This window comes from Aegilops tauschii, chromosome 2 (assembly GCF_002575655.3).
Source record: "Aegilops tauschii subsp. strangulata cultivar AL8/78 chromosome 2, Aet v6.0, whole genome shotgun sequence".
NCBI classification, from domain to species: Eukaryota; Viridiplantae; Streptophyta; class Magnoliopsida; order Poales; family Poaceae; genus Aegilops; species Aegilops tauschii.
Genome location: NC_053036.3, coordinates 358,392,864 through 358,464,952, shown reverse-complemented (window position 1 = coordinate 358,464,952; position 72,089 = coordinate 358,392,864). Strand labels below are relative to the sequence as shown.

The following is a 72,089-nucleotide window of genomic DNA, read 5'->3' as shown; positions in this document are numbered from 1 at the left end:
GAGATAATTTCCTACGTGAATCTGTACACGCATGCAAGACCCTTTCCTTTCCTGCTCGTCCTCCTCGGGATCGTCGCCTGCGTTAACAATGCCGGTGCCAACGCCAGAGCGTCACAACAGGTGCATGCCTAAGCCATGTAGCATGTTGCGGTGCCAGCGAGTACCACCTCCTCCACGCCAACATCGGCATCTGGGCCATGCACATGCAGCTGCTACCGTATTATTTTACTCGCATGTTCGACTGCAGTACCACATCGATCTTGGACGAGATCATGGATCTTGTGGCCAAGAAGAGTCTCTGCCCAACCGACGCATGTCGAGGTGCTTGACTGTTGTGACGTGTCGCATGACGTTTACTAGCTCGCGCTCCGAATGAGCGGCAGGGTGCTGCTCCCAATGGTCAGTGGTGTGATACGTCTCCAACGTATCTATAATTTATGAAGTATTCAAGCTATTATATTATCCATCTTAGATGTTTTATATGCATTTATATGCTATTTTATATGATTTTTGGGACTAACCTAGTAACCTAGAGCCCAGTGCCAGTTTCTGTTTTTTCCTTGTTTTTGAGTTTTACAGAAAAGGAATACCAAACGGAGTCCAATGGACGTGCCAATTTTTGACGATATTTTATGGACCAAAAGAAGACCCCGGAGCAAAAGAGTTGGGCCAGGAGAGTCCCGGGCTGCCCACGAGGGTGGGGGGCACGCCCACCCCCTGGGCGTGGGCCCCTGCCTCGTGGACAACCCGGAGACCCCCCTGACGTGAGACCTACGCCAAAAAATCCTATAAATACTGAAACCTCCAGAAAACATAATAGATCGGGAGTTCCGCCGCCGCAAGCCTCTGTAGCCACCAAAAACCAATCGGGACCCTGTTCCAGCACCCTGCCTGAGGGGGGATCCCTCATCGGTGGCCATCTTCATCATCCCGGCGCTCTCCATGACGAGGAGGGAGTAGTTCACCCTCGGGGCTGAGGGTATGTACCAGTTGCTATGTGTTTGATCTCTCTCTCTCTCTCGTGTTCTTGAGGTGATACGATCTTGATGTATCGTGAGCTTTGCTATTATAGTTGGATCTTATGATGTTTCTCCCCCTCTACTCTCTTGTAATGGATTGAGTTTTCCCTTCGAAGTTATCTTATCGGATTGAGTCTTTAAGGATTTGAGAACACTTGATGTATGTCTTGCCGTGCTTATCTGTGGTGACAATGGGATATCACGTGATCCACTTGATGTATGTTTTGGTGATCAACTTGCGGGTTCCGCCCATGAACCTATGCATAGGGGTTGGCACACGTTTTCATCTTGACTCTCCGGTAGAAACTTTGGGGCACTCTTTGAAGTTCTTTGTGTTGGTTGAATAGATGAATCTGAGATTGTGTGATGCATATCGTATAATCATACCCACGGATACTTGAGGTGACATTGGAGTATCTAGGTGACATTAGGGTTTTGGTTGATTTGTGTCTTAAGGTGTTATTCTAGTACGAACTCTATGATAGATAGAACGGAAAGAATAGCTTCATGTAATTTTACTACGGACTCTTGAATAGATGATCAGAAAGGATAACTTTGAGGTGGTTTCGTACCCTACCATAATCTCTTCGTTTGTTCTCCGCTATTAGTGACTTTGGAGTGACTCTTTGTTGCATGTTGAGGGATAGTTATGTAATCCAATTATGCTATTATTGTTGAGAGAACTTGCACTAGTGAAAGTATGAACCCTAGGCCTTGTTTCCTAGCATTGCAATACCGTTTACGCTCACTTTTATCATTAGTTACCTTGCTGTTTTTATATTTTCAGATTACAAAAACCTATATCTACCATCCATATTGCACTTGTATCACCATCTCTTCGCCGAACTAGTGCACCTATACAATTTACCATTGTATTGGGTGTGTTGGGGACACAAGAGACTCTTTGTTATTTGGTTGCAGGGTTGTTTGAGAGAGACCATCTTCATCCTACGCCTCCCACGGATTGATAAACCTTAGGTCATCCACTTGAGGAAATTTGCTACTGTCCTACAAACCTCTGCACTTGGAGGCCCAACAACGCCTACAAGGAGAAGGTTGCGTAGTAGACATCAAGCTCTTTTTTGGCACCGTTGGCGGGGAGGCTAGGTAAGCGGCACTCACACCCCGTCAACTAAGCTCTTTTCCGGCGCCGTTGCCGGGGAGGTGAGTGCTTGAAGGTATATCTTCAGATCTTGCAATCGAATCTTTTAGTTTCTTGTTTTATCACTAGTTTAGTTTATAAAATAAAATTACAAAAAATGGAATTAAGGGTGCCTCATATGCTTCATCTTTTTAATGTCTTTCGTGAAAATGATGGGAAGGAAAATTGTGCTCAAGTACTAGAAGAAGAATTACATAGAATGCTTGGCATAAAATATGTGAATGATGAGCATGATTGCAATGTTGTTTGTATGAATTCTTTGAATACCCATGATGCTAATGATATGCAAAGCCACAAGCTTGGGGATGCTATGTTTGATGAAGATGATATGTTTAGTCCCTCAAGTTTTGATGAGCAAATTTATTATGATGAAAGCATGTCTCCTATTTATGATGATTATTGTGATGACACGTATGCTATAAAGAATAAAGATAACCATGAAACTAGTCATCATTATTTTAATTTTCAATTGGATTATGCTTCACATGATAGTTATTTTGTTGAGTTTGCTCCCACTACTATTCATGAGAAGAATTTTGCTTATGTGGAGAGTAATAAAAATTATATGCTTATGCATCATGAAAAGAGTGCTTTTATGTGATGGTTATATTGTTGAATTCATTCATGATGCTACTGAAAATTATTATGAGGGAGGAACATATGCTTGTAGGAATTGCAATAATATCAAGTTTCCTCTCTATGTGCTTAAAGTTTTGAAGCTATGCTTGTTTTGCCTTCCTATGCTAGTTGATTATTGTTCCCATAAGTTGTTTGATCACAAAATCCCTATGCATAGGAAGTGGGTTAGACTTAAATGTGCTAGTCATATTCTTCATGATGCTCTCTTTATGTTTCAATTCTTATCTTTTATGTGAGCATCATTGAAATCATCATGCCTAGCTAGGGGCGTTAAACGATAGCGCTTGTTGGGAGGCAACCCAACTTTATTTTAGTTTCTTGATTTTTGGTTCTGTTTAGGAATAAATAATCCATCTAGCCTCTGTTTAGATGTGGTTTTATGTTTTAATTAGTGTTTGTGCCAAGTAGAACCTTTGGGAAGACTTGGGTGAAGTCTTTATGATCTTGCTGTAAAAAACAGAAACTTTAGCTCTCACGAGATTAGCTAAAACTTTTTACTGGACAGTTATATTTAGTTGATTCTTTTTGCAGATGATTACTAGAAAAATTCCTCAGGCCCACCAATTTATTTCAGAATTTTTGGAGTTCCAGAAGTATATGTTAGTTACAGATTACTACAGACTGTTCTGTTTTTGACAGATTCTGTTTTTCGTGTGTTGTTTGCTTATTTTGATGAATCTATGGCTAGTAAAATAGTTTATAAACCATAGAGAAGTTGGAATACGGTAGATTTAACACCAATACAAATAAAGAATGAGTTCATTACAGTACCTTGAAGTGGTGTTTTGTTTTCTTTCGCTAACGGAGCTCACGAGATCTTCTGTTAAGTTTTGTGTTGTGAAGTTTTCAAGTTTTGGGTAAAGATTCGATGGACTATGGAATAAGGAGTGGCAAGAGCCTAAGCTTGGGGATGACCAAGGCACCCCAAGGTACTATTCAAGGATGACCAAGATCCTAAGCTTGGGGATGCCCCGGAAGGCATCCCCTCTTTCGTCTTCGTTCATCGGTAACTTTACTTGGAGCTATATTTTTATTCACCACATGATATGTGTTTTGCTTGGAGCGTCATTTTATTTTCTTTAGCCTTGATTGCAGTTTGAATAAAATACCAAGATCTGAAATTCTTAAATGAGAGAGTCTTCACATAGCTACATAATTATTTAACTACTCATTGATCTTCACTTATATCTTTTTGGACTAGTTTGTCTTTTACTCATGTGCTTCACTTATATCCTATGAGTAAATGGTTGAATGATTTGAATGTCATAAATCTGAAATTATATATGTTTCATATGACTTTCCCATGGGGAGTAATGCCTTCACATATAAGAAGTAGAGGTGGTAAATTTTTGAAGGTTAGCAAACATTGTATTGGTCACTTGAACAATTCATGAAAGAATATTGAAGGAAGAGAGATTTCACATATAAATATACTATCTTGGACATCTTCTATGATTGTGAGCCCCATTAATTATTTTCAAACCTGAGCAAATTAGTTGAAGTTGGGCAAGGAAGATAACATAATGAGTTATGCTTGGGTATATTTGTATAGAAGTTATATTGTTATGGATCCTCTAACATGTGGTGCTTGCTATTTAGAATCCTTTGCTAGCCAAAATATCTGTACTAAGCGGGAATACTGCTTGTGCATCCAAACTCCTTCAACCAAGTTTCTTCCATGAGTGTCCACCATATCTACCTATATGCGCTATTTACCTGCTGTTCCAAGTAAATTTGCATGTGCCAAACTCTAAACCTTCAAATAATAATCTGTTTTGTATGCCCGAATCGCTCATGTAGCGACTAGGGGTTGTCAGTATCTTCCATGCTAGGTGGGTTATTCTCATGATGAGTTGACTCCGCTCATCATTCACGAGAAAATGGATGGTAACTGGGATGCCCAGTCCTATGATCAAAAGATCAAAAATAAATTCACAAATAATTTAAACAAAACTCCCCCAGGAATGTTGATAGTTGGACGGCACCCGTTGTTTCAGACAAGCCGTGGAGTGTGAATGTTGGTGGAGGGGGACTAAAAACTTTACCTTTCTGCGTGGGAACCGCCTATAATGTATCTAGTATGGAAGATATTGGGAACTCTTGGTCGTTATGTTGACAATGAAAGCATACCTCTCAAAATTATTTTCATCTTTGTTTTAGCTTCGAGCTCTGGCACCTCTGCAAATCCCTGCTTCCCTCTGCGAAGGGTCTATCTTTTACTTTTATGTAAGAGTCAGTAGTATTCCTTCTCATTCCAACCTACTCTTTAGTTGGCAAGCATCATATGGTGGAGAAAGATCTAAGCATATATGGCCATTCAAATATATTTGATCATGAATTATTATTGTTGACAATTATCTATATGATAAGTAAGTTGGGAGGCGAAACATTAAGCCCCTATCTTTCTCTGTGTTCGATGAATACTATTTGTTCTAAAAATATGCTTTGAGCGGTAGCAATCATGGAAGACTATAGGATGGTTGAGTATGTGGGATTTGCTAAATCAAAGCTCTTACATAGACCCTTCCTGAAAATAAGATGAATTGCAATTATTTGATGACTGAGAACATAGTTTGTTAGTTTTCAAGAAAGTTTATGGTCTATGCTTTAACATGTGAATAGCTTGTTACTTGATCATGAAAAGTTTTATGAGTTGAGCTACTGTTATGATATATAATGATGCTAGAAAAAGTGATTGGAACTATCATTGATCAAACTTATGCACTTGCTAGCATTCACACTTCACAAATTATTTCTTTTATCATTTACCTACTCGAGGACGAGCAGGAATTAAGCTTGGGGGTGCTGATACGTCTCCAACGTATCTATAATTTATGAAGTATTCATGCTATTATATTATCCATCTTAGATGTTTTATATGCATTTATATGCTATTTTATATGATTTTTGGGACTAACCTATTAACCTAGAGCCCAGTGCCAGATTCTGTTTTTTCCTTGTTTTTGAGTTTTACAAAAAAGGAATACCAAATGGAGTCCAATGGACGTGCCAATTTTTGACGATTTTTTATGGACCAAAAGAAGACCCCGGAGCAAAAGAGTTGGGCCAGGAGAGTCCCGGGCTTCCCACGAGGGTGGGGGGCGCGCCCACCCCCCTGGGCATGGGCCCCTGCCTCGTGGACAACCCGGAGACCCCCCCCCCCTGACGTGAGACCTACGCCAAAAAATCCTATAAATACTGAAACCTCCAGGAAACAGAATAGATCGGGAGTTCCACCGCCGCAAGCCTCTGTAGCCACCAAAAACCAATCGGGACCCTGTTCCGACACCCTGCCGGAGGGGGGATCCCTCACCGGTGGCCATCTTCATCATCCCGGCGCTCTCCATGACGAGGAGGGAGTAGTTCACCCTCGGGGCTGAGGGTATGTACCAGTTGCTATGTGTTTGATCTCTCTCTCTCTCTCGTGTTCTTGAGGTGATACGATCTTGATGTATCGCGAGCTTTGCTATTATAGTTGGATCTTATGATGTTTCTCCCCCTCTACTCTCTTGTAATGGATTGAGTTTTCCCTTTGAAGTTATCTTATTGGATTGAATCTTTAAGGATTTGAGAACACTTGATGTATGTCTTGCGGTGCTTATCTGTGGTGACAATGGGATATCACGTGATCCACTTGATGTATGTTTTGGTGATCAACATGCGGGTTCCGCCCATGAACCTATGCATAGGGGTTGGCACACGTTTTTGTCTTGACTCTCCGGTAGAAACTTTGGGGCACTCTTTGAAGTTCTTTGTGTTGGTTGGATAGATGAATCTGAGATTGTGTGATGCATATCGTATAATCATACCCACGGATACTTGAGGTGACATTGGAGTATCTAGGTGACATTAGGGTTTTGGTTGATTTGTGTCTTAAGGTGTTATTCTAGTACGAACTCTATGATAGATCGAACGGAAAGAATAGCTTCATGTTATTTTACTACGGACTCTTGAATAGATCGATCAGAAAGGATAACTTTGAGGTGGTTTCGTACCCTACCATAATCTCTTCGTTTGTTCTCCGCTATTAGTGACTTTGGAGTGACTCTTTGTTGCATGTTGAGGGATAGTTATGTGATCCAATTATGCTATTATTGTTGAGAGAACTTGCACTAGTGAAAGTATGAACCCTAGGCCTTGTTTCCTAGCATTGCAATACCGTTTACGCTCACTTTTATCATTAGTTACCTTGCTGTTTTTATATTTTCAGATTACAAAAACCTATATCTACCATCCATATTGCACTTGTATCACCATCTCTTCGCCGAACTAGTGCACCTATACAATTTACCATTGTATTGGGTGTGTTGGGGACACAAGAGACTCTTTGTTATTTGGTTGCAGGGTTGTTTGAGAGAGACCATCTTCATCCTACGCCTCCCACGGATTGATAAACCTTAGGTCATCCACTTGAGGAAATTTGCTACTGTCCTACAAACCTCTACACTTGGAGGCCCAACAACGTCTATAAGGAGAAGGTTGCGTAGTAGACATCATGGTGCGATGGCAACGACGGCCGGGTGGGAGCTCGGGCGGGAGCCAGTGATCTACCTGGGGCACATAGCTTGACTTGGGCTCGAGATTCCAACCGCTTGCACCGTCCCGAGGATGTATCACTCAGCGACGAGGCTGGAATGCTGGATACGTATAGGCATGTGCTCGTGGGCGGGAGAAACCTCCTCAACGGATACCGGTTTGCGAACGTGATGTACTCGACGTGGTTGAGCCAGTGAGCCTGGAGGCGTTCCTACTGCCGTTTGACGCGCAGCTCAACGGCGTGCTGCCACATACCAGCGTAGGTCGGCTACGGGGAAGCGGCATTGGTGTGGTTCGAGATGCCGAGCTGGCCATTGTCGCGGTGGCGTTCGCGATTCACTCATTCGAGTTGAACCGGCCGGTGGTGGCCTGGCCGCGGCGAGGGTGCCACAGCTGGACGTCGGGGTGTTATGAGGCGTAGATGTCCATGGAAGGAAACTATGGCAATTTTGCTAAAAGATACCCACGCCCCTCTCCACATTTGCAAATAAGGCCTTCCCTCGTTCATCCTTTTCTCCCACAAGAAAAACTACTCAAACAAATGCATCTTGATGTTCCGTGCAACGCACAGGCATCTTGCTAGTAAGAAACAAATCTCGAGTTTGGCACGAGTTCGTGCAGCGGTAGCACCACAAGGCCTGGCGCGGGAGTTACATTTCCCTCTTGAGGCCCCACGGAACCGAGCTTCAGTGGACCCAATAGGTGACTGGTCCACATGTCATGCTCCCGAAGGCAGAGGGGCGGTGGGGCCAAGAGGGGTGAGCCGCAGGCCAGGGGACATGTGGTGTTCGAGCGGCGTCGTGGGAGTCGTGTGTGGCTGTGGTAGAAACTTGATGGTCGCCTAATTTCAGCTGGCCCACATGTGATGCACACAAAGGCAGAGGGGCGGTGCGGTCGAGAGGGGTGAGGCGCACGTCGGGGGACGTGGTGCCATGGGTTGGAGTGGCATCATGGGAATCGCGAGTGGCAGTGTATGAAACGTGATGGTCACCGTAGTTCAACTTCCATGGACAAGCTGTCATGTCTACTGACGCATGCATTGCATACCGATCACTGGAAGGAGTAGTAGAGAAAGCTAGGTGGATAAATAGTTCCTTATAGTCAAGCGGACCTACGCTGCTAATTGTTCCAAAGACATGCACACCATCGAAATAGTTCATCTATATCAATATACACAAAGAGGAAATATTTTTTTTACAAGAGAGGAAATAGTTCATCCATCCATAATGACCTGCTTCTTCTTCTTCTTCTTCTTCTTCTTCTTCTCATTTTCTGTGGGAGACGACTTCGCAACAAGCTCTTTGGACCTTGCAGCTATTTCGAAACTCACACGGGCATCGAGGGCAGCATATTTTATTCGCTCGTACGTCAAGGGCTAATTCTCCCATCCAGGCGACCTTAATGCCAGCGTCTCGTCACCCTTCTGAAGATTTGTACCGAGCACAAAATTTGCTACGTCGAATAGGGATGGTGTCTGTTTATCACAATCTTCTACGGGAATTTTGATTCTGGTTTGTAGGTTAGCGATGCTTTTCAAATCAAGGTTGTACGGCGCCAGCTTCTGTTTGTCCCCTTTGATGGCTGCCACAAGTATATATCCTCCCGAGACAAGAAATCATGGAGCTCACCTGGTATGGAGGGTGCGTGTATGATGTGGTACACCAAAAAATCATCTTCGAGGCACAGCTGAAGGACGGCGGCGCGTTGGATCTTCCCAGTGGCACGCTCCGTGTACTCTGCGTCGAGACCAATGACCTTCATCTCTACCTTTTGGAGGGAGTTGGATACATTGTTGATCCACTTCCGAACAACCCTTGGGTGGTCGGTGACGGTGGCAACTATGCTCAACAAGCCTTCGATGAGGACATGTTGGACGCTAAAAACCTACATCTAGATCTCTTTCGCCATTTGGAACCGCTGGACCAGAGGGCTATGGTTTGGAGAATTAGGATTAGATGGCTAGTCTAACTGAAGAAGATGATTATTTAAAGGGGCTTCGGAATTACTCCAGGAGTATGTGAAGAGGTTAAAACAATGTGAATGTAGTGGGGTTTGGATGCAAATGAAGATGAAGGAGAGGTGAAGAAGCCGAGGAAAATCGGTTCCCGGTGGAGAAGTAAATGCGAGAAGTGGCCTGCAGGCAGTTGATTAGACGGCTAGGTAGACTAAACGAAAAGGCTATGCGGGTAGACTGAGGAGTGGTACATGTCCATGTACGTGCCCATCCTTCTAGCGCTACATGTGCCACTGGCTAGTTGGGGTCACTCTTTTGAATCACCGTGGCGGGACATTTTATGATTCCTTTTTATTTCTGCACCCCTCCTGACAGGTGGGACCTATGCAAACAGATATAAAAAAATGGGTCATAGCTGGTTTGGATGGGTATTGGCGCGTGCGTGGGAGACACAGCATTCTCTGGTTAAGGAATATGCGGTTATCCTCAAAAAAGAAAAAGAAACTTATTCGCGCTTCCGCATGCACGGGAATTTGGTTCTGCTCTCAATATGGATGATACCTGGAGAATGAAGTGAACCCAGAGGCATGCTAGCACGGGAGACCTATTTCCGGTATATAGTACTACTCCATATGTTCCTACTAGTAGTAGTACAACTGTGGTACACTTGATGGTCAAAATATTATTCATCCGGTCCTCACAGTGAAGTGACAAGACCCTGCGCCCAAGGTGACACTAGTCTAGGCGGCATGTTCGGGTTACCAAAGTCAGCCTCACCTTGTGCACTGTGCAGTCACTGTCACCGCCATTGTATAGCATGCCTCGCCTCGTCTCCCTCTCCCCTAGCACGACTCCATATCCATCTCCGTCTTGCCGGACATCCTGAGGTCACTCTTCATCATCTCACTGTGCCCCCGCGTACCCTTGCCTTGATCACCTCCCCCAGTACAACTATTCCCTCGGTAGCCGCTCCAGCACCGAGAGCCTTCTCCCCCGTAAATCAAGCCCCCAAAAACCCCACCTTCCAAACTCCACCATGGCCGAACGAGAACCGAGCAACATCCATATGAGCCGCGATTGGAGCAATCTCCCCAGTGACATCCTCTACTTTTGTTGTTCGTGTATGGGTATGTTGAGCGCCGTGCGGCTGGCTGGATGCTCGAGGGACATGCACACGGCCATCGTCGAAGCGAGGCCTAAGCTTTTCAAGACACCCTGCTTGCTGCTATCTGGTCTTGCGAGATTTGCTCACCATGATACAGAGGCGTACATGATGCCCCTCGACTTCAATCCGACCTCCATTAGTCGAAACCTCTTTGCAGGTATGTAGTGGGTCACAGTACATCATTTCCCTCGACTTCGATCTGATCACCATCGCCTGAAACTTCTTGGCAGGTATGTACTGGGTCGACATGAACTCCCACTGGATGGCTGTCGTCAGAGAAGATAGGAAAAAGTTGGTGCTCGTGAACTTCCAGACCTCCCATGAGATTATCCTTCCTCCGTTGGATTATATAGGGTTGTGCCATCGCGGTCCAAGTCATCTAGATTACCACGTCAGTTGGACGGACCTTGTTTTGCAGAAGATTTTAATCTGCCAAGTGTCCACACGAGATGCGGATTACGCAGACTTCAAGATAATTGACTTGTTCGACCGCAGACTTGCCTATCTTTCCGCTGGTGCCTTCTTTAGCTGGAGACAACTCACCTCGTAGTGGATCGTCAAAGCTGATACACACTTCTGTGATGCTATTGAACACAATGGCATCATCTACGCGATCGTCAAAGCAGATGGCACCACGTATTGCTGGGACGGCGCGTGTAAGTTGTTTCCATCTGATGTTAATTATAACGCCATGACACTGTTTGAACTTTTTGTGATGATTGGAATATCCCTGTTTGAGCAGAATTTGAGTAGAACTATGGCAATGTATTAGAGATGCTGTAAATCAGCTATATTTGGAATGAGTTAATTCATGCGAAGGTGACCATGTCATTACAGCCAATTTGTACCCTGAATAATCAAACGGTTAGGAAGATATGGATATTTATTTAAAAGTAATCTATATACTACTAAATATGAGTGTGTATCAATGGACATGTTAGTTTCCTCATTTTCATGATGTAGAAGCATGCATCACACTGTTGGTTTCATCTAACCATACATTAGGGAAGTAAATGTGCATATGGAGAACTCTATATTTGGAAGTAGTGAAATCCTGTAATTCTTACCATGTAGACATACCTATATACGCCCTTCAGCAATCAATGGCTAGAATAATATCCTCACAAAAAAATTCGCACAGAACATGAGTATATAACAATGCATGGTCTATTAGTTTCCTTGAAGAATTTGTTTGTGAGGACAGAACATGATTACATAACATGCATGACACGGTAGTTTCCTGTGAAGAATCGATTGCGAGATAACATGAGTATAACCATGCATGGCACTTCTATATTTTCGAACCCAGTATACATTTCCCTGTATTTTCCTCTCAATTCCAATAGGGACATATCAATGTTGTTTCTTGGATTATCCTACTCATACTCTGAACAATGCTGATCTTACATTAACAATGCCTGTCCTTTTTTATATGATGCAGTGTCCCTACAGTTACAGCCCTTTGTAATCACACCACCTTTGCCAAAAACAGGGAAGCACAACTGGTTCCTCGCTCGATCAGACGACGGCAAAAGACTGATGATCATTCGCACACATGAGCCAAAAAAGTTATATTGCAAAAATCACACTGTGTACAAGCACCGTGAAATAGGTGAGTAGCCGGACAGTGGCTGTTACGTCTATGAGTAGGATACCAGCTTGTTGGGGCCTTCAGGATTTTTGAGTTGGAGGCGGGTAAACAGCCTTGGTTCACACTCTCTGTTTTCTCGGACTCAATTATCTGATTAACCAGGAGATCACCGTTGGCAAGGACCTTGATGGCAGAGAGGCTCTATTTACTATGGAAAACTGCGTCTACACGGCGAGCCCTAGGACTTCGGGAGCAAACTCCCCTGATTGTCAACGATACAGCCTATAGCCAAAAGAAGGTGAGAATGACAAAGGCATCTGGATTAACTTTGATCCTTGGATGTCTCTAAGTCCAACAGGCAGTGATGTGGTTCAAGCCTTCAGGTTGATAGGTAATTGGGCTGTTGCGTTGAAAGGCTGGAGTATTGGTATCTCCTGATCACTGGTCGCTGAAGTTGGGCTGCAAATTATGATGGTGTTGGATCATCCCTCTTCGAATGACTTGTTGTCTTTGCAGCTTGTTCTGGATGGGTAGTTCTCTCTTTTGTTATGCATATTCCTTGTCATTTGTTCATCCTCGTCTATGTCACTCTTACTATGTAATCGTTGCCTTTATTTAGAATGTCATTCTCGTCTGGATCACGAGAGTTTGAGCGCTCAGATGGGTGCGCTTTGGTGGTGTAGCAAGACTTCTTATGAACTATCATGTCTTGCTGTTTATGTCAGTAGTAGTCACTAGTCAGTGTTTTAATGTTGTATATATCGTTGTTTCGAACTGTTTATTGTCTCGAACTGCTGGTGGGCTAAATGAGGGCATCACCATTCTCCGGTGTTCAGAGTATATCTCCTTTTTTCAAGTTATAATTTGAGCTCAGTGTCTTTTCGATGATGTACACTTGTTTGGGCCAGTGCGGTGTCGTTGAATATGGGCCGAGTAGTAACGCAATGCCAACAGGTCAATTATGACTCTGAGGCCGGGCTCTCAAAAAATCCTCAAAAAAAGGCCGGGCTCTGAAAAAAAAAGAATAAGGACTCTTAGGCCTACATGTGGGCGCCACCGGTGTTTTCGTGCGCTTGCGCGCCGAGAGCATATTGGCGCGTGTTCGAAATTCATGCTATCTTTTCATCCCCAATCTTCCGCCCCTCCCCCACCTCTAGAATATCGATTCCTACTCCAGTTCCCCCAAATCCCCCTCCTATACTCCCTGTACTCAAGCGCACTATCATGTCGCCGGTCAACGCGGATCTCCAAGCCGAAGATCCTGAGGTCCGTCCTTCCTTCGGGCGCTGCGTGTTGTCGCTCAACAGTGGCATGGCGGCGCTTGACGACCAGTTTACCAGCAAAGTGCTGATGGTAACCATCAACGGTGACTGGCCTCCCGTCTCGCCGGACGACCTTGTCAAAGCTCTTGGCATTGTGCATGGCATCCAAATAAGTGACTTGCTCGTCGAAGTCTGTCCGCCACCGGCTGATTTCTTCGTCAGGTTCCGGACAACTTTCGACTGCAGTCGTGTGTTCGAATCTTCCCGGCGTTTGTTCTGTGATGGCGCGATGGTGAGCTTGGTGCCCTCTGAGCTTGAGTTTTTAACAAAGCTTACCTTCCACGGCATGCCTCGACATGCTTGGAACAGCGAGTCCATGAATGAGCTTATCAACGACCTTGGAGGTGAGATTGTAAGTATGTTTGTTCCTCTAGACAGCTGGGCTCTAACGGTTATGGCATGGATGAAGAAGTCGTCCACCATACCGAAGGTGATTGGTGTTGAGATACTGGTGCAGGAACTAGGGTTGTACTATTCATAGCCACCAAGGCCGTCGCGGACCACGTTAGGGATGTACCTGTATCGAGTGTTCGTGCATGTCAAAGAAGTGGTCAATCCATCAACCGAAGTCCTGCTGCCACCGCTGGTGCCAGGGTCTGTCGGCGACGTCCATTACAGGAGTCAACGTCAGACTTTCCCCGTGTTGCTCGGAACGATGGATGGCACAGGGCCTACTCCATCGCGCGGTGGAGGCCACTGCTTCTTTGGGAGAAGAGGCAGGGCTAGCTGCCTGGATGTGCTCTAATTTAAGGTAACAACTGAATCTTGTTAGATACTAGTTAAATCCGAGCTATCGGTGTGAAGCACTGATGTGGCAGTACATTTGATTATGACCTGTTCTATTTTTGTACCTGAACTTTTTTTAGAAAGGGCTGTACGTTAACTTAATGTGCTAGCAGAACTTATTGTGTTGTCTGACTGTTTTCTTTGCACAGCATTCAAGATATTTCCCCGTCATTGATAAAGACGATGAGCCGTTATGTACGAGTTCGTTGGTTTCAACATAGCCCTACCCGTAGCGATCCACTGCTTCCACCCTGATTGTGCCGCCTGCGTGAAATTTTTGTATGCAAGTTCAGTGTGCTATGATGTTCTATATGATTGTGTCAACTATATAAGTTTTTACTGAGCATCAGCAATGCATATGCTGAAAGATGTATTTACGAGCATCGACCGATGGGTCTCTCTCTCACACACACACAAGTGGGACCCGCTGAATTATTTGTTCGCTCGTGACAGCTTTTAATAAGGTTCCACTGTACTCTAACTTTTTTCTTAAGTTATTAATTGAGCTCAGTGACTTCAAAAACTTGTATAGATGCCTTGTTTGGGCCTTTCCGGCGTCGTTGAATGAGAGCTGAGTAGCCATGTAAAGTTGTACTCTACTACACATGCCTTTTTTTGAACATCAGCAATGCAACTGGGCCAACAGTTGTACACAATATCCTAAAATAAGCGCAGCCTAGCCTATCTTTCTTTTAATAAAATAAAATGCACAACCCAGTTCATTTTTTATATAATAAGATTACCAAGCCCAACTTAACTTTTTAATAATATTTGTATCTCAATATTATTTTTATACGAAATGCTCAGTCCAGACCATCATTGTTTTTTCACCCATCCCAGAAAATGGGTCCATTTCTACTAAAATCAAATGGCTTGTAAATTATCAGAAATGATAAATGCGCCCCTCCGCCAGGTACTCCAGTGCCCCTTGTTCCAAGACTCCTGATCGTTCCCATCTTAGGCCTCGCCGTCGTCCACCGCCTTGGTGCTCTCCGCGCGGCGTGGTCAATGTGGTCACGGAACGCCTTCCATTGGAAGAGGACTTTACGTGGAGAGGCTGACAGCTGGGTCCACGGCCGCAGCAAGGAAGTGCCTCCTTATTACGCGCAAAATAATGATTCCCCCACCCGACAGCGGGACCTACCAGAAGGGTTTGAAAAAAATGTTTCCCCTGATAGCTGGGACCCACCAGCTACATCTTCGTACGCAAGGAAGTGCGTCCATATTACAGGCAAAAAAATGATTCTTCCCCCTGACAGCTGGGACCCACCAGCTATGTCTTCGCACGGAAGGAAGTGTCTCCTTATCCTCTCTGACAGCTGGGACCCACCGGGTCGAACCATACATCGGGTTGTCTGTCTGGTCGTGATCGTGTACGTACATACTGGTCGATCGGTCTCTCTGCAGCGATGAACCATGTCCGAGTAAGGAGATGCATGTGTCGTAGTAGAGGCGCGGACGTAGCATGTCATGTAGTCCCGTCTATATATATCGTGTACACGTACGTATAGCCACGCTGCAAGAAATTAAATACGGCTACGTACGTACATGAGGGCGGGGTCTCGAACACGTACTTGCACATACGTATGGCCAGGGCTCGTGTACATGGAGAGGCAAAGGACGGCAGCGACGTCATCCGGTTCATCGGCAGCTAACCGGCTGGGTCGAAACGGTGGAAACAGCGCCGTCTTCACCGAGAGCCAAGTGACTGGGTCAGAATGCGTCATGTTCATCGGGAGTGAAGCCACTGGGTTGGAACGCGTCCTGTTCATCGGGAGCCAACCGGCTTGGACGGAACAGCCAAAACGAGGTCTGGCGTACCGCAGAACGGAGGAAACGAGCCTTCTGTTCGACCACGTACGGTTGAAACGGGGTCCTGTTCATCGGGAAGGGTCTGGCGTACCGCAAAACGGAGGAAACAGACTTATGTTGGAGTGCCTACAGTTGAAATGGGGTCCTGTTGATCGGGAGGGGTGTGGCGTACCGCAAAATGGAGGAAACGGACTTCTCTTCGACCTCCTACGGTCGAAACTGGGGTCCTGTTCATCGGGAGGGGTGTGGCGTACCACAAAACGGGACTCCACGGGCTACTGTTCATCCACCATCGACTTCCTACAGCCTCCACCTGCTACTGTTCATCGACTGTCTCCAGCCTCAAGCAGACATTGTTCATCCAAGGGCTACTGTTCATCCGGTCTCCACCGGCTTCAGTTTAACCAGCCTCCACTGGGTCATGTTCATCCACCCCCAACCAGCTGGGTTGTGTGGCAGCCTCCTTGGGCTCATGTTCATCCAGCGGCAACCGCGTACTATATACCACGGGGTCCTGTTCATCCAATGGCAACCGCCTATACACACGGCCGGGGGCCTGTTCGTCCAACCCCCCACCGGGAACTGTTCATCCATAGCCAACCCAACCGGCTCGACTCACACCACGTCTCAACTCGTTCTACGTATCACGCGCGTGACAGCAACAGGCACTGTTCATCCAGAGGCAACCCAACCGGTTAGCTACGTCTCGCACGGGGGTTCGATTGGCTTCAGTAAGCATGCAACAGTAGCGATCGATCGGGTTCAGTTAGCAGCGTAGGAGTCTCGGTCGGGTTCAGTTAGGAGCGAACGGATCGATCGATCGACTTTAGTACGTAGAAGCAGGAGATCGCTCGGGTTCAGTTATAGCGACACGGCTCGCACCACGCGCGCGTATGAGAGAAACGCGCAAACCACACTGCATCGCTCGGCCTCGACCACCCACCATAACCGGAAACTCCCCGATATTTTCCTCGTCCTCGCTTCTACCACGATTTTCTCCGTCATGGACGGCCCAAAGAATGTCATGCAGGTGCGTCTCCGGCCCACCCAGGACGAAAAGCCCATTTTCTGTCATGATTTTTGTCATAGAAGTAGGAGCCCACCACATCTATGATGATACCGGGTTTTGTCATAATTATCGTCATAGAAGTGTCATAAGCATGACAGAATTTTTTTTCGTTCGGCCCAAAATGTCACGGATGTGTCTTTTTTTTGTAGTGTAGCTTTTCGCTACGGTACTAAACATTTTTGTCACCGGTGTTCAGAATAGCGCTCCACTTCCTCCTTGCTCCTTACCTCCTCCTTGATCGAACTCCGGGATCATGGGTACCTGTGGGGTCGTAGAACAAGAAAGAGATAAGGGACAACTCCGTTCCAATCGGACACATACATGACGTTAATTATCCAAAGTCATTCCATCGATCCCTCATACAAATACACTAAGTTGCAAGCCTATGCCTCAACCCATAGCCTTTCCAAATTACTCACACATGGCAATGAACTCGCAAGAGGAAATCATCGGAGAAGACATAAAGAGGAATCTTTATTGATAATATGTCTTACAATGGTTGACGAATGCGATAAACGATTCAAGTATGGCTGAGGGGAATTGATACGGTGATCGTGATGGTGGTGGCTATGGAGATGAGATGGGAAATGGTGACAGCTAGGTTTGGAAGATGGCTTTGGTTTCACGAACGGTGTCTCGATGCTCTCCTCCATTCCTATATTTGGATTCTAGGGGTCCCTTTAAATTTATTGGTTGGTTGACCTCTTGGAGCTGCTGGCACTTGGTATGAGTGCTGGTACGAGCACACGCGCTTGTACCAGATCCCGTCTTGCACTCTGGTGACTTGAGTGTGCCTCCAATTCCTTCCTTATGACTTAAGTTGTATTTCCTTCTAAGTGGTGATTTACATCCATGTTTGTCCTCTTTTCTTGCGAAAACAAATTAAATAAAGGATTTCATGATCTCTCGCATTCATTAGTCATTAGTGGCAACATCAAAGTGATTTTCTCAGAATTTCCATGATTACCAGGTTAAAACAATGGTGCGATGAGCGTAAAATATCACTCATCAACACCTCTCCCACTGTCGGCTACCGACCTGAATTGACCAAGAGAATACAACCAACCAGAAATAAATTATGCATCCACATATCAAACATGAATCATGAACAAATCTAAACATAAAGCACCAATCCATCTCATAATCTACATCGCATCTGATAAACTACAATCATGTAGGGCTACTCATGTAGCTATTGCATTGAACACAAAAAATGCATCTAGGAGAAGAGATTACAACCTGGGCTACTACCATGAACCCGTAGTCCAGGGGTGGACTACTCACATCTCATCTTGGAGCCCGATGATCGAGGTTGATGATGATGGAGATGAATTCCCTTCCGCTAGAGTTCTTGATTAGGACTGAAAATGAAGATCACCTTAGAAACGCGATCGTTAGCAGTGGTGTAAAAATTCTTGATAATTCTGAGGTGAGTTTCTGGGTATTTATAAGCTAGTGGGTGCTGAAGGAAGGCCAAATGCCCACAAGCTATAGGCGCCCCCATCCTAGGGTGCCTAGAGATTGTGGGCCCCACCAGGTATGGGCTTAGGTCCCTAAGGGTCATACTGTTATTCAAATTCATGAAACCATTTCTTTTACGACACATTTTCTACGTATTATCCTGAAAATACAAGAATACCCAAAATGTTTATAAATAATAGCAATATAGCATGAATCATACAAAAATTATCGATACATTGGAATGTATCAACATACCCAAGCTAAATCCATGCTCGTCCTCCAGCATGTAGATGATAAAAAGGATCATTTTTTGATGATGGATGCTACCAAACATGATCTTTGTATAACTGATGTGTTACTTGTGGTGGATCTAAGTCACTAAGAGAAACGTTTTGCAAAGGTCTATATTAACATTCTTCAACTAACTTAGTGCATACAAAAAAGTCCCTACAAATTCCTTGATAATCAAATGCATCAAGTCAAAATCACCAATGCATAAGGTTTACAAATCATGTCAAGTTAATTGGAAAAAGAATGATAATCAACAATGTAAAACATATTAACATGGCAATCACTTCTAGGCTAACCCATAATACAAGACCGAATATAGTCACTTGTTGTAGGTTTTCACTATTTCACAATGTTCACAAATTTAGAATCTGAGCACAAGTATGAGTTTAGGCCCTAAGCAAGACAAAGAGAAATGGTGATGGGGTGTTTTAAAGAAGTGGAAAACAATAAAGTCTTTCAACAACGTGGTTGACCATTAGGACAAGAGGAGGACCTTTATGATCGATGTTGTGCAAGGACTAGAGATTGCCCTACAACTAGGATGCACATGGAGCTATATATGAATGAGAGCGCTCCTATGGACTAATGTGGGTGCATCCAACTCACTTGCTCGCGAAGACCTAGAGCTCATTTGAGGAAGCTCGTCACTGGAATATACAAGCCAAGTTATGTAATGTGAAGTTCCCTATTAGTATGTATATGAGACTCATGAACTCTCAACAATGAAGTGCAGTGTAGTGGTTCTACTTTGAAGCACTTGTGAAAATTTCTACTATGAGTACTTAGCGCTACTTTGAACCACTTCACATGTGTACTCTAAGAAGGATAATGAGTTGCTCCTTCGCTCTATCTCTCTCTCTCTCTCCCTCTCACTTTTTTGGTGTCTCCTTGGCACATCTTTTTTTATCCTTTCTCTTTCTTATGGATCTCTTTTTCTCTCTCAAGGTAGAAGAGACACCTTACAATAATAATCACTACACTTCTCTAAACTTCATCTATATGCAAAAATAGCTCTTGCTATGAATATGAAAATATCTCTCTAAATGATTCCTCTGACAGTATACCAAGATAGGGATGATCTACCGTAGCAACGCCTATGATAAAAAATGGGAAGGCCAGAAAAAGACTAGGCTAGACATAATTATCATGCAAATCATATGACAATGACACATATCTCTAGTCATATAACAAAAATGGGTGTGGATGGCAATTTACTCGGAATGGCTATGATAATGCCATAAGTAGGTAGGTATAGTGGCTGTTTTGAGAAGATAGTTGGGTTTATATGTAGGAGAACAAGAGAAAGTCCTCCAACGGATTTGTATGTACTAGCAAAGGATGTACCAAGCCTTAATGCCAGAATGGGCAGTATTCACTACCGAAGAGGTTAGAAATAAAAGTTTTATGGGGTGGAAGCACAAAGCTCAAAATTTGCATTAATCATAAAGAACTCACAAACCAAATAAGTAAAAGGCAGACACAGTGCATAGAAGCTCCCACACAAGGTGGGGTCTGGGAAGGGATTATAGGAACCTAGTCTTCCCCTGCAAAGTGCAATGCCAAGAGGCTGGTTCGAACTCAGGACCTCTTGGCACAAGTGGGGAGGACTTCACCACAGCGCCAGGCCTGCTCTCTCATAAACCAAATAAGTGCCTCATGGAATTACTAGAGCATAGTACAACAAGCCAAGTATCCCGTGGGGTTTTATTGGTAGGTTCAACACCATCGTTCACACCCGACTACAACAATGACGCTAGTCTATAATGGTTGCATGCAAATAAAACTAAGCCATTTATATCAATTGAATCCCAATTTTTGCTATTAGGTGAAAGAAAGTGACGAAGGTAAATTCGACAGAACTCGAGGTAGGGGATCCCAAGCTAAGCGTCTAAGTACGATGGTAACAGGGACACGAGGTTTTACCCATGTTTGGGATCTCCGATGAGATAATACTCCTACGTCATGCTTGGGTTTATTGCGTTGGAGTAAGTACATAGTACATATGTCTACCAGGAAATCGTGTTGTGAGATGTAAGATCCGTCTCTCTACAAGCCCTGCCTCGGCTTAAATAAGATATCGAAGGCCTAGGAATACAAGAGTCCTAACTGGCTATGTCAGTAGAGAGGAGTCCTTGTCTTGAACGGCAAGGCTTCTTGATTTTCCTTGTAGATGGGTATGGACCGCCCAAAATGGCCCAAGATGGAACCGACAAGGAAGACCTCAGCTCGGCGCACCAGGCCAGGAGTCAACATGGTGAGAGGCCCCCTGGCAGGGACACCATCAGTATCCCCTGAACCGTTCTTCCAGCCTGGCCGCACCTCGGCTTATCTGAGCTATTTGTCTACTTCGGTCGCCGGTCTTGAAAACTAGTTCAACGAGAATCCTCCGAACAATGTTTTCTTTGCAGCCAAGCTCTGATGTCGGACTACATCCGAGGTGACTAAAACTACCTCGCTCACTGAAAATATTGAAGGAGTATGGCCGAGCCACATCGCTGATACCACAAAACTGCACAACCGCCACCGCCGGGGCGCCGCACCAAGCAAAAATCCGCCCGCGCATGATCAGGTCAATGCCACTCTGCCCCCCATCAGGGTTACGACGGCCCGAGGCGTCTCTCCTCATGAGGAACAGAAGAACCCCGCCACCGCCAGCATGGGGCAAGCAATGCCCGGTTGCGCCCTCGGGCGGTGGCATGGGAAGGAGGGACGGGAGGTGACCTGCCTCCGATAGCAGCTAGGGTTTCTCCCGGGTGTCCGCGGGGCGACATGGAAGTCGTGACGTCCTGTTGTCTTGTAGCTAGTTGATCTTTTTAAAGGTGACGAGGATGGAGTCAATAAGACAATAAGGATCCAGGCATTGATTAACGATCCCAATACGCAAGGCAGTAAGCAGAGCTGCAAAAGAGAAAAGCGGGATTAAGCGAAGGTCCAACGAAGAAGCCCGATCGGCTGTAGGCGAATAGTTTTTGCACCCTTCTTTTTCGATGGATCCCTTTGTTCTTTTCATTTTTACAGAGCGGACAGAGGCAGGCCTACCATAAAGGCCTCACAGGCCTGGACGCGCCCCATGAAAGAAAACGAAACATGTGCATGCACGTCGAGAATTATTGTGGCGTTGCCAACCCGTAAAGCGCGAGGCATGGAGCATGTGGAACAAAAGCAGCCATGAAAGAACGTCCTGAGCTCCCTCCCTATGCCCCATCGCAGATTTGGCCGGCGGCATCGATCCCTTCCTTGAGGCCACCAAACCAAAACCTCCCCGCGGGTGGCGTCTAGTACGTGGTACCCCTACTCGTATCGCCGTACGAAGTGCAGTGCAGCACGGGCAAACCGGAAGAAGGAAAATCTGAATTGCGTCCACGAGATACAAGAGGGTTTGCAGACGCAGCTGCCTGCATCGACGAGAGATGTGGTGGTATTTCCTTGTGGTCCACACAAAGCAGCTGCTGCGGGCTGAAACCAAGGAGGAGGGAGGGGTACGTCCTCTCCTCGTGGCACGGACAAACACATGTCCCCCCATGCGCAGAGTGCACAAAGCCACACCGCCTACGCCTAGTGCTGCAGATGACGCCAGGGGCGTTCCGGTAAAAGCGCACGCTGCCTAGATGCTCCTTGCTTTCGCTCGCTCGCTCGATCGGAGGATGTATAAACACCCATATATAGTAATCCTATACGCAGCGTAACGCATAACGCCTAACTAAGAAGCTAGGCTAACAAGCCAAAGCACAACAAGAGAGCAGGAGAGGGAGATATACCTCACTCCTTGGCCTCGATCTTCCATGGAGGAGCAAGGGGAGAGGGGGCTCCAGCTGCTGCTCCCCGCAGCCGCTGCTCGAGCGCTCCGGGAAGCGCCGGTCAGCGCCGCCACCGACCACCAGCAGCTGGACCTGGACCTGTCCATGAGCATTGGGCCGAGGCAGCAGCAGCAGCTGCAGCTGCAGCTGCCACGGCCGGCGCCCCCTACTCCACCGGCGAACGAGAGCAAGAGAGCGGCGGCGACTGTGGCCGCCAGCGCTGCCACGGCGAGGCAGCTGCAGCAGCAGGTGACGGTGGACGTCCGCTCCGTGAAGCAGCAGACGGCGGAGCAAGCGCGGATGGCGTCGGCGGAGCGCGCCTACGCGGAGCGCGTCCGGGATCTGGCAAAGCGGGAGCTGGAGCTCGCCGAGAGGGAGTTCGCGCGCGCCAGGATGATCTGGGAGCGCGCCCGCGAGGAGGTGGAGCGGGTGGAGCGGATGAAGCAGATCGCCGCCAGGCGGCTCGGCTCCGCCGCGTCCGCCGCCGCGCTCGAGATCACCTGCCACGCCTGCATGCAGCGCTTCCATCCTTAATTAGGTCGGTCGGTCGGAGATCGATGCTTCCTGGTCGCCATTGCTAGCTGTAACTCTCTCTATCTCTCGTAGCTCCTGTCTTGTGAGTGCCAGTCACCTTCTGTTTGAGACGATAATCATCTGGTTGTGGTTGATGCATGCATCAAGGAAACAGTTATTCCTCTTTAGTCTATACATCGGGTGTACATGCTTAATTAGTTTTTTATTATGGAATGAGGGCGCATGCTTAATCGCAGCAGGCTGCCTTAATAAAGAAACAATGGAGTAAACAACTGATCAGTTCAGAAACCAAACTAATTGTATATAGTGCCAAGAAAAGCAGATTAACTGAATTAAAGAGTATATTTTCTCTCTTTGCTAGACAGAGGTTGGACGGATCCCTCTGTACTGTTGAGCTAGTGCGGTGACAGCAGTAGAGTCTGACAAAAAAATAATATTGGCCATCAAGTTTGGATGATTTCAGCTCTCCTTTAGCCATGCATGCTAGGGGACTGCCACTCCTAGATGAACAAGGAAGATCAGGCAAGAAGCCAGATTTCATCCTGGTCAGCATGCTATGCTGCAAACTGGTCTCAGGCGCCTTAAATTGTACACTGCGCTGCGTATATGGCTACTCATAATGGCTCAACAGTGGGGAGAAAAGCAGAATGATGCCATACACTGAGAGACTGCAGTTGTGTTTGTTGGGTTATGTTTGTTTATGTCAGCAAAACGCAAGCCGACGCGCCGAGCTTTGACACCAATATATATACATGATGTCTATACATGTGTATATACAAATCAGATACACGTTTGCAGGAGGCGACCAGGTAGCCTGCCCGAACAGTGCCAGGTAAAGGATGGGAGTTGCAGGGCGCTGCAGGGATTGTACCCTGCCTGCGCAGGCGACGCCGTTCAGTCATCGTCACCGATCCGAAAAATACGGTGACCACGACGGATGAGCCCCATGGTTTCAGAGAGAAATAAAAGTGCCGTAAATTCCTGTACGAATGCAGATGGGACTGCAGGCAGTGGTAGCCAGCCAATGCCTGGGTCGAATAAATCATAAGTAACTCGAAAAAAAAAGGTGGAATAAATCATATGAATTCTTGTTAGAATCAGGATCGTGTGCTAGCTTTGATCTTTGATCATCTTAACCTTTGCATTTCCAGTGGTCTGCTCCCTCACCTTGGTCGACTATGGATCAGCTTGCGGCATGTGATGCAACCGTTCCGATGTTTCACGGATGACTGACTGTAAGCCAGTAACCACCTTTTTTTTCAAAGGAGGAAAATCTTTATCGTCGTTGGCATTTCCCTCAAAAAGACTAATTTAATTTGCACATGAGAAGAGAACACTGAACTAGCTAGCTGGCTAGGTATGTACTTGAATCTCTCAACTGTCATCGCTAGGTCATCCACTCAACCATGAGCACATCTTCTCCCTGGACCAAGCAGCTCCCAGGCAAAAGGAGCCCCCAGACAAAAGTTACCGGTGTTCATTGCACAGGCTCCCTACAAGCCAGGGATACAAACTTTTTTCAGAAGGTACCGCAGCGTAACGTCAGGAAAACATCATGAAATGCTACTGTAAAATCACATCCATGTTATATTTCTCTTGCTACTTTTTCACCCCGGCCGGCCATCTTTTCTCTACAAAGATTGCCGAATCATTCCCCCAGGCATGACAACATTATTGCCCTTATCATTGATGCAGTGCAAGTTTCTCCACCAAGCTAACTATATTATCGATCTCAAGGGGAAAAGAACTACGTAGTATTATAGAACAAGACAGTCTACACTCCTTAGTCAAACCATCCAAAACCCGGTTATTTTCTTAATTAAATGGTGTTCGAAACTTCAAATTGGTACACAAACGATTCCATAGTGCAGAGTCAAACCGAGCATCATAGTTCAGGGTCTAGGATGGCCTTCTTTCCTTTTGTTAAATGACTGCACATAGTTATGCTGACTATAAGAGTACAAAACCTTACTTTAACACGCTTGGCAAACTTTTGCTTACATGTACTGTATATCTTGCTGGCAAATTGAATGTCGAACACAGAAGGAGGAAAGACAAATTAAATTTGAGCTTAAAATTGAATTTGGGTTTGATCTACTTCTTGTGCCAATGAAGATGTGTTTGATGAATCAAGAACTGCATTCTCATATGTGTATGGAAGAATTGCATGGTTATTCGGTGCCTGAACAGGAGAGTTTCAAGTTGTCACCAATTGAAAATTTTCACCGATATAGCGCCATCATTTAATACATGTTTTTTACTACGAAAAAGAGGTTAATATTTCATTCATGTTGGAATGGAAAACATAACGGCAGTTTCAGTATAATCACTAACAGACGATTCTTGAAACGCTGTGTTAATTTCTTACCCTGCAAAAAAATGGAAATGGAATTGTTCATCGACAAGGTATACGACGGTGCAGTTAGATTCTCCGTGTCAGCCCTTCCATGTAAGTCCAGAATCAGTGATCATGAACAATAAGGAATATATATTCAAGGGAAACATGACAACTCATATGATCCAAAACTAGGAATTCTCCACACAGAAGCAAACAGATGATCGCTCACTACCATGGAGCTATCCGCCTACATCCCCTGAAAAGACAAAGGAAAAGAAACAAAGAAGAAGCTGAGAAAGACTGGATTCAGATTGACATGAACAGATACATCCCTCCATGCATCATGCTGCATAGTGAAGCACAGATGCAGCTCTCATGGTCAAGGGGACGACATGATTTGTATATATCCCATTTCAGAGGAGGCTTCCGAAAGTACATCTTCCAGAGCGGCGATGTACGTTGTAACGTGCAAGAACAATCCGAGGACAGAGTTTTGGTGCACAGGGACCATCAGTAAAATCAAAAAAATAGTAAAAAATAAAAAATATATTTGACTTTTTTGCACCAAAAACGCGCAAGTTTTCTTGGCTTCTGCAAAATTTTGTGGCGATATGATATCAGAGGAGCTTGGGACAGAAAAAAAAACACCGTAAAAAGTCTCAAAAAAATACTCAGAGTTTTGAGGGAGGTTCAAAATTTTCTTTTTTTTTCTGCCCCAAGCTACCCGAATGTCACATTGTCAATTTTGCACGCACATAGAAAACTTGTTCATATATAATGTGCAAAATTCATATTTTTTTAAATGCTTTTACTATTTTATTTGAATTTACTGTTTATTCAGGAGCAGATGAGCTCGTGGTCAGCTATGGATTTTCGGAACAATGAGGGCAGCGTTTTAGTGCAAGCGAATAAAGAAAAGATAGCAATGTACGCTTCTGATGAGAGCGACATGGCATGTAATCAGTGTGGCGAGAGGTGCAGGAATCGCTTGACGATGAACAGAGGAAACCGCGGTGACCACCACAGGCCCGCCACGCATGTGCTGGATGAGCTTTGCACCAAACAATGTGTCGGCCCACGGGGCCCATGTAGCATGTGCGATGCAGGTTCAAGCAAGCCCTCGAGAGGCTAGCTAACCCACATGGAGACAAGCAAGATCATGAGCTAACCAGTGGACGTGGGAACTGAACCGGTAGCCTCGATTGGTTAATCAGGAACCATATGAAGAGAATCCCAAGTTGAGTCCCATGAATGCACAAGCTTGAGGTGATGGATCAACCACTGCTGCTGGCAAAGAGATGGCGACACAAAGGGCTTCATCATCACTGTAAAGTGATAATATGCTGATGAGGTCCTTGAAGCCGGGCAGAGCGCACCGGTGATAACATGGGATGTGTGTCGTGTAAACTGCAGACCGCAGCATAGCTTGGAAGGGCACAGAGGTGGGCTTCAGTAAAGTGTGGTGACCACCCATCAACAATTTATTCGGAGAGGACTAAAAATAAAAAAAATTACTGTGAATGGTGGCATAATTTGAACGATGTTTAAGCTCACGCACTTGATGCTGCATAGCTAGCCAACCAAAGTGCTGTACACACGATTTGTGACGCACTGACCTGTGCACGACATGATTAGGAGCCACACAAATTTAAAAAACGAGGCAATCCAATGGCCTGGATGACTTGTCGTGTGTGAATCGTGCATGAATTTATCGTGTGCATAGCAGTGCTCGCTAGCCAAAGTCGGTTTTAGAAGCTGAATATATTACATGCATACACCTTTCATCTCCTGGACTCTTTGCTAATCCTATATCCCATTAACACCCAGTGACGCACTGATACGATACGATACACGGATAGAGACACGGCGACACGACAATTTCCAGAAACAGCTATACGACGACACGTCGAGTACCTCATTTGTTGCATATGCCTCTTTTCGAGTACTGAAAGATCATCAATGTCCCCAGCTTGTTTAAAAAAAAATCATCAATGTCCCCAGCCATCGTGGTGTTTGGAAAAGGTCAAAATACAACATAAGCTAGTACATACTCCCTCCGTTCTTAAATACTCCCTCCGTAAATTAATATAAAAGCATTTAGATAACTATTTTAATGATCTAAACGCCCTTATATTAGTTAACAGAGGGAGTATAAGCTATTTTAGAGATTTTAATATGGACTACATACGGAGGGGAATGAGTGAATCTACACTAAAATATGTCTATATACATTCGTATATAGTCCGTATTAAAATCTCTAAAAAGGCTTATATTTAAAAACGAAAGAAGTGGTATAAAATACAGCATAAGTTCTGAATGAACACCATATGCCCAGCCTCTTCACCGTCAACGTTAATACTGTTGCGTGCACACTCAGCAATTAAAGATTGGCTGCATGCCATGCCATGCCACTGCCCACAGATGACATGTTGTTTTTCACTTTCTAGAACTACCGAATGCTATCTCTCGCGTGAAGCGAGCCCTATGGGAACTCTCGCTGCCAGCTCCACCAGTAACAGGCCGGCCAACTCACGCACACTTCAAACGAAAATAGTGAAAGAACGGAGTGCCGCGGGGGAATTCGAACCGTGGTTTCAAAGATAAATTTCACCAATGCTAGCCACCAGGCTAGGGTTGTGATTTTGACCACATAATAGGGCGGGACGTAGTTGAGGCGAAGTTGCCCGAGTTTCATTGTTTTGTTCTGTTTTTTCTTTTTGTGTTTTGACAGGGTTTTCTTCATTTTTCCTTCGTTTTTTGTTTGGTTTTTATTTTCTTCTTTATTTTTTTCTTTTTTCTTCTCCATTTTTTGTTTACTTTTCTTCTTCCTTCTTCTCCAATTTTTTTGTTTTATTTTGTTTTTTCTTATGTTTGTTTTTGTTTTCACTCTACATTTTCGTATATGTCAAAAACATTTTTTTAATAACTGATCAACATTTTTTGTATACATGTTTAACATTGTTTGAACACTTATTTAACATTTTTCAAATAATTGCTCAACATTTCAATACTTATTTCAATATTTTTTAAATATTTGTTCAACAGTTTTCAAATACTCGTTCAACATTTTTGAATACTTATTCAAGAAAGTTTCAAATACTTGTTCAACATTATTAATACTTATTCAACATTTTCAAATACTTGTTCAACATTTTATAAATACTAGTTCAATATTGTTTAATACTTATTTAACAGTTTTGAAATACATTTTCAACATTTTTAATATTTACTCAACATTTTCAAATACTTGTTCAATATTTTGAAAATACTCGTTCAACATTATTAATATTTATTCAACATTTTTCAAATAATTGTTCAACATTTTTTGAAATGTGTTTTGAAGAGTGTGTTTGTAATATTTTAAAGTATAAAAAAAGTACAAAAAGAAAGCAAAAAAGAGAACAGAAAACAAAAAGAAAAAAACAACGTGTGGCCTCCCACGTGGCTAGGTCAGCCCATCTGAAGCTCCTCCTGACACGAGGGTTCACTCTCGTCTCGCGTAACACGAGGAATAGGCGCGCCCTGGAGAACTCGTATTCAGCGCGCTAGCGCTGGCACGCGACGCGACGCGTAGAGGGCCGGCCCAGCAAAGCAAAGCTCGCTCGCTCGCACCATGCTCGCATGGGAGACACTAGTTAACCTGTTGACTGAAAAGTTGACCAGTGACTTCTGAGAAAACTTCATAATTCTTTCAAAAGTCATGAATTTAGAAAGAGTTCATAAAAATGAAAAATCGTGAATTTGGAAAAAAAATATGAAAATGAAGGAATAATCAAGAATTAGAGAAAATTTACGGAATTTTAAAAAGTTTGTTCATTAGAATTAGTTTGTGAAATTTCAAAAAAAATCATGATTTTAACTTCATGGATTTGAGAAAAGTTCACGAATTTAAAAAATCAAATCACGAATTTGAAAAAAGTTCATGCATTTTGAAAAAATGAAAAAAAATAGAAAAAGAAAAGCAAATGAAAAAAGAAAGAAGAGAAACTGGACAAAAACCGGGCCGGAAAAACCATAAATGAAAAAAAAACATAAGCTTCTGGAAGCTCCCCAAACCGGATGGGAGCTTCATAGAAATGTGTGTACATGGGCGGCCTACGAAATCTAGCGAAGGAAAGGGGGTGTGCATTGTGCATCGTTTTGCCTTTAACGAACGCTAATGTATGAAGGCTTCCCCCATGTTCCACATCCCCTTTATATAGGTGGGGAGCGCTCGCCAGGGCGTGAAGGGAAGTAGAGGGTGGCCCGGTTCCCCGCGTCGTACCACCGGCCAAAGGGACGGCTCGTAATCATTCCACTCCAAGAAGCAAAAATGTTCGTCGACCATAGGGGATGCCTCGGGTTTCGTGCCTGGTTGCTGACGTTTCGGCAACCTGCCTAGCTTTTCTTTGGCCCGGCCTTCTGCTACAGTCAGCATTGTAAGGGGAGGGGTCCCCACCCATGCGGGTTGGTCAGGTCGTGATCACGCCTCGACGACATCCGTTGGCAAGTTGGCTTGGGGGCTAGCCATGCCCCCAGCAACTCGCCCCGAGGATGTTGTTTCCCCTAGAATACGTTGGGCTCCCCCTCATGTCTTCGAGGTGAATGACCAACTCCTGGCGACATCGCATGGATGCAACCGCCATCATGGGGAAGCGTTGTGATGACGGAGGAGACGAAACTGCTTGGTCCTTCCCTGTCCGGCCAGGCACGCCATGGGCCTGACGGGACAAGAGAGGATGACGAAGGCAATGAGCCTCAACATGTGAATGACATGGTCGAGGACGGCGGGGCCTTGTCAGATCGGCTAACGAGGGAAGTTCTTGTACCCAGGGCATGGTGACGTGACGGCATAGGAGTGTCCACCCACTACGTACCATCCCCTTGGGTTGCGAGGGTCAACCCTCGATGGTCGTAAGAAGAGAATCCCCCTACGGCCATATAAGGGGAGGGAAAGATCATTTGTAAGGGTTAGAAGGAATTGATATAGGAAGAATACCAAATCAGGAATAGGGTATACACCATCATAGTGGTCTAAACTTGGGTAAAATCCTTTGTCGCGTGTGTAGAGTGTTTGGAGTGCTTTAATCCCTGGCCGAACATTCTAGGAGTTGCATCGTAGCTCCCATATCAACGATCACCTGTCGACATGAATAATCTCATGAGTTGTGACCAGACTTTCGAGGATATATCTGCCTCTAATGAAGGTGGTTTGGTTTCCATCAATAAGCCTATTGGCGCACTTACCCAGTTTGTTACTCCCTCCTTCCCATCATATTAGGTGTATTAGTTGTTAGCATGAAAATTAGCGCATCGAGCATTACGCGTGGTGCGGGAGGCATCCACGACCGGAAAGAAACGGAAAAAGTCTATTTTAAACCCTGAACTCGTAGATGTTCGGCGAAACGAACCCTCAAGTCGAAATCCCGGTCGATTGCACCCTGAACTATGCAATCCCGGTCTAAATCAAACCCTGACAAATGTCAACCGGGATTTGTCTAGCTAGTGGGCCTCCTCTGCGTTGGGCCAGCCCATTTATTCTTTTGTTTGCTCAAAAAAATTGTCTTTAATTTTTCTGTTGCTCTTTCGCGGCAGAATTGCGGACGGGAGCTCCTGTAGGGCTCGCGCAAACGGTCCGGCCCATTGCCAGGAAACGAGCGAACGTACGGGAAAAAATGTAACGAACTAAAAAGTTGTGCCGCTGGTTGGATTCGAACAGGCGACCTTTCGCTGGATAGCTGCGACGCCAGGGGGTTGGTATTACAGTACAGCGTAAGTTTAAAGTATATGGTCAGCGACAAATCCGTTTTTTTAATCTTCGTTCAAAATATGAACAATGTTTTCTTGAAGAAATTTAAAACTCAAACAAACTGTTAAAATGTGAACAATTATTGAAAACATGAACAAAAATTTATATACGATGAACGATTTTCAAATGTACATTGAACGTTTTTTAGGTGTGCGATGACCAATTTTTAACTACACAGCGAACATTTTTGTGATATACATTGAAATAATTTAAAAAATATTATACATTTTTATGATATACGATGAACAGTTTTTATACATTGAATATTTTTGTAATATAATCTGAACAATTTTTAACTGAAAAACCATTTTTTGTGATTATACATTGAACAATTTTTGTGATATGCGCTGAATAACCATTTAAATACCCGTTGAACATTTTTTGATGTACATTGAACAATTTAAAATTGTGAACAAAATTTGAAAAAGTGAATAAATGGCAGGGACGGCAACCACGCTAGCTACCTACTCAGTACGTCTATATTGCAGCGCCAATTTTAAAGTACAATGTATCGCGGCATATTTCTTTTTTCTCAAAGTTTTCAACAATTCTTGGAAACAAATGTGATTTTTTTAAATACGTTGAATTCTTTAAAAATATACTTTGAATATTTTTTACATACGTTGAAAAAATTTAAACACCAGCACGGGGTCGCATGTTCAAGGCACACCGTGCGCTTTTTTCTAACAAAAAAATAAAATCAGGCCGGCCCAGCAGAAGCAAGGTGTAGTGCCCTTTGTGAAATTTTATTTCTTAACGGAAAAAAATAAAGCGGGCCAGCCCAGCGGGGTGGAGGTGTGTGCCGTCAGCAAAATCCCGGCAATCCCGGCCATCCAAACGACTCGAAGGTTTGATTTAGACCGGGATTGCATAGTTCAGGATACAATCGACCGGGATTTCGACTTGGGGGTTCATTTCGCCGAACGTCTACGAGTTCAGGGTTTAAAATGGACTTTTTCCGAAAAAAACACGGGGAGTACGCACGGAGTGGGTGCTTGTTAGTGCTAACAGGGGGAGAGACCCGTCGCCATTTTTTCTCTCCAGAAAAGTAGCGATCTTGGCGTGGTTGTAACTGCACGCCTTATATTATGGGACTGCATGCAAAATCTAATATGCCTAATATAATGGGAAGGAGGGAGTAGTAATTTTAAAGTCATGGTTAGTGAGGGCCACTAGCTACGTGTTACCAAAAGGGATGTGCGTCGTACATCCCATGGCAAATATAGTAGGGTACTGACTAAGTGACTAGTGAGAGTCTTGAGAATAAACTGGATCACGAGTACAAAAATATTGAGTTTTCTTTTGTACTGGCCGCCCCGGTTTGGCACTGTAGCTCGGCCACCGGTGAGGGCAATAGGTTGGAACCTCGGTGTTTTGGCCTCTCATTTGGGAATTATGGTGATGAGACTGGAATCTAATTTATAAGGAAGCGGGGTCATTGTCAAAATCTCTAAAGAGATTGAGCAAGTCCTGCTTAATGATATCCCAAAAAAATTGATAGGAAATGAAGAAGAAAATGTACTAAGCCCATGCTTATCGCAACTGCATAATATATTAACCATTTCAGATGAGCTCCAGCAAAGACTTGGTCCATTCCTTTGGATATTGCGTTTCATGTGTTCACCTAATAACTTAACTCAACGCCCATCTTTGTGTTTGAGGGTAATAAAATAACCACTACAGCCTGCTGAACAGTCGGGTACATATACAGATTATATATATAAAATAAATGTTAAAGGGATATGTGTTGGCCAAATAAATTGCGGGTGTTGCCATTGATAACTGATTTGGCGGCAGACAATTGTGTTATGGAACCGTGGGCGCAATTGACAGGTGAGCATGCGGTTGCTGGTCGGTTTCAGTGGTGCAACAGCTCAAGGATGTGCCACCCTACTTATTAAAGATTGCACACCATTCACCGGCTAATTCAAACATGTCCGTGTCTGTCATGTCGTTAGTACTACTTGCACGCAGTAAAGGAGAAAATTCAAGCGTTCCGAACGGTGGAAGGAGGAAATTCTTGTGGCACTGAGTCACACTGGAAAAGATCTCGGGGGAACGTATAGCGGACGGCACTGGCTTGGGATGATGACTGATCGGAGTGCTGGTCTGGCGTGTAGGCGTGTGTGTGGCTCGGCTGCCCAGCTCATCCTCTTCTGCAAGTTTTAGCATTAGCAGCGCTCTGCAAAACTTGCAAGTTTGACAGATGCCTGGATCGACACATTTTTTGCTCGTAAAAATTCTTTCAGCACAACAATTCCCTGGAAATTCATCCGGCCGAAGTCACGAGATATTCAGGCGCAGATATTCATCGCGACAAGGCTCGATTCAGTAACAGCAAGAGCCCGGCAGGAATCATTACTAATTCACTTGCAGTATATTCTATCAAACCCCTATTCTGTTCTATAACATACTATTACAAATATTTCTAACTCCAGAAAACAAAATCGAGCCGCACGGCCGCGGATCGCGAGCTGGGCCGATCACCGCGTGCTCGCCCGTGGCCGGAGTGGCGTGGCGGAGGCGGTGGCAATCCGCACGGGCGCCCGGCGTCCGGTCCCGGACCCGCCGCAGCTCCGGCAAGGCATCCTCCGGGTGCCCGCGCAGGTCCGGCAGCCTGAGCCGTCCCCGTCGGACCACCGGGAGCACAGGCACTCCACCCTTCCCGTCCCGCTGCATGTGGCGCATCGCGGCTTCTGCAGCAGCGGCCAACGCACCGCCGCCGCGGGCCTCCCCTCCTGCATGGACCTGTTGGCCATCGCCACCCCCGCCAGCATCCCCAGCCCCGCCGACGCCACCGCGATCGGCGCCACCATCTCCAGCGCGTGCTAGATCCTCCTCGTGAAAATCCCGACAGATCGGAGAGATAGAGAGAGAGGTGGGCGATTGGTGAACGAAGCACGCTAGGAAGGCAGTAAGCGAGCGAGAGGGAGACCGAGATTTATAGAGGGATGTGTCCGGCCGCCTCGTCAATCAGCGCGGTCATGGTGGGTGGGGTAAGCAAAATTGATTAGTGGGAGAGTGGTGATTAATTAGAGAGCGATTATTGGAGTGGGGGAGGCAAAGTCGGCAGCGTCGCTTTCCTCCCTTTATTACTGTGGTCGCCTTGCCTAGCCGCTCATGCTGGTCTGCACTCTGCACTGCACTGGCTAGCATTTTGCCCGGAAATTTTCTAACAATCACATCATTATTCCTCAAGATAAACTTGGATCGATCGCGGAGGGACACTTTTTAAAGTTGACGGCTACGTTAGCAATTTTCCATCTACGAAACAACTTCTAGGATGCTTTGTTGCAAATTGTACAAAGGTGACAGGCCTATTTTCAACATTGTGAGTTGGACATAATTAATGAGAAATGTAGAGTGCCTAGTATTGTATTTTCATTTTGCCAAACATGCGTTGATTAAAAGTGTTTTTTTTCAAACAGAAGGATGACCCCGACTTCTGCATTGAGTGATGCACGGAGCCATATATTATTAGAAAATCCAACAGCATAATAAATTCGATTAAAAAAGAAACCCGAAGGTCACATGCCACGCGGCAGTAGCTTCACAAGTTAACCACTAACCTTATGTTAATAGACCGAAACAAACCAAAAGTACATGTCTCGTACATATCTCCTAGGGTAAGCCTTCAAGAAAAAAACGCCGCACGTGCACCGATAGTGACGAGTCCAACCATAGGCCAGTCCCGAGACTTTTATCCCCAAAGTGAGCTTCGGTCACCACCTTTAGCAAGGGCACGGCGCAGGTGCGCATCAACATAGCCTGATCAGAGATCTCGTGTTTCCATCGGATTACACAAACTTCTTGTTGAAGCCGCATCTTACATTACCCTTGACCGGCTACCGACGCCCCGATCAATTACCTTTGCAGGAGATACCGGAAGACAAAGATGCTCCATACCACCTCCCGTCACGGTCACACCACTTTCGATCCAACAACAACAGGTATGACTAATCACCTCTATAGGGCATAGGAGCCACCGAGCGTAGCACCAGTCGGTAGCAGGTATGACTTGACACCCCCACATTAGTCATCGTCCATAGCACCAACCGACGACGAGCATGACTTGGTGTAGCCGCAAGAGTCGTCATGCATAAGATCCTGCCGAGTCGGATCCTAGAGTTGGAGCGGACATCCCGTCGCCAACCTCGGAAGGCCTTAACCATCTCAAGACCCAATTGTCGGGTCGTCCTCATGAGCACGAAGGACGCCGTCGTTGAAGAGCTAGGGCCGCCGCCCCTATTGCCAAACTCCTACGCCACCATGGGATGACGACCAAACGAGCATATCACGGCCAGATCCGCCACCACTTGACAAGCTACCAGCTACGTTGCCACGCAACAATAGTCATTGGGAGCCACCACCATCCCACCGCAAGCCACTGCCATCCCTACTTCATAGGCCCACAACGACATCGGGATCGCTGCCCTCACCGTTAAACTAGCCTGGCCACCACTGAATGATCCCGGGGTCGCTGCCCCGGCGTCCATGCTCTGCCAGGTGCGTCCGCCATCAAGGGCCAACCGCCATGCTCTGGTCAGAGGCCTTCCGCCGCGAGAATAGACGAGGACACGTTGAACGCCATCCGTCGCGCGAGGCTTTACCCGCCGGTTTCCTCCAATGAGGGCGGTTGGTTATATGGGAGGAGAGGTGGGGGCGGCGACTAGGGTTTCGCCCGAACTGCTCTCCTGGGAGCGACGCAAGTGATGGAGTCTAAAAATGAACATGAAACCCATGAACTAAGCATACCTTAGATGGCTAGTTTCTTATGATGAAACCAACCTGTCTGAGTTCAAGTTCTAGATTTAGCGCATGTGTTTGCTTATTTCATGGATTTATTTTAGACCGTGTCTGTTGACTACGAGGTGTATATGACGACTTCGTCAATCCTAAGATATGTCTGTTTAGTCTTTTAAAGGTCCTTGTAGAGCTAATGTATGTGTGGTGACTACAAAAGAGTGTGTTATCAATGTTGGGTCAGTTTATACTGTGCTTCTAAAAAGGTATCAAACCGCATGCTTCTAGCCTGGGATCTGCTTGCAGTTAGTGCCTGCCCTTGAGGAAGGGTGTGATGACATAGGTAGAATGATAAATAGAACATAGTGGTAGAGTGAGGTACGAATAGGGAGGTGTGAGTGGTGGTCACACGGTAAGATAAGATGACAGGACAACAGAGTTCTAATTGCGGGGAAGAAGAGTCAGGGATTCGATGGTGCGGTTAGGATATACTTCCTCCGTTGCTTTATATAAGGATCAAAATATCTAACAAACATCAGATTTTTAGACAATATCTAACAAATGTCAGATTTTTAGACATGGCATAGTACGGCAAGTTTAGTTGATGAAAGCAAATCAGTCTCGATTCAATTTTTACCTGAAATTGCAGTCCTTGTAAACTAATTTTGTCATTCTCTTGCCAACATAAATTGCTATGAAAAACCTTCGATCTGTCATGCCTAAATCTAACGTCTGATTTGTAACATTTTAGTTAAATAAAGATGTATTTTTAGAAATGGTGATCAAGGCATGAAATTTAGAACGACTTAGAACAAAAATTCCAATGACTAATTCCATCAAAATATCAAACAAAAATGAAAATGCAATATGCAATCCGGCTTCCACCGGGAATAGATGATTAGCTGGCCCACATCAGTAAAGTTAGCCACATAATTGTGTAAAAGCAGCTACAACCGGACGCGCCAAACCGGCCTCAAACGCCCGGCGGACGGCCCGGTCACTGACCGGTCACGAAAATTCGTTCTAGACGGACGCCTCAAATGACCCTCAAACACCCGGGTTGTTCGGCACCCTTCGCATCCAATCCAAATATGGGTCAAACACGACGGCGCTCGGGCGCGTCCGTCACGTCGGACTGACGATGGTTCCCACATGGAATCACCTGGAAACCCAGCGGCCCGACGGTGTCCTCCCGTGGGGAGTGTGAACGTCGTGTGGCGCCTCTCCGGCTCGCCGCCCGAAGACAAACTCGGCCGGCGTCCCCCAACCCTAGCCCATCTACCTCCTCCCTCTCCGCGCTGCTAACCTGAGCCCATCCACCTCCTCTCTCCCGCTCTGCCGCTCTTCCCATGCTCTCCGGCTTCGCCATGGTCCGGCAGAAGATAACCACGTACGTTATGCTCACGCCGGAGCGCTTGTACCAAATTGAGCAGGAGATCCGGGAGAGGCGCGTCGCGCGCGCCGCCCGCATAGCTGTCGGACTGCCCCGGACTCGCCGGAGCCGGAGTAGGAGGAGGCGGAGGAGGAGGAGGGAGAGGAGCAGCAGCAGGCCCGGAAGGAGGTGGCGGATTCGGAGGAGGACGAGGCGGAGCAGCCGGAGCGGGAGCTGGCGCCGACTCCACGCATCAACATGGAGGACGCGAAGGCCGAGTTTTTGCATCGCCCAAGCGGCCGAGATGGCGGAGTGATACGTCCATTTTGCATCATATTTTCCTGCTGTTATTTATTATTTTTTGGTTTGTTGTTTCACTTTATGATGCAATTCTAGTGTCTTTTCTCTCTTATTTTGCAAGTTTCACATGAAGAGGAAGATTGCCGACAGATGCAATTCTAGACATGAAAAGGCTACAACAGAGATATTTATTCTGCACAACTCCAAATGATCTGAAAATTTACGGAGAAATATTTTGGAATATATAGAAAAATATTGGCAGAAGAATTACCATAAGGGGTGCCACCAAGGAGCGACGAGCTCAAGGGGCACGCCCTATGAGCTCGTGGGCCCCCAGCAGGCCTCCGGTGGCCATCTTCTGGTATATGAGGCTATTTGCCCTAGAAAAAAAATAAAGGGAAGACTTTCGGGGTGAAGTGCCATCGTCTCGAGGTGGTACCTAGGCATGAGCACTTTTGCTCTGTGGCGGAGCATCCGCCAGGGAAACTTCCTGAAGGAAATATGCCCTAGAGGCAATAATAAAGTTGTTATTTATATTTCCTTATATCATGATAAATGTTTATTATTCATGCTAGAATTGTATTAGCCGGAAACTTAGTACATGTGTGAATACATAGACAAACAGAGTGTCACTAGTATGCCTCTACTTGACTAGCTCGTTGAATCAAAGATGGTTAAGTTTCCTCGCCATAGACATGAGTTGTCATTTGATTAACGGGATCACATCATTAGAGAATGATGTGATTGACTTGACCCATTCCGTTAGCTTAGCACAATGATCGTTTAGTTTGTTGCTATAGCTTTCTTCATGACTTATACATGTTCCTATGACTATGAGATTATGCAACTCCCGAATACCGGAGGAACACTTTGTGTGCTATCAAACATCACAACGTAACTGGGTGATTATAAAGATGCTCTACAGGTGTCTCCGATGGTGTTTGTTGAGTTGGCATATATCGAGATTAGGATTTGTCACTCCGATTGTCGGAGAGGTGTCTCTGGGCCCTCTCGGTAATACACATCACTATAAGCCTTGCAAGCAATGTGACTAATGAGTTAGTTGTGGGATGATGCATTACGGAACGAGTAAAGAGACTTGTCGTTAATGAGATTGAACTAGGTATTGAGATACCGACGATCGAATCTCGGGCAAGTAACACACCGATGACAAAGGGAACAACGTATGTTGTTATGCGGTTTGACCGATAAAGATCTTCGTAGAATATGTAGGAACCAATATGAGCATCCAGGTCCCGCTATTGGTTATTGACCGGAGATGAGTCTCGGTCATGTCTACATAGTTCTCGAACCCGTAGGGTCCGCACGCTTAACGTTCGGTGACGATCGGTATTATGAGTTTATGTGTTTTGATGTACCGAAGGTTGTTCGGAGTCCCGATATGATCACGGGCATGACGAGGAGTCTCGAAATGGTCGAGACATAAAGATTGATATATTGGAAGCCTATGTTTGGACATCGGAATGGTTTCGGGTGAGTTCGGGCATTTACCGGAGTCCGAATTGGCCTATGTTTGCCGCGCGCCCCCATGGGCCTAGTCTGAATTGGACTAGGGGAGGGGTTGCGCCCCCTCTTTCCTTCTCCTCCCCCTCTCCTTCCTTCCCCTCCTAGTAGGACTAGGAAAGGAGGAATCCTACTCCTACTAGGAGGAGGATTCCTCCTCCCCTTGGCGCGCCTAGAGAGGCCGGTCGGCCTCCCCTTCCTCCTTTATATACGTGGGGAGGGGGGCACCCTAGAACACACAAGTTGATCATTGATCTCTCTTAGCCGTGTGCGGTGCCCCCCTCCACCATAATCCACCTCGGTCATATCGTAGCAGTGCTTAGGCGAAGCCCTGCGTCGGTAGCTTCATCAACAACGTCACCACGCCGTCGTGCTGACGAAGCTCTTCCACGAAGCTCTACTAGATCATGAGTTCACGGGACGTCACCGAGCTGAACGTGTGCTGAACGCGGAGGTGCCGTACGTTCGGTACTGAGGATCGGTCGATCGTGAAGACATACGACTACATCAACCGCGTTGTCATAACGCTTCCGCTTACGGACTATGAGGGTACGTAGACGACACTCTCCCCTCTCGTTGCTATGCATCACCATGATCTTGCGTGTGCGTAGGAATTTTTTTGAAATTACTACGTTCCCCAACAGTGGCATCCGAGCCAGGTTTATGCGTAGATGTTATATGCATGAGTAGAACACAAGTGAGTTGTGGGCGATACAAGTCATACTGCTTACCAGCATGTCATACTTTGGTTCAGCGGTATTGTTGGATGAAGCGGCCCGGACCGACATTACGCGTACGCTTACGCGAGGCTGGTTCTACCGACGTGCTTCGCACACAGGTGGCTGGCGGGTGTCAGTTTCTCCAACTTTAGTTGAACCGAGTGTGACTATGCCCGGTCCTTGTTGAAGGTTAAAACAACACTAACTTGACGAAATATCGTTGTGGTTTTGATGCGTAGGTAAGAACGGTTCTTGCTCAGCCCGTAGCAGCCACGTAAAACTTGCGACAACAAAGTAGAGGACGTCTAACTTGCTTTTGCAGGGCATGCTGTGATGTGATATGGTCAAGACATGATGCTAAATTTTATTGTATGAGATGATCATGTTTTGTAACCGAGTTATCGGCAACTGGCAGGAGCCATATGGTTGTCGCTTTATTGTATGAAATGCAATCGCCATGTAATTGTTTTACTTTATCACTAAGTGGTAGCGATAGTCGTAGAAGCAATAGTTGGCGAGACGACAACGATGCTACGATGGAGATCAAGGTGTCGCGCCGGTGACGATGGTGATCATGACGGTGCTTTGGAGATGGAGATCAAAGGCACAAGATGATGATGGCCATATCATATCACTTATATTGATTGCATGTGATGTTTATCTTTTATGCATCTTATTCTGCTTTGATGGATGGTAGCATTATAAGATGATCTCTTACTAAATTTCAAGGTACAAGTGTTCTCCCTGAGTATGCACCGTTGCCAAAGTTCGACGTGCCGAGACACCATGTGATGATCGGGTGTGATAAGCTCTAAGTTCATATACAACAGGTGCAAGCCAGTTTTGCACTCGCAGAAATACTCGGGTTAAACTTGATGAGCCTAGCATATGCAGATATGGCCTCGGAACACTGAGACCGAAAGGTCGAGCGTGAATCATATAGTAGATATGATCAACATAGTGATGTTCACCATTGAAAACTACTCCATCTCACGTGATGATCGGACATGGTTTAGTTGATATGGATCACGTGATCACTTAGATGATTAGAGGGATGTCTATCTAAGTGGGAGTTCTTAAGTAATATGATTAATTGAACTTTAATTTATCATGAACTTAGTCCTGATAGTATTAGCATGTCTATGTTGTAGATCAATAGCTCGCGTTTAGCTCCCCTGTTTTATTTTTTATATGTTCCTAGAGAAAACTAAGTTGAAAAATGTTAGTAGCAATTATGCGGATTGGATCCGTGATCTGAGGTTTATCCTCATTGCTGCACAGAAGAATTATGTCCTTGATGCACCGCTAGGTGACAGACCGATTGCAGGAGCAAATGCAAACGTTATGAACGTTTGGCAAGCTCGATATGATGACTACTTGATAGTTTAGTGCACCATGCTTTACGGCTTAGAATCGGGGCTTCAAAGACGTTTTTGAAACGCCACGGAGCATATGAGATGTTCCAAGAGTTGAAATTAGTATTTCAGACTCATGCCCATGTCGAAAGGTATGAGACCTTTGACAAGTACTTTGCCTACAAGATGGAGGAGAATGGCTCAGCTAGTGAGCATGTGCTCAGAATGTCTGAGTACTACAATCACTTGAATCAAGTGGGAGTTAATCTTCCAGATAAGATAGTGATTGACAGAGTTCTCTAGTCACTATCATCAAGTTACTAGAACTTCGTGATGAACTATAATAAGCAAGGGATAACGAAAACGATTCCCAAGCTCTTCGTGATGCTGAAATCGACGAAGGTAGAAATCAATAAAAGCATCAAGTGTTGATGGTTGACAAGACCACTAGTTTCAAGAAAAGGGCAAAGGGAAGAAGGGGAACTTCAAAAAGAACGGCAAGCAAGTTGCTGCTCCCGTGAAGAAGCCCAAAGCTAGACCTAAGCCTGAAACTGAGTGCTTCTACTGCAAAGGAAATGGTCACTGGAAGTGGAACTGCCCTAGATACTTGGCGGATAAGAAGGATGGCAAATTGAACAAAGATATATTGGATATACATGTTATTAATGTGTACTTTACTAGTGTTTATAGCAACCCCTCGGCATTTGATACTGGTTCAGTTGCTAAGAGTAGTAACTCGAAACGGGAGTTGTAGAATGAACAGAAACTAGTTAAGGGCGAGGTGACGATGTGTGTTGGAAGTAGTTCCAAGATTGATATGATCATCATCGCACACTCACTATACTTTCGGGATTAGTGTTGAACCTAAATAAGTGTCATTTGGTGTTTGCATTGAGCATGAATATGATTTGATCATGTTTATTGCAATACGGTTATTCATTTAAGTTAGAGAATAATTGTTGTTCTGTTTACATGAATAAAACCTTCTATGGTCATACACCCAATGAAAATGGTTTGTTGGATCTCGATCGTAGTGATACACATATTCATAATATTGAAGCCAAAAGATGCAAAGTTAATAATGATAGTGCAACTTATTTGTGGCACTGCTGTTTAGGACATATTGGAGTAAAGCGCATGAAGAAACTCCATGCTGATGGGATTTTGGAATCACTTGATTATGAATCACTTGATGCTTGCGAACCATGCCTTATGGGCAAGATGACTAAGACTCCGTTCTCCGGAACAATGGAGCGAGCAACTGACTTATTGGAAATAATACATACTGATGTATGCGATCCGATGAGTGTTGAGGCTCGTGGCGGGTATCGTTATTTTCTGACCTTCACAGATGATTTGAGCAGATATGGGTATATCTACTTGATGAAACATAAGTCTGAAACATTTGAAAAGTTCATATAATTTCAGAGTGAAGTGGAAAATCATCATAACAAGAAAATAAAGTTTCTACGATCTGATCATGGAGGAGAATATTTGAGTTACGAGTTTGGTGTTGAAACAATGCGGAATAGTTTCGCAACTCACGCCACCTGGAACACCATAGCGTAATGGTGTTTCCGAACATCGTAACCGTACTTTATTAGATATGGTGCAATCTATGATGTCTCTTACCAATTTACCACTATCGTTTTGGGGTTATGCATTAGAGACAGTTGCATTCACGTTAAATAGGGCACCATCTAAATCCGTTGAGACGACACCATATGAACTGTGGTTTGGCAAGAAACCAAAGTTGTCGTTTCTTAAAGTTTGGGGTTGCGATGCTTATGTGGAAAAGTTTCATCCTGATAAGCTCAAACCCAAATCGGAGAAATGTGTCTTCATAGGATACCCAAAGGAGACAGTTGGGTACACCTTCTATCACAGATCCGAAAGGCAAGACATTCGTTGCTAAGAATGGATCCTTTCTAGAGAAGGAGTTTCTCTCGAAAGAAGTGAGTGGGAGGAAAGTAGAACTTGATGAGGTAACTGTACTTGCTCCCTTATTGGAAAGTAGTTCATCACAGAAATCTGTTCCTGTGACTCTACACCAATTAGTGAGGAAGCTAACCATAATGATCATGTAACTTCAGATCAAGTTACTACCGAACCTCGTAGGCCAACCAGAGTAAGATCCGCACCAGAGTGGTACGGTAATCCTGTTCTGGAGGTCATGTTACTTGACCATGATGAACCTACGAACTATGAGGAAGCGATGATGAGCCCAGATTCCGCAGAATGGCTTGAGGCCATGAAATCTGAGATGGGATCCATGTATGAGAACAAAGTGTGGACTTTGGTTGATTTGCTCGATGATCGGCCAGGCATAGAAAATAAATGGATCTTCAAGAGGAAGACGGACGCTGATAGTAGTGTTACTATCTACAAAGCTAGACTTGTCGAAAAAGGTTTTGACAAAGTTCAAGGTGTTGCGATGAGATTTTCTCACTCGTAGCGATGCTTAAGTCTGTCCGAATCATGTTAGCAAATAGCCACATTTTATGAAATCTGGCATATGAATGTCAAAACTACATTCCTTAATGGATTTCTTAAAGAAGAGTTGTATATGATGCAACCAGAAGGTTTTGTCGATCCTAAAGATGCTAACAAAATGTGCAAGCTCCAGTGATCCATCTATGGACTGGTACAAGCATCTCGGAGTTGGAATATACGCTTTGATGAGTTGATCAAAGCATATAGTTTTATACAAACTTGCGGTGAAGCCTGTATTTACAAGAAAGTGAGTGGGAGCACTACAACATTTCTTATAAATATATGTGAATGACATATTGTTGATCAGGAATAATGTAGAATTTTTTGGAAATCATAAAGGAGTATTTAAAAGGAGTTTTTCAAAGAAAGACCTCGGTGAAGCTGCTTACATATTGAGCATCAAGATCTATAGAGATAGATCAAGACACTTGATAAGTTTTTTTTCAATAAGTACATACCTTGACAAGATTTTGAAGTAGTTCAAAATGGAACAGTCAAAGAAAGAGTTCTTGCCTGTGTTACAAGGTGTGAAATTGAGTAAGACTCAAAGCCCGACCACAACAGAAGATAGAAAGAGAATGAAAGTCATTCCCTATGCCTCAGCCATAGGTTCTATAAAGTATGCCATGCTGTGTACCAGATCTATTGTATACCCTACACTTAGTTTGGCAAGGGAGTACAATAGTGATCTAGGATTAGATCACTGAACAGCGGTCAAAATTATCCTTAGTGGAATAAGGATATGTTTCTCGATTATGGAGGTGATAAAAGGTTCGTCGTAAAGGGTTACGTCGATACAAGTTTTGACACTGATCCAGATGACTCTAAGTCTCAATCTGGATACATATTGAAAGTGGGAGCAATTAGCTAAAGTAGCTCCGTGCAGAGCATTGTAGACATAGAAATTTGCAAAATACATACGGATCTGAATTTGGCAGACCCGTTGACTAAACTTCTCTCACAAGCAAAACATGATCACACCTTAGTACTCTTTGGGTGTTAATCACATGGCGATGTGAACTAGATTACTGACTCTAGTAACCCTTTGAGTGTTGGCCACATGGCGATGTGAACTATGGATATTAATTACATGGTGACGTGAACTATTGGTGTTAAATCACATGGCGATGTGAACTAGATTATTGACTCTAGTGCAAGTGGGAAACTGAAGGAAATATGCCCTAGAGGCAATAATAAAGTTGTTATTTATATTTCCTTATATCATGATAAATGTTTATTATTCATGCTAGAATTGTATTAACAGGAAACTTAGTACATGTGTGAATACATAGACAAACAGAGTGTCACTAGTATGCCTCTACTTGACTAGCTCGTTGAATCAAAGATGGTTAAGTTTCCTAGCCATAGACATGAGTTTTCATTTGATTAACGGGATCACATCATTAGAGAATGATGTGATTGACTTGACCCATTCCGTTAGCTTAGCACTTGATCGTTTAGTATGTTGCTATTGCTTTCTTCATGACTTATACATGTTCCTATGACTATGAGATTATGCAACTCCCGAATACCGGAGGAACACTTTGTGTGCTACCAAACGTCACAACGTAACTGGGTGATTATAAAGGTGCTCTACAGGTGTCTCCGATGATACTTATTGAGTTGGCATAGATCAAGATTAGGATTTTTCACTCCAATTGTCAGAGAGGTATCTCTGGGCCTTCTCGGTAATGCACATCACTATAAGCCTTGCAAGCAATGTGACTAATGAGATAGTTGCGGGATGATACATTACGGAACGAGTAAAGAGACTTGCCGGTAACGAGATTGAACTAGGTATTGAGATACCGACGATCGAATCTCGGGCATGTAACATACCGATGACAAAGGGAACAAAGTATGTTGTTATGTGGTTTCACCGATAAAGATCTTCGTAGAATATGTGGGAGCCAATATGAGCATCCAGGTTCCGCTATTGGTTATTGACCGGAAACGTGTCTCGGTCATGTCTACATAGTTCTCGAACCCGTAGGTTCCGCACGCTTAACGTTCGGTGACAATCGGTATTATGAGTTTATGTGTTTTGATGTACTGAAGGTAGTTCGGAGTCCCAGATGAGATCGGGGACATGATGAGGAGTCTCGAAATGGTCGAGACGTAAAGATCGACATATTGGACGACTATAATCGGAGATCGGAAAGGTTCCGAGTGATCCGGGTATTTTTCGGAGTACCTGGGAGTTACGGGAATACGGGAGTACATATGGGCCTTGGTGGGCTTTAGGGAAAAAAGAGGAGAAGCCACGAGGGCTGGCTGCGCGCCCCCCATGGGCCTAGTCCGAATTGGACTAGGGGAGGGGCTGTGCCCCCTCTTTCCTTCTCCTCCCCCTCTCCTTCCTTCCCCCTCCTAGTAGGACTAGGAAAGGAGGAATCCTACTCCTACTAGGAGGAGGATTCCTCCTCCCCTTGGCGCGCCTAGAGAGGCCGGCCGGCCTCCCCTCCCTCCTTTATATACGTGGGGAGGGGGGCACCCTAGAACACACAAGTTGATCATTGATCTCTCTTAGCCGTGTGCGGTGCCCCCCTCCACCATAATCCACCTCAGTCATATCGTAGCGGTGCTTAGGCGAAGCCCTGCGTCGGTAGCTTCATCAACACCGTCACCACGCCGTCGTGCTGACGAAGCTCTTCCCCGAAGCTCTACTGGATCGTGAGTTCGCGGGACGTCATCGAGCTGAACGTGTGCTGAACGCGGAGGTGCCGTACGTTCGGTACTGAGGATCTATCGATCGTGAAGACGTATGACTACATCAACCGCATTGTCATAACGCTTCCGCTTACGGTCTACGAGGGTACGTAGACGACACTCTCCCCTCTCGTTGCTATGCACCACCATGATCTTGCGTGTGCGTAGGTTTTTTTTAAATTACTATGTTCCCCAACACTTTCCTCCGGAGGGGGGGGGGGGAATCGAAGCCATCGACATCACCAACGATACTCTCATCATTGGAGGACCAATCTTCATCAACATCTTCATCAGCACCATCTTATCTCAAACCCTATTTCATCTCTTGTATTCAATCTTTATCTCAAAACCTCATATTGGTACCCATGGGTTGCTAGTAGTGTTGATTACATCTTGTAGTTGATGCTAGTTGGTTTATTTGGTGGAAGATTAAATGTTCAGATCCTCAAGCATATTCAATACCCCTTTGAGCTTAAACATGAATATGATTTGTGAGTAGTTACTTTTGTTCTTGAGGACATGGAGAAGTCCAGTTATAAGTAATCATGTGAAGTTGGTATTCATTCGATATTTTGATGATATGTATGTTATTTTTCCTTTAGTGGTGTCATGTGAACGTCGACTACATGACACTTCACCTTATTTGGGCCTAAGGAAAGGCATTGGGGAGTAATAAATAGATGATGGTGCAAGAGTGATAGAAAGTTAAACCCTAGTTTATGTGTTATTCCGTAAGGGGCTAATTTGGATCCATATGTTTCATGTTATGGTTAGATTTATCTTAATTCTTCTTTTGTAGTTGCGGATACTTGCGAGAGGGGGTAATCATGAGAGGGTTGCTTGTTCAAGTAAGAACAACACGCTAGCACATGTCTACCCACATATCAAATTATCAAGGGTCTTTTACAGTTGTATCCCTAACTCGAATCCACTACTCAGATTTGCCCCTAATTTCTAAGCCTGCTCAAATTCGCCCCTCTGTCGTTAGGTGCCCTTACAGAAATTCCCTTCTGCATCGTTACCATCCGGTCAAAGGGCTTTGACCGTCTCAAAAAATAGAAAAAAAATAAAAAAAATCTGGAATTTTGTGGGATGAAAAATACGCAGGTGCGCAAGGTGCATGCAAATTTTTGTGCTATTTAGACATACCAGGAGCTCGTGGTAAAAGAAAACAATAAATATCTGCGCCCGTGAATAGTAAATTCGAAAAAATAGCAAGAAAATTCAAAAAAATATGAATTTTTCGGCATCCAAGATGCTCGAGTGCGCAAGGTGTGTGCAAATTTTTTATGTGTTCGGACATTGTAGGAGCTCATGGAGAAAAAAACCAAATTTTGGCTCGGAAAAGAACTTTGAAAAAATACACTACCTTGCGCACCTGAGCATTTTGGATGCCAAAAAAATTCATATTTTTTGAATTTTCTTGCTTTTTTTAATTTACTATTCATAGGTGTACAGATTTATTGTATCCTTTGCCACAAGCTCCTGGTATGTCTAAATAGCACGAAAATTTGCATGCACCTTACGCACCTGAGTATCTTTGATCCCATAAAATTTCGGATTTTTCATTTTTTTGCTACTTTTTCGAGACGGTCAAAGTCCTTTGACCTGATGGTAACGGCGCGGAAGGGCATTTCTGTAAGGGCACCTAACGGCAGAGGGGCAAATTTGACCAGGCTTCGAAATTAGGGGCAAATCTGAGTAGGTGGTTCAAGTTAGGGACAAAAATGCAAATAGCCCAATTATCAAAGTAGCAAACGTGAATCAACTAAACATGATGAACGTGACTAGAAGATAATTCTCATGTGTCCTCGAGAACACTTTGCTTTATATAAGAGAACGTTTCGGCTTGTCCGTTGCTATAAAAGGGATTGGGTCACCTTGCTGCACCTTTGTTACTATTGTTACTCGTTACTAGTTACGAATTACCTTGCTACCAAACTATTTGTTACCGCTACTTCCAGTAGTTGCAGAGAATACCTTGCTGAAAACCGCTTATCATTTCCTCCTGGTCCTCGTTGAGTTCGACACTCTTACTTATCAAAAGGACTACGACTGATACCCTATACTTGTGGGGCATCAAGACTCTTTTTCGGTGCCGTTACCGGGGAGTGAAGCGCTTTTGGTAAGGAAACATTTTTATTACATGCTGAAATTTATTGTCACTTGTCACTATGGAAAATAATACTTCGAGGAGCTTATTAGGGGTATCTTCACCTCGATCGGAAGCAATAAGAGTTGCTCATCAACCTACCGATCCTACTGAAAATATTTATTATGAGATTCCTTCGGGTATGTTAGAGAAACTGCTAGCTAATCGTTATGCAGGAGATGGAACAATACATCATAATATGCACTTGATCTATGTAGATGAAATTTGTGGATTGTTTAAGCTTGTAGGTTTGTCCAACGACGGACTTAAGAAGAAAGTGTTCTGTTTATCTTGGGGGGGGGGCATTGACATAGTATAGGCTATTGGATGATACTGGAACATGGGATTGGAACTGGTTGAAGCTGGAATTTCATCAGAAATTTTATCCTATGCATTTGGTTCATCTTGATCGGAATTATACATATAATTTTTGGCCTCGTGAAGGAGAAAGTATCGCTCAAGCTTGGGGGAGGCTTAAATACATCATGCACACATGCCCCAATCACGAGCTCTCAAGAGAAATAATTATGCAAAACTTTAATGCTTGGCTTTCTCATAATGATCAATCCATGCTCGATACTTCTTCTACTGGTTCTTTTTTGAAGAAAACTATTGAATTCAAATGGGGTCTTCTAGAAAGAATTAAATCTCTAAAGACCAGGAAATCGAGAAAGGTAAAGAGTCAGATATAAATCTTGAGTTTGATTGTGTTAACTATTTTATGGAAACAGATCATTTTCATAAGTTTAGTACTAAGTATGGACTTGACTCTGAGATAGTAGCTACCTTTTGTGAATCATTTGCAACTCATGTTGATCACCCTAACGAGAAGTGGTTTAAAGTTCATCCACCTATTGAAGAAAATTATGAGGAAACTATTATAGCTAAATATGAAACAATCACTTATAATGTTGATCCCGTTGTGCCTACTGCTTATATTGAGAAACCTCCTTTCCCTGTTAGGATTAAGGAACATGTTAAAGCTACAACCGTGGTTCATAAGAGTAATATTAGAACACCTAAACCATCTGAACAAATTAAGATGGAGCCTAATATTGCAATGGTTAAAGATCACTTGGTTGATAATATTGATGGGCATGTTATTTATTTTTGTTCTGAGGCTGTAGAATTGCTAAACCTGCTAGAAACGAACAAGATATATTAGACAAGAATAAGCTAATAGTTTACATGCCTGTTGTTTCTATTAAGATTAGAGATCATTGCTATCATGGTTTATGTGATATGGGTGCTAGTGTGAGTGTTATTCCGTTTCTCTCTATCAAGAAATTATGAATGATATTGCACCCATTGAGATTGAAGATATTGATGTTGCTATTAAACTTGCAAACAGAGATACTATTCACCGCTTGGGATTGTTAGAGATGTTGAAGTCTTGTGTGGCAAGATCAAATACCCTACTGATTTCTTAGTACTTGGATCACAACAAGATAATTTTTTCCCATTATATTCGGTATACCCTTCTTGAATATTGTTAATGCTGAAATTGATTGTGTTAAAGAGAAGGTTAGAGTTAAGTTTGCGGATGCATATCATGAATCCAATTTGTAAACAGCCACATGAGAAAGAATTATCCAGTAAAGATGAAATCATTGGTCTTGCTTCTATTGTCGTACCTCCTACTTATCCATTAGAATAATATTTGTTGGACCATGAATATGATATGCATATGAATGAGAGAAATGAAATAGATTAGATATTATTTAAACAAGCACCTATCCTTAAGCATAATTTGCATGTTGACACTTTGGGAGACCCACTCCCACCTAAGGGTGATCATGTGTTTGAATTAAAGAAATTGCATGATACATTGAAATATGCTTATCTTGATGAAAAGTAGATATGTCATGTTATTATCAATGCTAACCTTTAAGAGCAAGAAAAGAGATTACTTAAAACTTTGAGGAAACATCATGATGCTATTGGATATACTCTTGAAGGCATCCCCTCTTTCGTCTTCGTCTATCGGTAACTTTACTTGAGGCTATATTTTTATTCACCACATGATATGTGTTTTGCTTGGAGCGTCTTGTATGATTTGAGTCTTTGCTTTTTAGTTTGCCACAATCATCTTTTCTGTACACACCTTTTGAGAGAGACACACATAAATCATGATTTATTAGAATACTCTATGTGCTTCACTTATATCTTTTGAGCTAGGCAATTTTTCTCTAGTGCTTCACTTATATCTTTTTAGAGCACGGCGGTGGCTTTATTTTATAGAAATTATTGAACTCTCATGCTTCACTTATATTATTTTGAGAGTCTCTAAACGGCATGGTAATTTGCTTTGGTTATAAATTTAGTCCTAACATGATACGCATCCAAGAGGGATATAATAAAAACTTTCATATAAAGTGCATTGAATACTATGAGAAGTTTGATTCCTTATGATTGTTTTGATATATAAAGATGGTGATATTAGAGTCATGCTAGTAAGTAATTGTGAATTTGAGAAATACTTGTGATAAAGTTTGTGATTCCCGTAGCATGCATGTATGGTGAACCGTTATGTGATGAAGTCGGAGCATGATTAATTTATTGATTGTCTTCCTTATGAGTGGCGGTCGGGGACGAGCGATGGTCTTTTCCTACCAATCTACCCCCCTAGGAGCATGCGCGTAGTACTTTGTTTTGATAACTAATAGATTTTTGCAATAAGTATATGAGTTCTTTATGACTAATGTTGAGTCCATGGATTATACGCACTCTCACCCTTCCACCATTGCTAGCCTCTCTAGTGTCGCACAACTTTCGCCGGTACCATACACCAACAATATACCTTCCTCAAAACAGCCACCATACCTACCTATTATAGCATTTCCATAGCCTTGATATATTTCCATGAAACTTTCTACCATTTCGTTTATTATGACACATTCCATCATTGTCATATTGCTTTGCATGATCATGTAGCTGACATCGTATTTGTGGCAAAGCCATCGTTCATAATTCTTTCATACATGTCACTCTTGATTCATTGCACATCCCGGTACACCGCTGGAGGCATTCATATAGAGTCATATTTTGTTCTAAGTATCAAGTTGTAATTCTTGAGTTGTAAGTAAATAAAAGTGTGATGATCTTCATTATTAGAGCATTGTCCCATGTGAGGAAAGGACGGTGGAGACTATGATTCCCCCATAAGTCAGGATGAGACTCCAGACGAATAATAATAATAATAAAGAGGCCAAAAAAATGAGAGAAGGCCCAAATAAAAAATGAGAGAAAAGAGAGAAGGGGCAATGCTACTATCCTTTTACCACACTTGTGCTTCAAAGTAGCACCATGATCTTCATGATAGAGAGTCTCCTATGTTGTCACTTTCATATACTAGTGGGAATTTTTCATTATAGAACTTGGCTTGTATATTCCAATGATGGGCTTCCTCAAATTGCCCTAGGTCTTCATGAGCAAGCAAGTTGGATGCACACCCACTTAGTTTTCTTTTGAGCTTTCATAAACTTATAGCTCTAGTGCATCAGTTGCATGGCAATCCCTACTCAATCACATTGATATCTATTGATGGGCATCTCCATAGCCCGTTGATACGCCTAGTTGATGTGAGACTATCTCCTTCTTTTTGTCTTCTCCACAACCACCATATTCTATTCCACCTATAGTGCTATGTCCATGGCTCACGCTCATGTATTGCATGAAAGTTGAAAAAGTTTGACAACATCAAAAGTATGAAACAAATTCTTGGCTTGAAATCGGGGTTGTGCATGATTTGAATATTTGTGTTATGAGGATGGAGCATAGCCAGACTATATGATTTTGTAGGGATAAGCTTTCTTTGGCCATGTTATTTTGACAAGACATAATTGCCTTGTTAGTATGCTTGAAGTATTATTGTTTTTATGTCAATATTAAACTTTTGTTTTGAATCTTATGGATTTGAACATTCATGACACAATAAAGAAGAATTACTTGGATAAATATGCTAGGTAGCATTCCACATCAAAAAAATTGTTTTTATCATTTACCTACTCGAGGACGAGCAGGAATTATGCTTGGGGATGCCTGATACGTCTCCAATGTATCCATAATTTTTGATTGTTCCATGCTATTATATTATCTATTTTGGATGTTTTATATGCATTAATATGCTATTTTATATTATTTTTGGGACTAACTTATTAACCTAGAGCCTAGTGCCAGTTTTTGTTTTTTCCTTGTTTTTGAGTTTCGCAGAAAAGGAACACCAAATGGACTAAAACCTTCGCGATGAATTTTCTTGGACCAGAAGACACCCAGGAGACTTGGAGATCAAGTCGGAGGAGCCACGAGGCTGCCACAAGGGTGGAGGGCGTGCCCCCTGCCTTGTGGGCCCCCCGTAACTCCCCTGGCCTAATTCCTTCGCATATATATTCACTAATATTTCCAAACCACCAGAAGTATCCATGAAAACACTTTTCCACCGCCGCAACCTTCTGTTCCCGTGAGATCCCATCTAGGGGCCTTGTTCGGCATCCTGCCGGAGGGGATTCGATCACGGAGGGCTTCTACATCAACTCGATTGCCCTTCCAATGAAGCGTGAGTAGTTTACCTGAGACCCACGGGTCCAGCTAGTAGCTAGATGGCTTCTTCTCTCTCTTTGATTCTCAATACCATGTTCTCCTCGATGTTCTTGGAGATCTATCCGATGTAATATTCTTTTGCGATGTGTTTGTCGAGATCTGATGAATTGTGGATTTATGATCAGCTTGTCTATGAATATTATTTGAATATTCTCTGAATTCTTATATGCATGATTTGATATCTTTGTAATTCTCTTCGAATTATCGGTTTGGTTTGGCCAACTAGATTGGTTTTTCTTGGAATGGGAGAAGTGCTCAGCTTTGGGTTCAATCTTGCGGTGTCCTTTCCTAGTGACAGTAGGGGCAGCAAGGCACGTATTGTATTGTTGCCATCGAGGATAAAAAGATGGGGTTTTCATCATATTGCTGGAGTTAATTCCTCTACATCATGTCATCTTACTTAATGCGTTACTTTGTTCATCATGAACTTAATACTGTAGATGCAGGCAGAAATCGGTCGATGTGTGGAGTAATAGTAGTATACGTAGAATCGTTTCGGTCTACTTGACACGGACGTGATGCCTATATTTCATAATCATTGCCTTAGATATCATCATAACTTTACGTTTTTCTATCAATTGCTCGGCAGTAATTTGCTCACCTACCGTATTATTTGCTATCATGAGAGAAGCCTCTAGTGAAACCTATGGCCCTCGGGTCTATTTTCCATCATATAAGTTTCCGATTTACAATATTAGTTTCCGATCTACTATTTTGCAATCTTTTACTTTCCGATCTATAAACCTAAAATACCAAAAAAAATCGTTTGTTTAGTTTCATCTATCTCTATAATGTCTCACTTTTGCAAGTAACCGTGAAGGGATTGACAACCCCTTTATCGTGTTGGGTGCAAGTTGTTTGATGGTTTGTGCAGGTATTAGGTGATTTGTGCGTTGTCTCCTACTGGATTGACAAATTGGTTCTCAAACTGAGGGAAATACTTATCTCTACTTTGCTTCATCACCCTTTCCTCTTCAAGGGAAAACCAACGCAAGCTCAAGAAGTAGCAAGCACCACATTGCACAATGTATAACATACTAGAAGATCAGACAGTTAACCAAACCAAGCATGCTTGACAAATTGGAAATATAGCAATTGTATTCCTTTATCGTGTATTTTGTAAAGATAAATTCGATTTATTTCTGACATGGAAGACAATACCAAATTGCATCCTGAAGAATTGAACATCACATTTGCAGAATTGAACCAAATAGTTAACTGAAGACGAAAACTAATTAACTAAACAGTTAGTAAGTGAGCACCACATTGTACGACATATAGAACATATACACTAGAGCAACAGATTGCATGGTAAAATTAGATAGCACAACTCACTAGAATTTGTTAAGGAAAGGCAGGAGCAGCACAGCAACGGGTAAACCGAGCATGCTTAACCGACGTAGCTAGCAAACTGAACATGGGTCCTTATAGTGAGCTAATAAGACAAGCTACTCCTCATCATCGGAGATATCAATGATGATTGGCTCCTTGGACATGGAAGAGGGCGTCGGTGCACGAGGCGTCGACGACGGCTTCGACGGCGAGGTGCTCCTCCAAGATCTGGGGGGTCAGCACAAATGGCAGCCATCGCGACCTCATCCGCACGTGCAGCCACGATTTGCTTCTCCGCTGCCAAATGCTCCTTGAGCTCCCGCCTATACTGCGTGCACCATGGCTTAGGGCACCGCTTATTTGGTGGAGGGGTCGGTGATTTGGGCGGAAGGTGTCGCGCCGGCGATCGGGGCATGTGGGATGTGGAAGGAGGAGGCGGATGGGGGTCGGGTGTGGATTACCTGCCTGGATAGACGAGGCCGAGCAGCGTGAAGGAGGGTCGACGGCAAGGAGGCGGCACTGCAAGCAAGGAGTGAATGTTTCAACTTGGAAAGGAAGGCAGAAACAGGGGAAATGTGGCTTTTGGTAAGGGGGAGGGGGCGGGGAGGTAGATATTTCCGCGGAAGCCGAAAATTTTGAATCGGTGCAGCGAAAAAACTGGTGCGCAAAGTGTCATCAGACACGGTCCCTTATTCAAAATTGTGTATGATATGTGAACATCACAAACAATTTAGATAGCTCAACCCGTGTGTGATGAGTTTGAACGTCAAATTTTTTTGTTCGAATTTCCCTGGTTACAGTGGTCATCCACATCGTTGCATAATTTGGGTACACAAAGGAGACTACAGCACACCCACACTTCTTAATTGAGCAAGTTCAGCAATTAAACAGAGCTAGCTGACCTAAACATTACTCTGACAAATTAAAGACTGGCACTCTTAATTAAACAAAGCAAAGAGTACTACTACGATTGGTGCTCGTCGATCTCCGCCGCCTCCTCCATGTCCAGCTCGCGTCCGACGGTCTCCTGGGGAAGGGGCTCCATGGCATTCATCGCACCATACTCGGCAAGCATCTCGCCATCCGCGTCCGCCATCTCTTTGGAAAAGGCCGCCTTGAGCTGGGCGTGGGCGGCCGCGATCTGGGCTTGGACGGGCTCCGTCGTGGCAAGGTATGCGGCAGAGGAACGGGCGGCTGCTCGAACGCTCTCGGCGATTGCCAACTCTTTGGTCGTGGGTTGCCGACCGTTGTCGGAGAAACTTCGTTCGATTTGTGCGGTGACCGCCACGAGCTAGGCGTGGGCTACCTCGACATGGTCATTGGCTGCCACCATCAGGGCTAAGGCCGCCACTGCGGAATAGACAGCTATTGTGCCGCTCTTGCCGGTTGCTATCCCCAAGATAGATGTTGCTGCCGCCACCTGAGAAGCAACATCGGCCGTTTAGGCTGCCTTGGCCACCCGATCGCACATTGCAGTCGCGCTCATGCACCTTGTTAGCACGTGCATGGCGGCTACAGCCTCACTCTCGCTGGAGTGGGCCACCGAAGTTGCCCTCACGACGCAGGTCCACGTCCCCATCTTTCACCAGCGACGATTGAACAGTAATATGATATTTGGGGAGTGAGCTAGTGTGCTTGACACGCTGATACATCCATTTTGCATCATGTTTTCCTACTGTTATTTATGATGTTTTTATCCATAATAATGCTTTTTGGAGTAATTCTAATGCCTTTTCTCTCATAATATGCAAGGTATACACAAAGAGGGAGAATTCCGGCAGCTGGAAATCTGGACCTGGAAAAGCTACGTCAGGCCACCTATTCTGCACAACTCCAAACAAGCTGAAACTTCACGGAGAATTTTTATGGAATATATGATGAATATAGGAGCAAATAACTACCAGAGGGGGCCCACCAGGTGGGCACAACCCACATGGGCGCGCTAGGGAGCCCAGGCGCGCCCTGGTGGGTTGTGCTCACCCAGGCCCACCTCCGGCGCCATCTTCTGGTATATAAGTCATTTTTACCTAGAAAAAAATAAGGGGAGGATTTTCGGGATGGAGAGCCACCGTCTCGAGGCGGAACTTGGGCAGGAGCACTTTTGCCCTCCAGCGGATTGATTCCATCGGGGAATTTCCCTCCCGGAGGGGGAAATCATCGTCCTCATCATCACCAACAACTCTTCCATCTTGGGGAGGGCAATCTCCATCAACATCTTCAACAGCACCATCTCATCTCAAACCCTAGTTCATCTCTTGTGTTCAATCTTGTTACCGGAACTATAGGTTGGTGCTTGTGGGTGACTAGTAGTGTTGATTACATCTTGTAGTTGATTGCTATATGGTTTATTTGGTGGAAGATTATATGTTCAAATCCAATATGCTATTTAATACCCCTCTGATCTTGAGCATGATTGTCATTTGTGAGTAGTTACTTTTGTTCTTGAGGTCACGGGAGAAATCATGTTGCAAGTAATCATGTGAATTTGATATGTGTTCGATATTTTGATAGTATGTATGTTGTGATTCCCTTAGTGGTGTCATGTGAACATCGACTACATGACACTTCACCATATTTGGGCCTAAGGGAATGCATTGTGGAGTAGCAATTAGATGATGGGTTGCGAGAGTGACAGGAGCTTAAAGCCCAGTTTATGCGCTATTCCGTAAGGGACCGATTGGATCCAAAAGTTTAATGCTATGGTTAGAATGTATTCTTAATACTTTTCTCGTAGTTGTGGATGCTTATGGGAGGGTTAATCATAAGTAGGAGGTTTTTTCAAGTAAGAACAACACCCAAGCACCGGTCCACCCACATATCAAATTATCAAAGTACCGAACACGAATCAAACCAACAGAAAGTGACTAGATGAAAATCCCGTGTACCCTCAAGAACGCTTTGCTTATCATAAGAGACCGTTTTGGCTTGTCCTTTGCCTCAAAAGGATTGAGCTACATTGCTGCACTTTTGCTACTATTATCGTTACTTGCTCTTTACAAATTATCTTGCTATCAAACTACTCTGTTACTTACAATTTCAGCACTTGCAGACATTACCTTGCTGAAAACCACTTGTCATTTCCTTCTGCTCCTTGTTAGGTTCGACACTCTTACTTATCGAAAAGAGCTACAGTTGATCCCCTATACTTGTGGGTCATCAAGGCTATTTTCTGGCGCCGTTGCCGGGGAGTGAAGCGCCTTTGGTAAGTGGAATTTGATAAGGAACCATTTATATAGTGTGCTGAAATTTACTGTCACTTGTTACTATATATGGAAAACAATCCTTTGAGGGGTTTGTTCGGGGTATCTTCACCTCGACCGGAACCACAATTAGCTACACCTCAACCTACTGCACCTACTGAAAATATTGAATATGAAATTCCTTCAGTTATGATAGAACAACTGCTAGCTAATCCTTATGCAGGAGATGGAACCGAACAACCTGATATGCACTTGATATATGTAGAACAAATTTGTGGATTGTTCAAGTTTGCAGGTTTACCCAGAGATGAAGTTATGAAGAAGGGTTTCCCATTATCTTTGAAGGGAAAAGCATTGGCATGGTATAGGCTATGCGATGATATTGGATCAAGGAATTGGAATCGATTGAAATTGGAGTTCCATAAAAAATTGTCCTATGCATCTAGTTCATCATGATCGGAATTATATATATAATTTTTGGCCTCGTGAAGGATAAAGTGTCGCTCTAGCTTGGGGGAGGCTTAAGTCAATGTTATATTCATGCCCCAACCATGAGCTCTCAAGAGAAATTATTATCCAGAATTTTTATGCTCGGCTTTCTCGTGATGATCAATCCATGCTTGATACTTCTTGTACTAGTTCTTTTATGAAGAAGACTATTGAATTCCGATGGGATCTTTTGGAAAGAATTAAACGCAACTCTGAATATTGGGAACTCGACGAAGGTAAAGAGTCAGGTATTAAACTTAAGTATGCTTGTGTTAAATCTTTTATGGATACCATGCTTTTCAAAAGTTTAGCACTAAATATGGACTTGACTCTGAGATAGTAGCTTCCTTTTGTGAATCATTTGCTACTTATGTTGATCTCCCTAAAGAGAAGTGGTTTAAATATCACCCACCTATTAAAGGAGAAATTAAAGAACCAGTACCAGTTAAAGAAGAAACTATACTTTACAATGTTGATCCAGTTGTTCCTACTGCTTATATTGAGAAACCACCTTTCCCTGTTAGGATAAAGGAACATGCTAAAGTTTCAACTGTGGTCAACAAAACTTATATTAGAACACCTAAACCTGATGAACAAATTAAAGTAGAACCTAGTATTGCTATGGTTAAGGATCTCTTGGAAGAAAATGTAGATGGGCATGTTATTTACTTCTGCGAAGAAGCTGCTAGAATTGCCAAACCTGATAAAAAGGATAAACATAGACCTGTTATTGGCATGCCCGTTATCTCAGTTAAAATAGGAGATCACTGTTATCATGGTTTATGTGACATAGGTGCTAGCGTGAGTGCTATTCCCTTTACCTTATATCAAGAAATTATGAATGTTATAGCACCCGCAGAGATAGAAGACATAGATGTTACTATTAAACTTGTGTGGGAAAATCAAATACTGTACAGATTTTCTTGTTCTTGGTTCCCCACAAGATGACTTTTGTCCCATTATCTTTGGTAGCACTTTCTTGAACACCGTTAATGCTAGAATACACTGTGAGAAAAAACTGTCGGTGTTAGTTTTGGTGATGAGTCTCATGAGTTTAATTTTTCCAAGTTTAGTAGAAAGCTTCATGAAAAGGAATTGTCTAGTGAAGATGAAATAATTGGTCTTGCTTCTATTGATGTGCCACATACTGATCCTTTAGAACAATATTTGCTAGACCATGAAAATCATTTACATATGCATGAAAGAAATGAGATAGATAAGATTTTATTTGAACAACGTCCTCTACTTAAACACAATTTGCCTATTGAAACTCTAGGAGGTCCTCCTCCACCTAAAGGTGATCCTGTGTTTGAATTAAAACAATTACCAGACACTTTGAAAATGCCTATCTTGATGAAAAGAAGATATATCCTGTTATTATTAGTGCTAACCTTTCAGAGCATGAAGAGGACATATTGTTGAAAGTTCTAAGGAAGCACCGAGCTGCTATTGGATATACTCTTGATGATTTAAAGGGCATTAGTCCCACTCTATGTCAGCACAAAATTAATATGGAACCTGATGCTAAACCCGTTGTTGATCACCAACGTTGGTTAAATCCGAAAATGAAGGAAGTGGTAAGAACGGAAATCTTAAAACTTCTGGAAGTAGGTATAATCTATCCCATAGCTGATAGTAGATGGGTAAGTCATGTTCATTGTGTTCCTAAGAAAGGAGGTATTACTGTTGTTCCTAATGATAAGAATGAACTTATTCCACAAAGAATTGTTACAGGCTATAGAATGGTAATTGATTTTAGAAAACTAAACAAAGCAACTAGAAAAGATCATTACCCTCTTCCTTTTATTGATCAAATGCTAGAAAGATTATCTAAGCACACACATTTTTTGCTTCCTTGATGGATATTCTGGTTTTTCACAAATACCTGTTTCTCAACCTGATCAAGAAAAGACCACTTTTACTTGTCCCTTCGGAACTTATGCTTATAGACGTATGCCTTTCAGTTTATGCATTGCACCTGCTATCTTTCAAAGATGTATGACTGCTATATTCTCTGACTTTTGTGAAAAGATTGTTGAGGTTTTCATGGATGATTTCTCTGTTTATGGGAAGTCTTTTGATGATTGTTTAAGCAATCTCGATCAAGTTTTGCAGAGATGTGAACAAACAAATCTTGGCTTGAATTGGGAGAAGTGCCACTTTATGGTTAATGAAGGTATTGTCTTGGGCCATAAAATTTCTGGAAGAGGTATTGAAGTGGACAAAGCTAAGGTTGATGCAATTGAGAAAATGTCATGTCCTAAAGATATCAAAGGTATTCGTAGTTTCTTAGGTCATGTTGGTTTCTATAGGAGATTTATCAAAGACTTCTCTAAAATTTCTAGGCCTCTTACGAATCTTTTGCAAAAGGATATTCCTTTTGTTTTTTATGATGATTGTTTAGAAGCCTTTGAAACACTCAAGAAAGCCTTAATTTCTGCACCTATTGTTCAACCACCTGATTGGACCTTGCCTTTTGAAATTATGTGTGATGCTAGTGATTATGTTGTTGGTGCTGTTATAGGACAAAGAGTTGATAAGAAACTGCATGTTATTCATTACGCTAGTAAAACTCTAGACAGTGCTCAACGAAATTATGCTACTACTGAAAAAGAATTCTTAGCAGTGGTGTTTGCTACCTCTTGAGCATGCGTTGGTTTTCCCTTGAAGAGGAAAGGGTGATGCAGCAAAGTAGCGTAAGTATTTCCCTCAGTTTTTGAGAACCAAGGTATCAATCCAGTAGGAGGCCATACGCAAGTCCCTCGTACCTACACAAACAAATAAGAACCTTGCAACCAACGCGATAAAGGGGTTGTCAATCCCTTCACGGCCACTTGCAAAAGTGAGATCTGATAGAGATGATAAGATAATATTTTTGGTATTTTTATGATAAAGATTGAAAGTAAAGATTGCAAAATAAAATAGATTGGAAATTTATATGATGGAGAATAGACCCGGGGGCCATAGGTTTCACTAGTGGCTTCTCTCAAGATAGCATAAGTATTACGGTGGGTGAACAAATTACTGTCGAGCAATTGATAGAAAAGTGCATAATTATGAGAATATCTAGGCATGATCATGTATATAGGCATCACGTCCGCAACAAGTAGACCGACTCCTGCCTGTGCTACCTCTTGAGCACTGCGTTGGTTTTCCCTTGAAGAGGAAAGGGTGATGCAGTAAAGTACCGTAAGTATTTCCCTCAGTTTTGGAGAACCAAGGTATCAATCCAGTAGGAGACCACGCTCAAGTCCCACGCACCTACACAAACAAATAAGAACCTCGCAACCAACGCGATAATGGGGTTGTCAATCCCCTCACGGTCACTTACGAGAGTGAGATCTGATAGATATGATAAGATAATATTTTTGGTATTTTTATGATAAAGAGTAAATAAAGATGCAAAGTAAAATAAACGGCAATAGAAATAGCTAAGTATTGGAAGATTAATATGATGGAAAATAGACACGGGGGCCATAGGTTTCACTAGTGGCTTCTCTCAAGAGCATAAGTATTACGGTGGGTAAACAAATTACTATCGAGCAATTGATAGAAGTGAGCATAGTTATGAGAATTTCTAGGTATGATCATGTATATAGGCATCACGTCCTTGACAAGTAGACCGAAACGATTCTGCATCTACTACTATTACTCCACACATCGACCGCTATCCAGCATGCATCTAGAGTATTAAGTTCATAAGAACGGAGTAATGCTTTAAGTAAGATGACATGATGTAGAGGGATAAACTCATGCAATATGATATAAACCCCATCTTGTTATCCTCGATGGCAACAATACAATACGTGCCTTGCTGCCCCTGCTGTCACTGGGAAAGGACACCGCAAGATTGAACCCAAAGCTAAGCACTTCTCCCATTGCAAGAAAGATCAATCTAGTAGGCCAAACCAAACTGATAATTCGAAGAGACTTGCAAAGATAACCAATCATACATAAAAGAATTCAGAGAAGATTCAAATATTGTTCATAGATAAACTTGATCATAAACCCACAATTCATCGGATCTCGACAAACACACCGCAAAAGAAGATTACATCGAATAGATCTCCACGAGAATCGTGGAGAACTTTGTATTGAGATCCAAAGAGAGAGAAGAAGCCATCTAGCTAATAACTATGGACCCGAAGGTCTGAGGTAAACTACTCACACATCATCGGAGAGGCTATGGTGTTGATGTAGAAGCCCTCCGTGATCAATGCCCCCTCCGGCGGGGCGCCGAAAAAGGCCCCAAGATGGGATCTCACGGGTACAGAAGGTTGCGGCGGTGGAATTAGGTTTTCGTGGATGCCTCTGATGGTTTGGGGGTACGTAGGTCTATATAGGAGGAAGAAGTACGTCGATGGAGCAACGTGGGCCCCACGAGGGTGGAGGGCGCGCCCAGGGGGGTAGGTGCGCCCCCCTGCCTCGTGCTCTCCTCGTTGCTTTCTTTACGTGGACTCCAAGTCCTTTGGATCACGTTTGTTCTGAAAATCACGTTCCCGAAGGTTCCATTCCATTTGGACTCCGTTTGATATTCTTTTTCTGCGAAACTCTGAAATAGGCAAAAAAACAGCAATTTGGACCGGGCCTCCGGTTAATAGCTTAGTCCCAAAAATAATATAAAAGTGTATAATAAAGCCCATTAAACATCCAAAACAGAATATAATATATCATGGAACAATCAAAAATTATAGATACGTTGGAGACGTATCAAGCATCCCCAAGCTTAATTCATGCTCGTCCTCGAGTAGGTAGATGATAAAAACAGAATTTTTGATGTGGAATGCTACTTAGCATAATTTCAATGTAATTCTTCTTATTGTGGCACGAATGTTCAGATTCGATATGATTCAAGATAAAAGTTTGATGTTGATATAAAAACAATAATACTTCAAGCATGCTAACCAAGCAATTATGTCTTATCAAAATAACATAGCCAAAGCAAGTTATCCCTACAAAATCATATAGTCTGGCTATGCTCCATCTTCCCCACACAAAATATTCATATCATGTACAACCCCGGTTTTAGCCAAGCAATTGGTTCATACTTTTTAACGCGCTTCAGCCTTTTCAACTTTTACGCAATACATGAGCGCAAGCCATGGATATAGCACTATGGTGGAATAAGGTATAATGATAGGGGTTATGTGGGAAGACAAAAAAGGAGAAAGTCTCACATCGACGAGGCTAATCAACGGGCTATGGAGATGCCCATCAGTTGATGTCAATGCAAGGAGTAGAGATTGCCATGCAACGGATGCACTAGAGCTATAAGTGTATGAAAGCTCAAAAAAATAAACTAAGTGGGTGTGCATCCAACTTGCTTGCTCACGAAGACCTCGGGCATTTGAGGAAGCCCATCATTGGAATATACAAGCCAAGTTCTATAATGAAATTTCCCACTAGTATATGAAGGTGACAAAATTAGAGACTCTCTGTCATGAAGATCACGGTGCTACTTTGAAGCACAAGTGTGGTAAAAGGATAGTAACATTGTCCCTTCTCTCTTTTTCTCTCATTTTTTTTCTTTTGGGCCTTTTTTCATGGACTCTGTTTTTTTATTTGGTCCGGAGTCTCATCCCGACTTGTGGGGGAATCATAGTCTCCATCATCCTTTCCTCACTTGGGACAATGCTCTAATAATGATGATCATCACACTTTTATTTACTTACAACTCATGAATTACAACTCGATACTTAGAACAAGATATGACTCTATGTGAATGCCTCCGGCGGTGTACCGGGATATGCAATGAATCAAGAGCGACATGTATGAAAGAATTATGAACGGTGGCTTTGCCACAAATACGATGTCAACTACATGATCATATAAAACAATACAATACGTGTCGTTTCCCCTACTGTCACTGGGATCGAGCAACGCAAGATTGAACCCAAAGCTAAGCACTTCTCCCATTGCAAGAAAGATCAATCTAGTAGGCCAGACCAACTGATAATTCAAAGAGACTTGCAAAGATAACCAATCATACATAAAATAATTCAGAGAAGATTCAAATATTGTTCATAGATAATCTTGATCATAAACCCACAATTCAACGGATCTCAACAAACACGTCGCAAAAAGAGTTACATCGAATAGATCTCCAAGAAGATCGAGGAGAACTTTGTATTGAGATCCAAAGAGAGAGAAGAAGCCATCTAGCTAATAACTATGGACCCGAAGGTCTGTGGTAAACTACTCACACATCATCGAAGAGGCTATGGTGTTGATGTAGAAGCCCTCCGTGACCGATTCCCCCTCCGGCGGAGCGCCGGAAAAGGCCCCAAGATGGGATCTCACGGGTACAGAATGTTGCGGCGGTGGAATTAGGTTTTCGTGGTGCCCCTGGATAGTTTCGGGGTACGTAGGTATATATAGGAGGAAGAAGTAGGTTGGTGGAGCCACGAGGGGCCCACGAGGGTGGAGGGCGTGCCCAGGGGGGTAGGCGCGCCCCCCTGCCTCGTGGCCTCCTCGATGATTTCTTGACGTCCACCCCAAGTCCTCTGGATCACGTTTGTTCCAAAAATAACTCTCCCGAAGGTTTCATTCCGTTTGGACTCCGTTTGATATTCTTTTCTGCGAAACACTGAAATAGGCAAAAAACAGCAATTTGCACTGGGCCTTGGGTTAATAGGTTAGTCCCAAAATAATATAAAATTGTATAAATAAGCCCATTAAACATCGAAAACAAAATATATAATAGCATGGAACAATCAAAAATTATAGATACATTGGAGACGTATCAAGCATCCCCAAGCTTAATTCCTGCTCGTCCTCGAGTAGGTAAATGATAAAAACAGAATTTTTGATGTGGAATGCTACCTAGCATATTTCTCAATGTAATTTTCTTTATTGTGGCATGAATGTTCAGATCGGAAAGATTCAAGATAAAACTTTAATATTGACATAAAAATAATAATACTTCAAGCATACTAACAAAGCAATCATGTCTTCTCAAAATAACATGGCCAAAGAAAGTTATCCCAACAAAATCATATAGTCTGGCTATGCTCTATCTTCATCACAGAAAGTATTTAATCATGCACAACCCTGATGACAAGCCAAGCAATTGTTTCATACTTTTGATGTTCTCAAACTTTTTCAATCTTCACGCAATACATGAGCGTGAGCCCTGGACATAGCGCTATAGGTGGAATAGAATGGTGGTTGTGGAGAAGACAAAAAGGAGAAGATAGTCTCACATCAACTAGGCGTATCAACGGGCTATGGAGATGCCCATCAATAGATATCAATGTGAGTGAGTAGGGATTGCCATGCAACGGATGCACTAGAGCTATAAGTGTATGAAAGCTCAACAAAAGAAACTAAGTGGGTGTGCATCCAACTCGCTTGCTCACGAAGACCTAGAGCATTTTGAGGAAGCCCATCATTGGAATATACAAGCCAAGTTCTATAATGTAAAATTCCCACTAGTATATGAAAGTGACAACATAGGAGACTCTCTATCATGAAGATCATGGTGCTACTTTGAAGCACAAGTGCGGTAAAAGGATAGTAACATTGTCCCTTCTCTCTTTTTCTCTCATTTTTTCTCTTTTTTTTATTTGGGCCTTTTTCTCTTTTTTATGGCCTCTTTTTTCTCCCTTTTTTTTCTTTTCATCCGGAGTCTCATCCCGACTTGTGGGGGAATCATAGTCTCCATCATCCTTTCCTCACTTGGAACAATGCTCTAATAATGATGATCATCACACTTTTATTTACTTACAACAATGCAAAAGACTGTCAATAGGTCCAGGAAGAATTGGTCTAAGAAATTAGATGATGCACTTTGGGCTTATACAACAGCATATAAAAATCCTATGGGTATGTCTCCTTATAAAATGGTTTATGGAAAAGCTTGTCATTTGCCTCTAGAGTTAGAACATAAAGCATATTGGGCAATCAAAGAGCTCAACTATGATTTCAAACTTGCTGGTGAAAAGAGGTTATTTGATATTAGCTCTTTAGATGAATGGATAACCCAGGCTTATGAAAATGCTAAGTTGTTTAAAGAAAAGTTAAAAGATGTCATGATAAAATAATCCAAAAGCGCGAGTTCAAAGTCGGAGAATATGTTCTTTTGTACAACTCCCATTTCAGATTCTTTGCAGGAGAACTCCTCTCAAAATGGGAAGGCCCCTATGTCATCGAGGAGGTTTATCGTTCTGGAGCTATCAAAACAAATAATGCCGAAGGTACTAACCCGAAGGTTGTTAACGGGCAACGAATAAAACATTATATCTCATGTACGCCCGTTAATGTTGAAAGTAATATTATCCAAACTTTGACACCGGAAGAACACATAAAGAGTCCTTCTGGAACACTCCAGAATCGTGAAAATAAGGAGGTACGTGATACGGTAAGTAAACGGACTCTGAAAAATCCGCAAAAATATTTTTTGTCAGTTTTGGAATATTTAGAAAAATAGGAAAATAAGAAACTTCCAGGAAGCGTGTACCCTGGTGGGCACAAGACACCAGGGCGCACCTGGCTTGCCAGGCGCGCCAGGTGGGTTGTGCCCACCTGGGGTACCTTCCGGACTCCGTTTTTCTATAGCTTGCTTGTTTCCCAAGATAAAAAATCTTTATATATCCCCTGAACCTATTGATCACCGTACCGCGGAGAAATCTTATGTTTTCTTTTCCTTGTCGTTTTCTGTCAGATTCCATCTACCATGGCTGCTTCAAGCTCCTCCAAGGACAAGTTCTTCAAGAACGTCATCAACCCATATATGTGGGAGGTGGTGCAGCACCCTCAGGTCATCCAGATGCATGAGGTGGTGCTTCACCTCTGCGATGTGCCATCTCCCAAGGGGACAGGAACCGTGGAGGCCAGGCTTGAAGCTATGGAACAATATGGCTTCCGCTGCAAGGGGATGGTGGAGCGTGGACTCAATGCCAATCACCTCATGATCACAGACCTCTCCCGTGATCTCAAGGTGGATGGCAAGCCCCTGAAGGACATTGTCTTCACCCTCAACAAGCAAATCAACTTCCTTCAAAGCCAGATCTACGATCTCCAAAACCAAGTCTTTGAATATGAGGCGAGGTTTAAAGGTATGAGTTTGGCTGCTAGTTGTAGGACCCATGAGACTCACTCCTCCTATGATGGTGGACCACTGCCATGGAAACCCGATGACAAGATCTCTTCTCCATCACCACCACCTTCTTCTTCATCACCAAAGGAGAATTGAGTATCGGGTATGGGCACTCCCCTTGGCTTCCGCCAAGCTTGGGGGAGGTGCCCCGGTATCGTATCATCCCCACTATCTTTTGCTTTTACTTATTTTAGTTCGATCTTTTGCTTTAGATGAATAAAAGTTTAGTTTGATCCTTTCTTCGAGAGTTTGCTTAGTGATCTATCCTTGTAATTGTGTGTGAGATATATAATAAAGTTCAGTTTGAGTTTTTGCTTTCTTTACTTTCATGTTGCAAATAAAAAGAAAGAAAATAAATAAAAAGAAAGAAAATAAATGAAAAAGATCATATGCTAATCTTATGGTAGGTGATGACACCACATAAGGAAAAGTATAAGTAGAAATTTTTGTTAGAGATTGACAAACATAGCGTTAATCAATGATGCAACTCATGAAAGAATTAATAAGGGAAGAGAAGATTCACATACAAATATACTATCCTAGAAATCTTTTGTGATTGTGAGCCCTAATCAAAATATTATATGCCAAAATTGTTGACGTTGTACAAGGAAGACAACTTAATGGTTTATGTTTGTTTATATTCACATAGAAGTCATATTGTCATGGATCCATTAACATGTGGTGCTTGCCCCCTATCTTTGCTAGCCAAAAATTCCGCACTAAGTAGAGATACTACTTGTGCATCCAAAAACCCTTAAACCCAAATATCATTTTCAAGAGTCCACCATACCTACCTAGGGATTGAGCAAGATCCCTCAAGTTGTCATCGGTGCAAAAAGGCAATAAAAATTGCTTCTAAAAGTGTGAGATCATGTAGTGTAAGAGAAAATTGAGCGTTGCACAAACTTGTGATGGTGAAGAATAAAAGCGACAGACTGCATAATAAAGGTCGCTATCACAAGGGGCAATGCAACGTGACATTCTTTTGCACTAAGGGGTTGAGAATACAAACAAATAAGCGCATGGCAACCTCTGCTTCCCTCTGCGAAGGGCCTATCTTTTACTATTATGTATTTACTTTTATGCAAAGAGTCAAAGTTTGGCAAGCATCATGTGGTGAGGAAAGATCTGGGCACATATGTCCAGTTGAATATAGATAGCATGAGTTATTATTGTTGACATCACCCTTGAGGTGAATATGTTGGGAGGCGAAACTACAAGCCCCTATCTTTCTATGTGTCCGGTTGAAACGTTTTGCTCATGTGTACGCGGTAAGTGTTAGCAATCATGGAAGACTATATGATGGTTGAGTATGTGGACTTGCCTAAAGGCTCCGATACGTGACCCTTCCTGAAAAGATGATGAATTGTAGTTGCAAAGTTGACTGAGAACATAGTTTGTTGGTTTCTAATAGAGTTTTCGCTTTATACTTCAATAGTGTAATGAATTGTCACTTGTTCATGAGAACTATGATAAAAGTTCTATGATAAGAGTCTTATGTTTAAGTTTGTTGCTGTTGTAATAATCAACATGATGCTTCTATGTCTGTATTTTGTTTTTATCGACACCTCTCTCTCTAAGCATGTGGACATGTTTCTCGATTTCGGTTTTCGCTTGAGGACAAGCGAGGTCTAAGCTTGGGGGAGTTGATATGTCCATTTCGCATCATGTTTTCCAACTATTATTTATGATGTTTTTATCCATAATAATGCTTTTTGGAGTAATTCTAATGCCTTTTCTCTCATAATATGCAAGGTATACAAAAAGAGGGAGAATTTCAACAGCTGGAAATCTGGACCTGGAAAAGTTATGTCAGGCCACCTATTCTGCACAACTCCAAACAGCTGAAACTTCACGGAGAATTTTTATGGAATATATGATGAATATTGGAGCAAATAACTACCAAAGGGGGCCCACCAGGTGGGCACAACCCACCTGGGCGCGCCAGGGAGCCCAGGCTCGCCCTGGTGGGTTGTGCTCACCCAGGCCCACCTATGGTGCCCATCTTCTGGTATATAAGTCATTTTGACCTAGAAAAAATAAGGGGAGGACTTTTCGAAGGGAGCGCCGCCGTCTCGAGGCGGAACTTGGGCAGGAGCACTTTTGCCCTCCGGCGGAGCGATTCCGCCGGGGGAACTTCCCTCCCGGAGGGGGAAATCATCGTCCTCATCATCACCAACAACTCTCCCATCTTGGGGAGGGCAGTCTCCATCAACATCTTCAACAGCACCATCTCATCTCAAACCTTAGTTCATCTCTTGTGTTCAATCTTGTTACTGGAACTATAGATTGGTGCTTGTGGGTGACTAGTAGTGTTGATTACATCTTGTAGTTGATTACTATATGGTTTATTTGGTGGAAGATTATATGTTCATATCCAATATGCTATTGAATACCCCTCTGATCTTGAGCATGATTATCATTTGTGAGTAGTTACTTTTGTTCGTGAGGTCACGGGAGAAATCATGTTGCAAGTAATCATGTGAATTTGACATGTGTTCGATATTTTGATAGTATGGATGTTGTGATTCCCTTGGTGGTGTCATGTGAACATCGACTACATGACACCACCATATTTGGGCCTAAGGGAATGCATTATGGAGTAGCAATTAGATGATGGGTTGCGAGAGTGACAGAAGCTTAAACCCCAGTTTATGCGCTATTCCGTAAGGGTCCGATTGGATCCAAAAGTTTAATGCTATGGTTAGAATTTATTCTTAATACTTTTCTCATAGTTGCGGATGCTTCCGGGAGGGTTAATCATAAGTAGGAGGTTTTTTCAAGTAAGAACAGCACCTAAGCACCGTCCACCCACATATCAAATTATCAAAGTACCGAACACGAATCAAACCAACATGGTGAAAGTGACTAGATGAAAATCCCGTGTACCTTCAAGAACGCTTTGCTTATCATAAGAGGTCGTTTTGGCCTGTCCTTTGCCTCAAAAGGATTGGGCTACCTTGCTGCACTTTTGCTACTATTATCGTTACTTGCTCGTTACAAATTATCTTGCTATCAAACTACTCTGTTACTTACAATTTCAGCACTTGCAGACATTACCTTGCTGAAACCCACTTATCATTTCCTTCTGCTCCTCATTGGGTTTGACACTCTTACTTATCGAAAAGAGCTGCAATTGATCCCCTATACTTGTGGGTCATCACACGCCGGCTATGGACTGTAGCGGACGCACCTTCTCGCGCAAGCCATAGGCATACTATACTCTGACAGTGCTCCAAGATATTTTGTACTGCATCTCACACGGTTGGTGATAATAAACTGTGTGCGATCTACTTGATTTTTCATGTTGATTTGAATTACATAATGGGGTCACAGCGGCAATGGAGGGTGTTTGAATTTCTAGAACTTTTATCTGCAGTGAACATGCAACTATATATGTGTCGTAAAAAAATTGGAATTATTGAGGGTTCGTTTGGACATTTTATACATTCAATTGGTTTTCTAGCCATTTCAGGTGCACAATTCAAAATTAAACTACATGCACATGCTCCGGTGCACCAACATGGATTGTAAAATCATATATGTGTCCATGGTTTATGCTTATGTCCTGCAAGAAATGGGGATGAATTTCGAACACCATGGCACCGTGGCTCTTCGGCAAACATTGAGGTACTTGCTTTTGTAATTATAGTAAATCCAAAACCCGTCTGAAATTCATGAACCTTGGCATGCTATCATGGAATGGCCTCAACATGCTGGGGTAAAAAATATTGTCCCATTTGGGGCAGGTTATGGTATAAGCTTCTCACAAACCAGAGCTTCTCACAAGAAGCCTCATGGTTCCGTTAGGGAAACGTGTCACCTTTGTGGACAGAACGATATTCGTCGCCTCTTCTTGCTTTCAATTTTTTCCTAGTGTCAACATAGAACAACAGGAGTGTCGTGTTAAATTTTGGAATTTTTCGGGGATCGTTTGGACATTTTTATACGTTAACTGAGTTTTCTAGGCATTTATGTGCATAATTCAAAATTGAACTACATGCACATGCTCCAGTCCATAAAAACGGGTTGCAAAATCAAATGTATGTCCTTGGTTGCAAGCTTAGGTCACATGCAACCAATGAGAATGAATGTCAAACACCTTGACAATGTCGCTCGGCCGCTAACATTGAGATACATGGTTTTAAAATTATAGTAAATCAAAAACTCATCTGAAATTCATGAAACTTGACATGATATATGGAACAGCATCGACATGCCATGGTAAAAATATTGTCCCATTTGGGGCAGGTTTGGGTATAAGCTTCTCGCAAACCAGAGTTTCTCTCACAACAAGACTGATGGTTTCGGTAGGGAACATGCCACCTTGGGGGATGAAATGATATCGGTTGCGTCTTCTTACTTTCAAAAATTTTCTCGTGTCAACATAGAAGAACAGGAGTGTTGTGTCAATTTTTGGGATTTTTTGGGGTTTGCTTGGACATTTTTATACATTAACTGAGTTTTCTATGCATTTATGTGCATAACTCAAATTTGAACTACATGCACATGCTCCAGTGCATATAAATGGGTTCAAAATTGAAATGCGTGTCCTTGGTTGCATGCTTAAGTCCCATGCAAGAAATGAGAATGAATGTCAAACACCTTGCCACCGTCGCTCGGCCGCTAACATTGAGATACATGGTTTTTAAATTCTAGTAAATCGAAACGCGTCTGAAATTTATGAAACTTGACATGCTAGCATGGAACGGAATCAACATGCTGTGGTAAAAATATTGTCCCA

The 72,089-nt window shown here is 43.3% G+C and overlaps 2 protein-coding genes across 2 annotated transcripts; one reads left to right on the top strand and one right to left on the bottom strand.

Annotated features, from left to right (window-relative positions):
* Positions 1-22,263: 22,263 nt before the first annotated feature.
* Positions 22,264-23,312, top strand: LOC109782333 (uncharacterized). The gene has a single exon (XM_020340939.4). The coding sequence runs from the start codon at positions 22,590-22,592 to the stop codon at positions 23,136-23,138; it is 549 nt and encodes a 182-aa protein (XP_020196528.1). The 5' UTR covers positions 22,264-22,589; the 3' UTR covers positions 23,139-23,312.
* A 10,279-nt stretch (positions 23,313-33,591) lies between these two features.
* On the bottom strand, positions 33,592-34,233 carry LOC109782332 (uncharacterized). Its single transcript, XM_020340938.4, has one exon. It carries the CDS (start codon positions 34,078-34,080, stop codon positions 33,748-33,750), a length of 333 nt encoding a protein of 110 aa, XP_020196527.1. The 5' UTR covers positions 34,081-34,233; the 3' UTR covers positions 33,592-33,747.
* Between the last annotated feature and the right edge of the window lie 37,856 nt (positions 34,234-72,089).

Bases quoted from the DNA above. Each gene is read 5' to 3' on its own strand.
- LOC109782332 (XM_020340938.4), bottom strand. From the start codon at position 34,080: ATGGTGGCGCCGATCGCGGTGGCGTCGGCGGGGCTGGGGATGCTGGCG.
- LOC109782333 (XM_020340939.4), top strand. From the start codon at position 22,590: ATGGAGGAGCAAGGGGAGAGGGGGCTCCAGCTGCTGCTCCCCGCAGCC.